At 42.4% G+C, this 59,731-nt stretch overlaps 2 protein-coding genes across 2 annotated transcripts; both read right to left on the bottom strand.

The window, feature by feature from the left end:
- Positions 1 to 6,237: 6,237 nt before the first annotated feature.
- Positions 6,238 to 15,143, bottom strand: RABIF (RAB interacting factor). Its single transcript, XM_007988913.3, has 2 exons — positions 14,883 to 15,143; positions 6,238 to 7,003 (listed from the first exon to the last, which is right to left on the bottom strand). The coding sequence occupies exons 1-2, from the start codon at positions 15,006 to 15,008 to the stop codon at positions 6,758 to 6,760; spliced, it is 372 nt and encodes a 123-aa protein (XP_007987104.3). The 5' UTR covers positions 15,009 to 15,143; the 3' UTR covers positions 6,238 to 6,757.
- Positions 15,144 to 17,006: 1,863 nt separating this feature from the next.
- On the bottom strand, positions 17,007 to 53,259 carry KLHL12 (kelch like family member 12). Its single transcript, XM_007988912.3, has 12 exons — positions 53,076 to 53,259; positions 50,964 to 51,203; positions 46,428 to 46,581; positions 44,540 to 44,757; positions 37,056 to 37,205; positions 35,049 to 35,163; positions 22,832 to 22,938; positions 21,411 to 21,606; positions 20,480 to 20,638; positions 20,067 to 20,165; positions 19,131 to 19,317; positions 17,007 to 18,554 (listed from the first exon to the last, which is right to left on the bottom strand). Exons 2-12 carry the CDS (start codon positions 51,156 to 51,158, stop codon positions 18,428 to 18,430), a joined length of 1,707 nt encoding a protein of 568 aa, XP_007987103.2. The 5' UTR covers positions 51,159 to 51,203; positions 53,076 to 53,259; the 3' UTR covers positions 17,007 to 18,427.
- Between the last annotated feature and the right edge of the window lie 6,472 nt (positions 53,260 to 59,731).

The raw sequence follows: 59,731 nt of genomic DNA, 5'->3' as shown, positions 1-59,731 counted from the left end.
CCATCCTGGCCGCCCTGGCCACCTTCCAGCAGATGTGGACCATCAAGCAGGATTAGGATGAGTCAAGCCCCTCCATTACCCACTGCAAATGCTCCCAAATGGACTGCAAGCAGACACGTATCATGTGCTTCATGGATTAATGTAGAAGTATAAATTTGCCCCTGGCAAATGCATACACCTCATGCCAGCCTCAAGAAACCAGAATAAGCCTTTGAAAATAAACTGGTCCTTGAAGCTTGTATATCAGCACCAGATTGTAGAACTTGTTGCTGATTTTGTCTTTGTCAACTGTTCCCTTGGTATTTAATACACTGTACCTATCTTTGATTTATACCCTTAGTACATGTGGCTCAGTAACTTCATGGCTGACATGAGGACATGCTTGTGGGAGGGAAGTTTGTTGAGTTGGTGAGTCTGTGTGACCTGCAGTCTCCTTATCTCTGCAGGTACTAATGTGTCAGAGCTCAGTGTTCCAGGGTTTTCCTTTTTTCTTTTCTGAGATGGAGTTTCGCTGGAGTGCAATGGTGCAATCTCGGCTCACTGCAACCTCCGCCTCCTGGGTTCAAGCTATTCTCCTGCATCAGCCTCCCAAGTAGCTGGGATTACAGGCATGCACCACCACACCCAGCTAATTTTGTGTTTTTAGTAGAGACAGGGTTTTTCCATGTCAGTCAGGCTAGTCTCAAACTCCCAACCTCAGGTGATCCACTGTGCCCAGCCATTCCAGGATTTTTCTAGAGCCTGGCAAGAGCTCCTGAACCAGTTTCATTTCTGTCTTGCTGGTCTATTAGTGTTAAGTCTTGAGCTAGAAGTGGTTTGCATTTACACCTGTAAATTTATTCATTCTTTTAATTTATGTAAGTTTTTTGTACATAATTCTCAATTTTTAAAGAGATGACCACAAATTTTGGTTTTCCATTGTTATTTGTGTAAGGAAAAATAAAGTGCTGCAGTAAACCAAAAATAAATATAATTTCCTCTAACCTCTAGCTCCATTTTGAAAAATCTGTATGAACTTCTTTAAATTAGTCCCATTAAAATGATACCAGTATTCAGCAGAGTTTATTTTAAATTCTCTTTAAAACTATTTACTAAACTATTATAACTTTGTCAGACACTAGCCACACACCAAGGGCAAATAGGATATTTATTCTGAGTCCTTAAGCTTATGAAATGTATCATCCTTAGAAGTGAGGAAGTAGAGTCAGGCATTTAATTTTTAAATATGTATACATTTAGGAGATAATGGAAATGAAATGCTATCTGATTTTGAAGGAAGAACTGATGTTTAGAAAAGTGGGCTTTGTATAGAACCACTACTTACATTCTTTTAAAAATTTTACTGTTGCCAGGCACAGTGGCTCACACCTGTAATCCCAGCATTTTGGGAGGTTGAAGCAGGAGGATCACTTGAGGCCAGGAGTTCCAGACCAGCCTGGGGAACACAGTGAGACCCCATCTCTAAAAAAAAAAAAAAAAAATAGCTGGACATGGTAGCATGCACCTGTAGTCCCAGCTACTCATGAGACTAAGAGGCAGGAGGATCATTTGAGTCTGGGAGGTCAGGCTTGCAGTGAGCCACAATCATGCCATTGTGCTCCAGCCTTGGTGACAGAGGCCCTGTCACCCCAAAAATAAAAACCTTATTGTGAAAATATATGTTCAGAAAAGTGCACAGATGTACAGCTCAATTTATTACATAGCAACTATCAAGATTTTTAAATATAGAATATTACCAGCATTGCAGAAGCTCTCCTCATGCCCCCTCCAAATCATTACTCCTACCTTTATCATAAATCAAGTGTCCATATATATGCGTAGGTCTGTTTCTGAGCTCTTTTGTTCCATTAGTCTATTTGTCTATCCTTGTGACAAGCTACACTGTCTGTCCAATAGAATAATTCTCCCACCTTGTTTTTCTCCATGACAGTCTCGGCTACTTCTGGTCCTCTGCATTTTCATTTAACTTTTACAATCAGTTTGTTGAATTTCACACACACAAACTTGTTGAGTTTTTGACTGGGATTTACTGAATTTATGTATCAGTTTGAAGTTGAGATTGTTAACAATATTAGGAGGTAACAAACTTTTTTCTTAAAGGGTTAGATAAGTATTCTAAGCTTTGTGGGCTGAGGCGGAATTGGAGATATTATATATTTATATAACCATTTACAAAACATAAAAACTGGCCAGGTGCGGTGGCTCACACCTGTAATTCCAGCACTTCGGGAGTCCAAGGTGGGAGGATCACTTGAGCCCAGGAGTTTGAGGCCAGCCCGGGCAACATGGCAAAACCCTGTCTCTACCGAAAATAAAATTAGCCGGGTGCACTGGCACGTGCCCGTGTTCCTAGCTACTCAGGAGGCTGGGGTGGGAAGCTCACCTGAGCCTGGGAGGCTGAAGCTGCCGTGATCTGTGATTGTGCCATTGTACTCCAGGCTAGGCAACAGAGTAAGACCCTGTCTTTAAAAAAAAGTAAAAACTATTTCTAGCTTGAAAGTTTCTGAGCCTCAATAGGTACTGGCTGAATGAATTTGGCCTGTGGGCTGTAGTCTCCTGGCCTCATGAATTTTTTACTTTCTCTTAGTAATGTCATATAAGGTTTTGTGTTGTGGTCTTACACATCTACTGTTAGTTATATCTAGCCCTTAGTTTTCTAGTTCTCTCCTCAGTTGTGCCTAAGCTGCTGTTAAAACGTTCCAGTGAACTTGAAATTTACAGACGGGCTCACTCTTGCCCTGGCTTGATTATAGTGTCATCATCATAGCTCACTGAAGCTTCTAACTCCTGGGCTCAAGTGATCCTCCCACCTCACCCTCGAAAGTAGCTGGCACTACAGGCAGGTGCCGCCACACCCAGCTATTTTATTTATTTGTAGAGACACTCTCACTATGTTGCCCCTGCTGGTTCCACTGTATTCTCTTTTTTTGCGATGGAATCTCTCCCTGTCCCAGGCTGGAGTACAGTGGCACAATCTCAGTTCACTGCAACCTCTGCTTCCTGGGTTTAAGTGATTCTCCCGCCTCAGCCTTCTGAGTAGCTGGGATTACAGGTGTGCGCCACAATACCTGGCTAATTTTTGTATTTTTAGTAGAGACAGGGTTTCACCACGTTGGCTAGGCTGGTCTTGAACTCCTGAACTCGTGATCCGCTGGCCTTGGCCTCCCAAAGTGCTGGGATTACGGGCGTGAACTACCACGACTGGCCAAGTTTCCACTGTATTCTTAATTTTGATTATTGGATTCTTACAAATTCTAGAATTCACTTAAAAAAAAAAAAAACATGTCCACATAGCTGCTGAAATTCCCAAACTGGTGTCTCTCCTTGAAGATGGTAAGCAGTTATTTTAGTCTGTTTGATAGCACCAATATCTTTAGCTACTATGGGCCTGCTATCTTGTCTCACATGCCTGCTTACATCTTGTTGTACTCAGGATATTGTATTAGCAAAATTGTTTGTAGAAATAATCTGAAGTTTAGAATAATAATAATATCCTCTAGAGAGGGTTTTTGTTTGCTTATCCAAAGAGTTTTGGCAAACTACCACTCTAGGATCACCTTAATCTAATTTCAAAGATTAAGATCCGTAATCAGAAGCTTGGCTGCAGTCCTGAGAGCCTGTTTCCTACACTGCCTCACCCTTATTCCTGGGGTGCAAAAGACTGAGGGCTTCAACCAAAAGTGAGGGACACCACCAAGTCCATCGCCCTTTCACAGGCCCTGTCCCCTACTTCTGAAAGGCTGCTAAAATCACTGCTAAGCCTCTGAATCGCCTCCAAGTTTGGCAAATGCTCCCAGAACAGTGGCCCATCACACCAAGCCCACCTCCCAGGGTTCCCATCTCCTCTGCCATCCTCGTTTAGCAATTCTTCAAAGTCATGTTGGCTCTCTTGGTGCCTTCAAACCAAGATTCTAAAGTTTGGACAAAATTTTGTCCAGCCTTTCTAGCTAACCAGTGAGCCGGTCAGTCCAAAGGACCTATCCACCATTACCAGAAGCAGAAGTCCTCATAGCTACTTAGTTACATGTGCGGCCTCATATACAATTTGTGAAATGTTGGTACACCATTGCCCATCTTTGATTCTGTGTTTTTGTAAAACAATAGACGCTTATGTGGAAACAATCAGGCCTTCGCAAAATCAACTGCTCTCCCCAGTAGAAAACAGAAGTTTCTATACTCGGAGCAGAAAGCACAGGTTGCCTCTGTCTACCTACAGCAAATAGCAGCTGATTCACAAGTATGCACTGAGAGCCTACTATGTGTGAGGGAAATGAAGAAATGACATTGGCATTTTATAGCAGACTAATCCGTTGGTTGACCTTAAGCTAAACCCCAAGGTTCAGGTTTCAGCTCTCCTCTGTTTTTTCAATTTATATATTCTTTCCAAGGACATGCAGAAATCTAATTTCCATTGCTTAAATACCTTTCTTTCTTTCAGATCAAACGGAAAAGGCAGAATAGCAACTTGATATTTTTGGCTACTAGGGCAACATTTGGCAGTTTTCAAAAAAGGAAACAGAAATGACCGATACGTACATAAAAGTTTCACTAGAAATAAAATAAATGCAAATTAAAACAATGAAATACTATGGTTTCCTATTCAAGTCGCTATATATATATGTGTGTGTGTGTATATATATGTATGTATTTGTGGTTGAGACAGGGTCTCACTTTGTTGCCCAGGCTAGAGTGCCAGTGGTGTGATCTTGGCTTACTGCAGCCACCACCTCTGGGGCTCAAGTGATCCTCCCACCTTAGCATCCCAAGGAGCAGGGACTACAGGTATACACCACCATGCCCAGGTAATTTTGTTCATTTTTTAAATAGAGATGGGGTCTCACTATGTTGCCCAGGCTAGTCTCAAACTCATTTTAAAAAATGCTTAGCTTAGGTTCTGGCTTGTGATGTGAGGGGCCATGTGCCCCTAGAGGCATCTACTTGGGTTATGCTCCTGACTTGAGTGGATAACTCTGTTTTCTTTAGATGCCATAACAATGGACATGTGACCGTTTGTCAGAAAAACACAGTTCTCTCAATTGCTTGCTTACTGAAGCTCATTCAGGCTGACTGGAGGAGGAAGCCACCTTTCCAGAGGAGTAGGTTGGTTGCAAAAGTGTGCCCAAGGCCAGATTGCACTGCAGTGGGGGAGCCCTTAGAAAGTCTGGGGGTAGGCCGGGTGCGGTGGCTCAAGCCTGTAATCCCAGCACTTTGGGAGGCCGAGACGGGTGGATCACAAGGTCAGGAGATCGAGACCATCCTGGCTAACCCAGTGAAACCCCGTCTCTACTAAAAAATACAAAAAACTAGCCGGGCGAGGTGGCGGGCGTCTGTAGTCCCAGCTACTCGGGAGGCTGAGGCAGGAGAATGGCGTAAACCCGGGAGGCAGAGCTTACAGTGAGCCGAGATCCGGCCACTGCACTCCAGACTGGGCGACAGAGCCAGACTCCGTCTCAAAAAAAAAAAAAAAAAAAAAAAAAAAAGAAAGTCTGGGGGTAAAGGAAGGAGGAAGCAACTAGAAAACAACGGAAGAGACTTCAGATGGTAAGGTTTCTATTTAGTACTTATTTCAAGTTTAGGCCTCCTGAATGGTAGAGGTGGTGACAGGAGGATACCTGAAACCTTGGTTATATAATAAACTTCCTTCTATGACGGTGAGTCATTTCAGAATAGAAATGATGGAATAATTGGAAATCAAGTTGAAGGCTTAAACAAGTCTGCTGATATAAAACTGTTGGAGCAGCCCCGGAGCTATGGCAATAGAGGCATCTGGATAGAAGTTTGTATCCTGGGTTGGCACAGAGATTCCAGTTGAACCAAAACTCCATGAGGACCATGCCTAGTAGGTTCAGTAAGTGATACTATCCATTAAAGAAGTTCTTGCCTATGAACAAAGGAAGAAAGTTACCCGTCCAGAGAAAGCGAATTATAAACTTGTATGTAATCTGGCAAAGGCCTAACCCTCATATCCTACACCCTCCACTCTCATTCCAAGAGAGCCTGGGTAAACAGCCAGGGCTGGGTTTTCCTCTGGCTGCCAGATGGGGTTAAAAATCTGCTTCTCAGCTTCTAGGCTGTAGCAGAGGGGAGTTAATATAAAAAGAAACCCTAAGATTTCAAAGGAAGAGGGACCACACCCATCTTCACAATAAAATGTCATTCTCAATCTAGAGCAGAGGCGCTCAAACATGGTACTGGAGATGCATCCCAAGTAATGTTTCTGGTTAGTGGTTTAAATACTGAGTTTTGTAAATGCTTTACTTTTAGAATGATTAAATTACTGCAGATCACAAGGGTAGCTATACAACAAAGTCACTCTCAGATATTTGTATGCCTTCTTGAATGAAAAAAAGGCAGACTTTCAACTATTAGTACATAAGCATCTTTTGTTACGGGTCGTCATAGCTAAACGGCTGAATACTGCTCTTCTAGAGCAAGAAAAAGAGGGAGCCCCTGGGCAAAACAGAGCCTAGGCAGAATGCGAGGGAAGAGATGAGATTTGTGGAGGTAAGCAGTGTCCCAAAACTGGGGGAAAAAGGAGCTTAGGAAATGTGATGCAAAGTGAACTAGGCAGGAGGCATGTATGTGAGGCTTTAGGAAGCAGGATTAACCCTCTGCATGTTCAAGTGGACATGCTGGTACTCAGTATTTATATTAGCACAGAGAAGAAGGCAGCAGAACAGTTAGACCACATTAAAGGCCAGTTCTTGTGGGGAGCAGGTTTATCTTTGGAGGTGGAGCTGGGTACCCTTCCCCTCAGTTACTCATGGGAAACTCGTTCCAAGGCCACATAGAAACTGTTCTTGTCATCTAGGCAATGCCAACCAATTGGTCCAATTTCACAGTCTGCACAGACCAGAAACTTGATGTTGCCCACGTCCTTGGTGAAGCCCACATTCTCAAAAATGAACATGTCCTCAACCAGCCAGTGTTCCTGGAGGAGATCACCATCAGGATTGCTGCCGTCAGACAGAGCTGGCTTCTTTCTCATGGAGGGAAGGAAAAGCTGCAGTGGGAGAGAACATAAAGAATGCAGAAGTTGAACTGGCCCAGTTCCATCAACACCCCCATTCTAGGTACACTTCACATTGCTCCCTAGCAGGAATGACAAACTAAAAAAGAGAAGCTGTCTCGTTAAGCTGTAGACGATAATGCTGGGTGGCTCTTCTTTGCCTCTGGTCTCTGCCCTGATTCTTTTTTTTTTCTTTTTTGAGACAGATTCTCCCACTGTTGCCCAGGCTGGAGTGCAGTGGCGTGATCTCAGCTCACTGCAACCTCTGCCTCCCGGGTTCACGCCATTCTTCTGCCTCAGCCTCCCGACTAGCTGGGACTACAGGCGCCCACCACCAAGTCCGGCTAATTTTTTGTATTTTTTTTTAGTAGACATGGGGTTTCACTGTTAGCCAGGATGGTCTCGATCTCCTGACCTCGTGACCTGCTTGCCTCGGCCTCCCAAAGTGCTGGGATTATAGGCGTGAACCTGATTCTTAAGAGAAATGAAAGAGGGGCACCAGCTGGGTGGTCTGGGAACTTGGTCTCACTGCTGTCCTCAACATGGGCCCCACATGGTCCTAGTTTCCGTGGCTCATTATGCTTCAGACACACTGGCTTTCTTGCCTTCCTCAAACAGCATTAGTTTGTTCTGCCCTCAGATCTTGGCATGGCTAGCTGCTCCTCGGCAGTCAGCTCACATGTAGCCTTCTTAGGAGGTCTTATCTAACCAAACAACCTGAATTAGCTTTACTTACTGCTCACTATATATATTTTTTTAATAGCTTGAGGTAAAACTGACATATGAACTGCACGTATTTTAAATGCACATCAGCCTGGGCAACACAATGAGACCTAGTCTGTACAAAAAGCAATTTGAAAAAATAAGCCAGGGCTGGGCGCAGTGGTACATGCCTGTAATCCCAGCACTTTGGGAGGCTGAAGCAGGAGGATCGGCTGAGCTCAGGAGTTCAAGACCAGCCTAGGCAACGTAGTGAGACCCCTATCTCTACAAAAAAACACAAGAATTAGTTGGCTGTGGTGGTGCACACCTGTAGTCCCAGCTACTCACAGGGCTGAGGTAAGAGGATCACTTGAGCCCAGGAGGTTGTTGAGGCTGCAGTGAGCTGAGATTGCACCACTGCTCTCCAGACTGGGCAACAGAGCGAGACTCTATCTCAAAAAAAAAAAAAAAAAAATTAGCTGGGCATGGTGGCAAGTGTCTGTAGTCCCAGCTACTCAGGAGGCTGAGGTGGGAGGCTCACTTGAGCCGGGGAGATTGAGATTGCAGTGAGCCACGATCATGCCACTGTACTCCAACCTGGGTGACAGAGATCCTGTCTCAAAAAGTAATAAAGTAAAACGCACAGTTTATTTCACTTTAGCACATGTATACCAGTGAAACCATTATCATAATCAAGATAATGAACACATTCATTTCCCCTGGAAGTCTCTTCATCATGCCACTCCTACTTGTTTACTTATTGCTTATTTTCTGAAATTACTGTATTAATTTATAGGCTCATTTACCACGTGTCTACCTCCACTAGAATATCAGCTCCTGGAAAGCAAGGAGCTTACCTTGTTCATTACTTGATCTCTAGTGCTCTAGTGCTGGGATCTCTTGTGCTGGGAGCCTTCAGTCACTGTGTCATAAGTCCGGCTATCCTGAGGATGCCATGTGGAGATCAGGCTTTGGGGGCGGGGGGTCCATGTAGGGACAGAGGTGGCCCCAAGTCCTGTTCCAGTGCTCAGGTGTGTGAGCCCTCCCAGCCCACAGGCAGACGCGTGACGGAATGACCTTTCTGACTGCCATCACATCAGAGACCCCCAGTGAGAACTGCCTGGCTAAACCTAGTCGACCCCTAAATTCCTGAGCAAAATACATCACTGTTTGGGCTGGGCACAGTGGCTCACACCTGTAATCCCAGCACTTTGGGAGGCTGAGGTGGCCGGATCATCTGAGGTCAGGAGTTCAAGACCAGCCTGGCCAACATGGTGAAACCCCCATCTCTATTAAAAAATAGCAACTGGTATACAGCAGGATCTCAATGATTTGTTAAGAGAATGAGCATAGAATATCTGGCTTTGATCTATTCCATCACTGTTAGAGATATACTAGATTTATCTTATAAAAAGAAAATCTAGTTCTACAATTTGGAATTATCAGCTCTAAGATGCTTGTACCCGCCAACCTATATGACTTCTCAATTATTAGGAGAAGGCCTCTGGCACACACAAAATTGCTTTAATTTCTTCCATATGGATAGTGTATATACTCTTAGCTGTTCCAGACTACTGCAAGGTATCATGCCAGCCAAGTTTGCTACCCCTCTGCTCCTCATACGGCTGCTGTCATGTCACTTATTTCCCATTTCCCACCCCATGATATACTTTTTTGGTTTTCTGTAATTAAAGACGGGGTTTCTCCACATTGCCCAGGCTGGGTTTGAACTCCTGGGCTCAAGCAATCCTCCAGCCTCAGTCTCCCAAGTAACTGGGGTTACAGTGCAAGCCACTGTGTAATACTGCTACTCCACTCATTCTTTATGCCTCATGTTCAAGGTGTCCTTAACACTTTGTTCTCCCTTAAACAAAAACAGGAACAAGTAGAGGCAAAGAGAGTTAGGAATCAAAATTAAGGAACTGGGAAACCTGAATTCCGGTCCCATCTGTAACTTTCTGTGGGCCTCAATTTTCCTATATATATTTCTGTCTTATCCCCTCTACTGTAGGAATGAAATCTCACACATCTTCACATAGATGACTGAGTAAACTTCAGTGGACTAGTTAAGACATCTAACCAATCAACCAAGAATTTGATGTGTCCAACAACACAAAAGGAAAACTGACTAAAGCATTAGTGTTCAGGAGGTGCCCAACAAAAGACCACCACCTTCCCTCTCTCAGTTACCATTTGTGGCACAAAGCGTTACCTGTCCAGTTGTCTCTCCTTTGATCTGTGATTTAAAGGTACTACCATAATTAACAATCCATTCAAGACATCATATTGGGTCCTGTTTGCTCTATTCCTCAACATTCCCATTTCAACTTAGACCCTCTAAGTCAGGCCCACAAGAGTATACCCATATATATGCATATGTATGTGCATCTCTGCCTGGATCTCAACCTATTTACTGCAATGCCAAGGACAACTGCTAGGGCCAGGAGATAGCTATAACACCTGGCATATAATGAGGCTTTCTGGATAGGCTACTGGGAGTGGCAACAAAAAAATTAGTGATTTGAGGCAAACTCAACTTGGTGTGAAGTTGCCAGTGAGATCCCTGACCAGATGGGTTACCTTTGTTCTGTCAGGACCCCAGCGAATCCTGGAGAGCCTCTTTAGAAACAGACAGAACACCACAACTCAGTGAGATTGCTGATAAACTACTAACAGCACCCTTTTAAAAACAAAATACTCCCTTTCTCATTGTAAAAATACATTTTCATTATAGAAAACTTGGCAAGCATGCTATAATATAGATGAGAATAAAAACTGTTACAATACAGAGTACACTTCTGTTAACTTTTTCGTAATTTTTTCCCTTCTGGGAGTTACTTGTGGTGGTTTCAAAACACATCCGAAAATTCTCTGATAATCCTTCCACCTAGAGTGGAGTCCATACTCCTCTCCTTTGGTCTGGCCAGGCCATGGTGATTGCTTGATGAATGTATGTGGTGGTAGTGACAGGCTGGTTAGAAAATGGCATGCAACTTTTGCCATTTCTCATGGGACACTTGTGCTGGGAGCCTTCAGTCACTGTGTCATAACTCCGGCTATCCTGAGGATGCCATGTGGAGATCAGGCTTTGGGGGCGGGGGGTCCATGTAGGGACAGAGGTGGCCCCAAGTCCTGTTCCAGTGCTCAGGTGTGTGAGCCCTCCCAGCCCACAGGCAGACGCGTGACGGAATGACCTTTCTGACTGCCATCACATCAGAGACCCCCAGTGAGAACTGCCTGGCTAAACCTAGTCGACCCCTAAATTCCTGAGCAAAATACATCACTGTTTGGGCTGGGCACAGTGGCTCACACCTGTAATCCCAGCACTTTGGGAGGCTGAGGTGGCCGGATCATCTGAGGTCAGGAGTTCAAGACCAGCCTGGCCAACATGGTGAAACCCCCATCTCTATTAAAAAATGCAAAACATTAGCTGGGCATGGTGGGGGCACCTGTAATCCCAGCTACTTGGGAGGCTGAGGCTGGAGAATTGCTTGAACCCGGGAGGCAGAGATTAGGTGAGCAGAGATTGTGCCACTGCACTCCAGCCTTTTTTTTGTTTTTTTTGTTTTGAGACGGAGTAAGAGAGCATCCCTGGCTTCTACCCACTAGATGCCAGTAGCACACCTCCCTCATTCTGACAACCAAAAATGTCTCCAGATATTGCTAAATGTCCTCTGGAGGTCTGGGGGTGTGGGAGGAATCGAGAAGCACACTGCTTTAGACTAAAGTACTCTGGAACATAAGATACAGTAAGTGCTAGGCCCTGGATCACCTCAAAGGTAGGACTGGCAGTCTAGTTCTCCAGTTGTTCCCATCTGCAGGCTACTAGGCTATTCCACTGGGTGGAGTGAGAGAGAAAGCTGTAGGCCACCTCTAACCAGACTCCCTACATACCTTTCTCCTTAAGGGCTGAGAGTGCTCCTTTAACACCTGCGGAGATGATTAACAGCCCTGTTGTAATTGCCCTAATGGTGGTTTATCTGCAATATGTCACAGTGATGACAAAAAAAAGAGCTACCCCAAACCTTTACGGGGTTTACCCCAAAGCTTTAGTTAAGGAGCTCGGCATCTCAGAAGCTGCCTGTTCTAAGGATGGAACTGTTTTTCCCCACCTTAAAATGTGTGACACAGAGCAGGGAAAGGACTAATAAATAACTGGTTAGAATCTTCCATGAAATTTTCTACCTTCTATTTACATCACGTCCTAGAAGTTATATTTTTGCTGAAATTAGTATTTGAGAAAAGAAAGGAGAAAACAATTAGGACTGAGAGTAAGGAGAACACTGGGTTGGATTACAGCTGAGTTGTTCGAGTCCAGAAAAAGGGATAGGATTCTTCCAACAATTCTTTCTCAAGAAATAGGAAATTTCCAGAAATACTAAAGCCATTGTTAAAAAACACAACAACAACAACAAAAAACATCTTTTTGCGTTTTTAAAAGAGGGAAAACATTTTAAAACACACAAAATGCATTAAAGAAAATTCTTAGGCCTCTTTCTAGAATAGGGGCCACTGTGTTAGTTGAGAAACAAAAATAAATGTAACATATATAATTTAATTCGCTCACACAGTTTTTGGCAGATCAGTTTAAAATAGTATCAAACAAGAATTAAGAATTTTGAGGCCGGGCGCGGTGGCTCAAGCCTGTAATCCCAGCACTTTGGGAGGCCGAGACGGGCGGATCACAAGGTCAGGAGATCGAGACCAGCCTGACTAACACGGTGAAACCCTGTCTCTACTAAAAAAATACAAAAAACTAGCCGGGCGAGGTGGTGGGCGCCTGTAGTCCCAGCTACTCGGGAGGCTGAGGCAGGAGAATGGCGTAGACCCGGGAAGCGGAGCTTGCAGTGAGCTGAGATCCGGCCACTGCACTCCAGCCTGGGTGACAGAGCAAGACTCCGTCTCAAAAAAAAAAAAAAAAAAAAAAAGAATTTTGGCTGGTTGGAAGCTGCAGTGAGCCATGCTTGTGACAGAGCACGACAGGGAATGGGGAGGGAAGAGGAGGGGAGAAGGGAAGGGGAGAAGGGAAGGGGGGAACGGAGGGGAGGGCAAGGGAGAGGACGGGAGGGGAGGGGGAGGGGAAGGGAGGGCAGGGCAGAAGGTAGGTCCTGTGGGGCGCAGCAGCTCACCTGGCCTACATGCTGAAACCCCATCTCTACTAAAAACACAAAAATTAGCTGGGCATGGTGGCATGCACTTGTAATCCCAGCTACTTGGGAAGCTGAGGCAGGACAATCACTTGAACCCGGGAGGCAGAGGTTGCAGTGAGCTGAGATCGTGCCACTACACTCCAGCCTAGACAAGAGTGAGACTCCTCTCAAAAACAAAACGAAACAAAACAAAAGAAAGATCCTGGCCAGGCCCGGTGGCTCATACCTGTAATCCCACCACTTTGGGAGGCCAAGGTGGATGAATCACTTGAGCCCACGAGTTGGAGACCAATACAGTGAGTGCGTCTATGTTTTTTCTTTTTTTTTTTTTTTTTCCAGTTGTTGTTGTTGTTTTGTTTTTTGAGATGGACTCTTGCTCTGTCACCCAGGCTGGAGTGCAGTGGTGCAATCTTGGCCTACTGCAACCTCTGCCTCCTGGGTTCAAGCGATTCTTGTGCCTCAGGCTCCTGAGTAGCTGGGATTACAGGTGCCCACCAACACGCCCAGATAATTTTTGTATTTTTAGTAGAGATGGGATTTCACCATGTCCGCCAAGCCAGTGTTGAACTCCTGACCTCAAGTGATCCGCCCAACTCAGCTTCCCAAAGAACTGGGATTACAGGCGTGGGCTATGTTTTTTGTTTTTTTTTTTAAGAAAAAAAAATGAAGAATTTTAAAACAAACTATAAACTCCATTTAGAAGTCTCTCAATTTATGTCAGTTTATAAAATTAGACAAAACCTTGCCATGGAAAAGATGGGAATTAACCTATATTATGGGCTACATACTAGGCACAGTGCTAAGTGCTTTTATATAAATTCTTCCATCTATCATCATCTTCATTTTACAACAAGCTTGTCCAACCCGCGGCCGGTATACGGCTCAGAACGGCTTTGAATGCGCCCAACACAAATTTGGAAACTTTCTTAAAACATTATGAGATTTTTTTTTGCAATTTTTTTTTTTTTAGTTCATCAGCTATCGTTAGTATATTTTGTGTGGCCCAAGACAAACCTTCCAATATGGCTCAGGGAAGCCAAAAGACTGCACACCCCTATTTTACACAATAAGCAACCTGCATCTCATGGAGGTTAACTTTTTTTTTTTTTTTTTTGAGATGGAGTCTCTGTCTTCTTCACGATCTGTTCAACACTTCACAATCTGTTCACTTCACGATCTGTTCAACCACATGGAATAATAAAATGGTCTGCATATTTTTAGAAATAATTTTGAATGATAGGATGTTCCTATGGTTGAAATAACACATTTGCACTTCAACACAGAGTTTACTGAAATAAAATTTTTTTTCAACGTTCTCACTTGCGATGATGGTGGTAGGAAGGTTATTAAAATCCCTAAACTGACGGGAAATAGTTTTTCTTCGAAATTTACTTCCAGGACGTCAGGGATCTAAGCACTTCAAATATGATTCATCTGGAAAACCAGAGGCTTCCAGTGCCTCGGTAAAGTGGATTGGTTACCAGGGTTATTTTGCCGCGTCCCCTACACCAGTTGTTTCTGGGGCTCCTCTGTGGAGCAGACAGTTGTCTGTCATAAATAAGACGGTGAATTCAGGACTGGCGGGTGGGTATGAAGTGGGACAGGAACCCGGCCACACTCGCGGTGAGCCGCGGCCGAGAGGTACCTGCCGGGTCCTGCAAGCCGGCGGGAGCTCCGGAAGCCGGAATGGGGCGCCTCCCTTCCACGCGCCCGCGAAGCAGCGGCCCTGGACGGCGGCGGGGCGCACGGCCCGCGCTCGAAGCCGCTCCAGGGGCGGTGGGCCAGGTGGCCCAGGGAAGGGTTCCCGCGGCAAAAGACGCCGGGGCGGGACCACGTTCCCTCCCTTGCCTCCGGCGGCCCCAGGGGCGGAGCCTCGCCGAGCGGAGGCCCGAGGGGCGGGGCTTAAGGCCGCGCGAGGAGGGCGCGGTCTCCGGAAATTGAGGAGCCGGGGTTCAGGTACTGCCCGCGGCAGCTCGTCCGGAAGACTGCGGGTATAAACGGACTCCAACCTGCCTCCCTACCTGTCGGCGAGAGAAGAGAGCGGTCCCTGGCTGCAGCACCCGGGAGCCGCAACGCTGGCACAGCACCGCCTTCCGGTTTCGGCCCTCGGCTGACACTAACTCGCTCAGCTGCTCCGCTGGTTCCATTGCCGCTGCCGGAACAGGCTCCTCAGCCACGGCTGCGCAGGCGCTGTTTCTGCGGGCTCGTTCTTCACTGCGCTGGCGCGGCTTGGCGTGAAGCGGACGGTCACCACGTCTCTGCGCAGGCGCCCGCTTCCCCGCTCTGGATTCTACTGCGCAAGCGCCTTCATTCATTGCCTAACCTGAGTGGCTAGGTGTCGGCAGGCTTTGTGACAGGGACACTTCTTGGGACCAGTGACATATCTCCATACCCACCTGGCCACTGGGCTTCACTTAATATTAAAACCTGTTGACTTGTTTAGTTTTCTGAGATCTGAATTTAGTCTCCTGAATGAATGGGGACATTATTGGAGGCAATGTGAAGGTAATCTGGGTCGGACTTCCCATCAAGTTTTAGCCACATTAGCTTCTTAAACTACTTAGAGGGGCATGTATCTTTTCGGTATTGGAAAAAGATGCGTGGAAGCTTTAATTGCTGGTCTCTTCTACTCATTGTGACCATTTACTATGCGGCAAAATGTCAAAGCGCCTTTAGAAACTTACTAAATCATCACAGTTTCCTTACGGAATCGGCACTCTTGTGCACGAAATGAGAAAAGTAAAGATCAGAAAGGTTGCAGCATAACTCTAAAGCCGCTGCTCTTAATTAACTAGGATTGTCAGGAAGGCAAGATTATTTCAGACAGAACAGTATTATATATGAACAAAGGTGAGAACAAATTTAGGAATGGTTAGTAGACCACTGTGGCTGATCCACATTACACCTGGGGAGAAGCGGTAGTAGAGGTAGGTAAGATCAGGAAGGTAGCGTGGACTCAGAGCTCCATGGATTTAATGTCATGCTAAGGAATTTAACATTAATAACATGAACAATGGGAATCTGTAGAATTTTAGGCCAGAAATAACTGTTCGATATTTACTGTCTGATGTTAAGTACTGTAATGATCCTATCTGTGCTTCAGAGAGACAACCTATGACTAAATGGAGAGAATAGATTGAAGAGAGGAAAAAGAGTAGAGGTAAGGATATCAGTGGCTATTACCTTGAGTCTAGCTGAGAAAGGCCCTGAAGCTAGCAGAGGGAACAAAGATAGGGGAATGGACTTGGATCAATTAAAATTGTACAGAACTCAGAAACTAGCTGGATGTCTGTGTTGTGATGGGGGTGACACAAAGCAACTGCTGGTTTTCCTGGGTTAGATGACTAAGTAGCTGGTTGCCAATTATGGGAGCTTGAAAAAATAAGATGAACCACCAAATTAGGGGTATCTCTGTGTATATATGTGAGCACGTGAAAGTGTACGATTGTGAAAAGAGTGAAAAAGGAGCTCTAAGTTTTACATGTTGATCTTTCTGTAGAACATTCCATCGTAGCTTCAGTGTATGAACTACTTGTGAAGTAGGTCTGAAACTCATTAGCACTGAAGACAGCATGGGAGCCATCAGTCCTTCACCCTCCCCTGGATTTATTCCTGATAGGAAAAGCCATGTTTTATAGGCTGTGGTTTAATTAGCAGGCGCAATCCATCTGCCAAAGTTGGCAGGTATCTTTAAGGAAAATAACTTCCTCATGTGGTTGCTCTTCCCTTTTACTCTGGAAGCATCAGGATTGTTGCAGTTTTGCAGGCCTTCTGCATAGCTGTTTATATCACATGCCATAATTCAAATCAAATGGAAAAAAGGACTAGTGTGACTGAAACCCTAAAATTCAAGTGGGTGCTAAGTGAATTCAAGATGTCTCTTCTTTGTTCCTTTGGTTTTCAAGTAACTCCAAGCATGAGAGGGAATAATGAATATAGCGAATCAGGAAAATATTTTACTGAAGAGAATCTCCAAAGTGTAAAGTGGCTACCTCTTACCTGTGCCTAACACAGAAATAGCAGAACTAGTTGGCAAACACACAAGATGAACAGGTTGAAGAGACAGGAGCTACGGCTGATCCCTACATCTTTCCCTCCCAAATATCTGCTAAAGGCAATGCTGGTTAGCCACAAACTCTCGGCACTTGACACCAATGATTTTTAATATTTTCTTAAAAAAATACAAAGGAAATTAACTCTGTATGTCAATACAATTCAAGGAAAGAGGGGAAAATGGAATTTCAGAGCAAAGATTGTTTAGGTTATCACATTCCCACACTCCCAATACCCATAAAACAAGAATTTCACTCCATGACACAGAGGAACACTGAATGATAGCTCAGAAATGTTGCTAGCTGAGGTACTGAAACTAACAAAAGGATTTTGGTTGTCCTTGATTATTCTGTCCTGTGATGAATAAAATCTACACTAAAGGACAGGTAAAGAAAACTTATACCAGAAAAAAAGACCAAATGTACCAAACACAGCAGTACAAACCACTCCTTGGCAGAAGTGTGCTTCTAAAAGAATGGGGCAGCAATCAGGTAGCTGAACTACTAGGCTACTGTCACTCCCAGCCCATCCCCAAATAAATAGTGTGGAAGTGTAATAGTGTAGTAGTATTTGATTCAACAAAGAAAGGCTTTCACCCCCATTCAAGGCAAACATTGCCATGGCTAGATAAGCCCTGGCAGGTAATAAGACGACTGTAAAATCACAGGTACTTCTAGTTTATCCCCAGTTATACTGAACTCCCACATTGATGTCATCTTCTCTCATCCCAACATTTGTTCACTCTTTTATGCTGTCTCCAGTGCGAAAGACCTTGGGGAAATAAAAAGATCCTTCAAATAATATACCCTTCTCAGTCTTCCAGGTTATGTCATACTTCAGTGCTGTTCTAGGTTCACTCACATTCCATCACATTGAGTTTAATTCACTTATTCTAACTTCAATTCTGATATACAAACCCTGACCTCCAAAAGAAGTGTCAGATGAGTCTCTCTCTCCCTTGCCCCCAAAGTTTTGTGGGGCTCTCCCTTTGGTTTCCCTCTAGAATGGAACTGTGTTGCCCCTAGCTACCTGTAGATGAGAAAATGTAGTTGTTCCTGGAAAAAAAAGAAAAAAAAAAAGACTTGGATTTTACCAAGCTTACTTAAATTGGTATCTTTCCAATCATCTAGGCTGGATATTACCCACATCTAGTAGGCCATACTCACCTTAGTTCTTTGCAACATATGAGGCACAACATACATATAGTACACCAAGCACGTGGTAAGTTAGAAATGACAGGAAAATGCTCCCCAAAGCAGTGGGAGAGGCAATGTGGTCTCTCACATCCATTCAATGTGCATTCTTTTCTCTGGAGTATCTGTTACCCACCCTTCTCAGGAGCAAGACCCAGGACGAGGGGGAGTATGTGTCAAATAAGTACAATCATCACTGCACTGGTGCCTGTAATCAACCTGTGCACATAGTGAGAAACAGACATTCTGGAAAGGATTCTTGATTCTCCCACTAACTGTCCACTGGACTGGAATAGCTCTGGATGGTGCTTCAACAATGGTCACTTCTCACGGAGAACACACACACCAGCATCACAGCGCTGGGTTCCCATGGATGTCACGACTTCCCAGCTGTCGATGATAGGGTCATAACATTCAATGCTACTTAGCAGGGAATTACCATCATATCTGAGTGGGAAAGAAGCAAAAGAAAGAAATGAGTCAGCTGCATGCAGTGGCACGTGCCTGTAATCCCAACTACGCAGGAGGCTGAGGTAAGAGGATTGCTTAAGTCCAGGAGGGAATTTGAGAACAGCCTAGGCAACATGGTGAGACCCCGTCTCAATAAAATTTAAAGAAAGAAAGAAATTCGCCTTCTATTCCTTTCCACACAAGTCCTTCATTAAGGCTGCCACTGGAGGCCAGGCATGGTGACTCTCGCCTGTAATCCTAGCACTTTAGGAGGCTGAGGTGGGAGGACTGCTTAAGCCCAGGAGTTGGAGACCAGCCTAGGCAACATAAAAAACGAGTCTGGCACAGTGGCATGCACCTGTGGTCCCAGCTACTCTACTCAGACTACAGCCTGGGTGACAGAGCAAGACTCTGTCTCTAAAAACTAAAAAAAAATCTAATAAAAAATATCAAGTTGCCACTGGAGATATCTACCCCTACCCAAGTCTTGTCTCCATCCAAAAATGAGGATCAGATCACATAGACTCTTGCTCTGGCTACATATTGAGTCTGGATTCGTTTCTAAATCCTCACCCTGCAATTGCATAGAGTCTCCCCCGAAGCACTGTGGCCCCTACATAGCATCGTGGAGTGGTCATACTGGTGACAGTTGTCCAGGAATCAGTGCGAATGTTGTATGCTTCAACGGAAGAAAGGTGGGCTGTACCATCAAATCCCCCCACCACATAAATATGGTCATTCAGCAGGGCTACTCCTGCACCTGGGGAAAATGAAGGCATTAGCAAATGAATGGTACTAAGCCTAGAATCTGAATTATAGAAATAAACTATCGTCACTAATGACTAGCTGAATTCTAGAGTAGATGAGAGATATGGACTGGGTCCACATGGGCCTAGAATAATCTAGTCCAGCACAAGTTATTCCACCTATAAACCCTTTGGCTTGGACTTGAAATGATAAAAGATAAATAACAATTGTTCTCTTTACTTTCATTAACTCAGAGCCCAATGCTTCTAATTAGGAGAAAGGGAGGAAGAGAAAAAAAGGCAGCAATAAAGGTCGATGGAGGGAAAGGAGTTGTGATTATGCTTCTGAAGCAATTTTTACCCAGAATAAGTAAACCAGAATGGCACAGTGTTTTCTCCTTTTCTACATCCCAACCTGCTCCACTTCAAAAAGTTCTCGGTGAAGGTAAGTAGCTACTCTTTTGTCCTTATGCATTAGAGACTTTAACATTTATTTAACATGTACTACACAGACAAAATTGTACTAGATATTCTAAAAAGTAGGGAGAGAACAAAGACATGAAGGCTTTTGCTTCCAAATGTATAATCTAGTTGTTAAGTATCAACTGTCTTTATCCTCACTAATATTTAGAGAAAACAGAGACAAGGAGGAGAGCAGAATCTCATTTTTACATTAATCTACAGTTTGCCCCATGTACCACCATTATATATGCAAATGTCTGACAGTACCATCTATTGTCCCTTCCCTCAGATCTAGTCTTACCAGAACGCTTGGTGGCCATTGGTGTAACATTAGTCCAATGTCCTGTATGAGGGTCATATTTCTCAACGGAATTTAAGATATTCAAGCCATCATATCCTCCTGGAAGACAGAGATCATTCCAGAAAGAGTAGTAAATCCTCATGCCCATTTCTGGTCGGTCTTTCTCTGAGTGCTTCAACTATTTTAGTTTCAGTTTTCCCCTAAGAGTTCCAGTAACTCTAAGAGAAATCTGACAGTACCCTACTTTCTGCTTATAAGAAAAAGATAATCCCAATTAATGGAAAATATATTAACACACACCAGGGTTTTAGTTGAAGGGAAGCCTATGAACTTCATCCTAGTAAAAAGGAATCCTTACTCACAGTCCACTACCCATTGAGTTCTCTCCCATTCCTGCATCCCAGACTCGATACCTAGACAGTAGATCACTCCGCTGGCCACTACGAGTCCAGCACCTTCCCGGGCTGTCTGCATATCTCCCAGCATGCTCCACTGGTCAATGTTTGGATCATACCGCTCCATACTGGTGTGACGCCTGCTTCCATCAAAGCCCCCAGAGACATAGATCATATCTGCTCAGAATAAACAAATTACAGACTATTAGAGAATGACAGATTTCTAAGAACTCTTTCCTCTACAAATTTTCCAAGGATTCTTTAAAAGTCTGGGAGCAAAAACAAAGTATTTTTTAATGAGATAAGTCAATTAAGTTTTATAGACAAGGAAGACATCCAAAAAGAATGGGGTAAAATCAAATCCTTAAAAGCATTCAAAGACCACCTGGGAGTTTGCAAAAATACAACTAGTGCCAGTTCCCCACCTAGCACGTTGGAACTTGATTTGCCAACTTTGTAGTCAGTACTGAAACATCCATGAATATCGAACAGCTTCTATTACACTGATATTTCTGAAAGCAAAAAGGAATATTTGTTAGCTGGGCACAGTGGCTCACACCTGTAATCCCAGCACCTTGGGAGGCCGAGGCGGGTGAATCACTTGAGCTCAGGAGTAAGACATCAACCTGGGCAACATGGCGAAACCCTGTCTCTACTAAACATACAAAAAAATAGCTGGGCATGGTGGTGCATGCCTATAGTCCCAGCTACTCAGGAAGCTGAGGTGGGAGGATCGCTTGAGCTTGGGGAGGTTGAGGCTGCAGTGAGCCGTGATCGTGCCACTGCACTCCAGCCTGGGCAACAAAGAGAGACCCTATCTCAAATAATAGTAAAATTTGACCTTAATTTTTTCTCCATATTTCATGCTCCTGCCAGACAACAGGAGAGGTTAAAAACCCTGGTCCAGCCACAGTAAGATGGAAATAATTGCCCAGCACATCCAGCCTACCTCCCAGGGTGGTGGCTCCAGCAAGACCTCGTCGGACATTCATAGGGGCCACAGAATACCAGACCCCATCCTCATCTGCTGTGTAGTCTAGACATTCCACTGAACTAAGGCGGGAACGGCCATCATAGCCACCAATGACGTAGATCCGGTCATGTAGGGACACTGAGGCCACATAACGTCTCTTACGAGTGATGCTCTATGGATTTGGAGAGAAGAGGTACAGAGCATTTCAGTTAGGCAAGTTTTAGGCCTTACCTTTTGCTATCTTCCCTGTTGCATCTGCACACCTCTATGCTGCTTCACCTGTTATCATGAACCTTCCCTGAGTGGTTCATCCTCAAGTGGCTCCCAAATAGCTATCTACTGAACGAAATGCTTGTGGTGCTCTTAAAGATACAAGCTTTCTGCACATCTGCCTCTTTCCAAGGCTTCCAAAAGATTTAACAGCCTTCTGTTATCCAGTATCTGACTCCTTTCTTTTCCATAAGGCACTGGGCTAAGAGACTGATATCCTTCCATAAAGTGGAAAAGTATTCCCACACTGCTAATCAAAGGGCCAGGATTTATTACAAGAACCTTAAAAGGTAGGAGGGTTGGATTTCCATGTTTTCTTAGAAAGTACTATTGTTCATTCAGCACTGAAAGAGACATGCTGAGGAAGACAGATACAAACTTTTTTTTTTTTTTTCCTGAGTTGGGATCTCACTGTCACCCAGGCTGGAGTGCAGTGGCACAATCACAGCTCACTGCAACCTCGAACTCCTGGGCTCAAGCAATCCTCTGCCACAGCCTCCCAAGTAGCTAAGGACTACAGGCATGCACCACCATGCCTGGCTAATTTTTTTGTTTACTTTTTTGTAGAGACAGAGTCTCACCATATTGCCCAGGTTGGTCTTGAACTCCTGGCCTCAAGGGATCCTCCCATCTCAGCTTCCCAAAGGGCTGGGATTACAGGTGTGAGCTACCACACCCAGCCCAAACTTCTGAGCTCAACTGAACACTAGGTTCAATTACACACAATTTAACATTCAGTTCAGTTTAACACAGCATGACCAATGAAATGTGCTGGGAATTATACAGACAGCTTGGAAAGGCACCTAACTAGTGGTGGCCATCTGAGTTTACCTTGACACAGGGCCACTGACATTACTAAGGCATAATCTTCTAATCTAAACAGTCAAAAACTGTTTAGTGAGTACCTACTATGTGCACAAGACTGCTGTAAGAAACATGATCCTGTTATTAGGCTTTTCTACTCTTAAGGCTGGATTAGCTACGATCTGGAGCCAGAGACTGAGGACATTTAAGCTCCCTCCCAACGAATGGCTTTTCTACTCCTAAGGCTGGATTAGCTATGATCTGGGGCCAGAGACTGAGGACATTTAAGCTCCCTCCCAACGAATGGTTTCACCATTATTTACTGGCAAAAAGCTCCACTCCTGAGTCTTGGGGTCATATTTCTCTACCACGTCGATTGGAGACTGCTGGCTTCCGAAGCCCCCAACCACCAAAAGCACTTCATTGGCTCCTGAAGACAAAGGCAGAAAAAAGATGGGTTAGTTCAGCATCCCTAGATGGGTAACTAGTCACAGGGAAGTGTCAACAGAAACAGTTCTAGGATGTCTTGTTTTATGTGGCTGAGGGATGCAATCTGAAATGGGAGATAATCATAAGGCTGTCGAATGGGGAGTTATTTCTCCTTGAGGCTGTAGCTCTCAAGTCTCTGAAACTTAAATTTCTGGACAACATTAGAACTCTAGAAAGCAAACTTCAACATGACACTACACCATTTCTTTTCTTTTTTTTTTTTTTTGGAGACAGAGTTTCACTCTTGTTGCCCAAGCTGGAGTGCAATGGCACAATCTCGGCTCACCACAACCTCCACCTCCTGGGCTCAAGCGATTCTCCTGCCTCAGCCTCCCAAGTATCTGGGATTACAGGCATATGCCACCATGCCTGGCTAATTTTGTATTTTTAGCAGAGATGGGGTTTCTCCACGTTGGTCAGGCTGGTCCTGAACTCCCGACCGCAGGTGATCTGCCAGCCTCAACCTCCCAAAGTGCTGGGATTATAGGCGTAAGCCACCGTGCCCGGCAACACTGCACCATTTCAACCTATTGAGATGACTGGCTGACATAATACTTGAGGTCTTAAGTGCAGGTGAGAGGCTAAAGGCACTCTCTGCACTTCTCAGCCTGAAAAAACCCAAATTGGGAGGGTTTTTTTGTCGCAATGGGTAAAGAACTCTCCTAACCTTGTCACAAAAAAAAGCTGCATGTTGAAACTTAGGATCCAAGTGATGGATTTAAAGTCTCTTTTTCTGAATTGAGAAAGGGTCTCGCTATATTGCCCAGGCTGATCTCAAACTCCTAGCCTAAAGTGATTCTTCTGCCTCAGCCTCCCAAAGTGCTGGGATTACAGGAATGAGCCACTGTGCCTGGCCTAAAATCTCTTTGTCATGAACATTTCCTTCTCCAATGTAGTCAACTATATGATCACATTCCCTGCCAATTCATCAAAACCACAAGGCAACAAAAGACTAGAGTTTTAAAGGAAAAGTCTTTTTCTCTATTTTCCCAAAGAAGCTATTCTGACAGCCTTTATATCTTCCCCTTCCCCTAAGGCCTTACTCTGATAAAATACTTCCTACCTTGGCTCTTGGAGACAGGGTCTTGCTATATTGCCCAGGCTGGTCTCAAACTCCTGGAATCAAGCGATATTTCTGCCTTGGCCTCCCAAGTAGCTGGGGTTACAGGTATGAACCACAGCACCTGGCTTGGCTTTTTTCAAAGAGCAGTCTCTTTGAGAAAATCCCCTGTGCGTGTGCTCCATTAGAACTCATGGAGAGAACAGTTAGCTGGAGCTTTGGAAAATTCAATCACTAGGAAGCATCTAGAAAACCAAAGTGATCTTACAAGTAACCTGGACTTGAAAGAGCAAATGTAGTACCTTGAAGCTGACAGGAAACACAGATAAACCCCTAATGAAGTAATGGATTTGACAATTATCATCAATTGCTGGGCTAGAATCATTATTTCAAAAGCTAACATATTACTATGAGACATTGTGTGCTTCCTAATGGTGATGAATAGGAAGGACCACACTACCATCTAATGAGTCTTTTTTCTAAAAAATTGAGGCTGACTCTTTTTTTTTTTTTTTTTTGAGACGGAGTCTTGCTCTCAAGCCTCTAGTCCAACCACTAGTTTACAGGCAATACATAGGAGAAGAACATGTTAAATGACACTATAAAGATGCCAACAGCAGAGTCCAGAATGTGGGAAATTCTACAGGTCGAATAGCTTGGTTTCTTCAAGAAATAAATTGATTAGGAAAAACCAAAACAGGATGGAAACCTTTTCGATTAAAAAGAGACTGAAAAGAGACATGAAATCATTAGCAACGTGTGGACTTTGTCTGGCTCCTGATTTGAACAATGTAAGTACTCAAAAACAAACAACAAAAAATTATGGAAAAGAAGTTACACAAACACGTACTTATGACAATAAGGAACTGTGTGATTTTAAACAGTGATAATGGCATTCCAGATGTGTCAAAAATTTTATCCTTTTTAGAGACACACGTGGAAGTATGACACATAGTGATGGAATTATATCCAGTCTGGAATTTGCTTCAAAATAGCCTGGGCACAGTGGCTCACGCCTGTAATCCCAACACTTTGGGAGGCCAAGGCTGCCAGATCACTTGAGGTAAGGAGTTCGAGACCAGCCTAGCCAACAAGGCAAAACCCCGTCTCTACTAAAAATACAAAAATTATCTGAGTGTGGTGGTACACACCTGAAATCTCAACTACTCGGGTGGCTCAGGTACAAGAATGCTTGAACTCGGGAAGTGGAGCTTGTAGTGAGCTGAGATGGCGCCACTACACTCCAGCCTGGGCCACAAGGCGAAACTCCATCTCAAAAAAAAAAAAGCTATGTGTTGATAATTGTTAAAATTGAGCGATGGGTATGGGGGATCATTGTATTACTGTTTTTATGTTTGAGATTTTTCTTAATAAAACATATACACCCACACATAAACCGTGGAGTTTTTCTAAGAGGACACTTGTCTTATGTACTTGCCAAATAAAGTGGACCCTCTCCAAAGTGAGCCAGCAAGTAGGTCTCAGGAGTCAGCTCCTTCGAAAATGAAAGCATGGCCAGGCGCGGTGGCTCACACCTATAGTCTCAGCACTTTGGGAGGCTGAAGCAGGTAGATCGTCTGAGGTCAGGAGTTCAAGACCAGCCTGGCTAACATGGCGAAACCCCGTCTCTACTAAAAATACAAAAATTAGCCGGGTGCGGCATGCGCACCTGTAGTCTTAGCTGCTTGGGAGGCTGAGGCAGGAGAATCACTTGAACCCAGGAGGCAGAGGTTGCAGTAAGCCGAGATTGCGCCACTGCACTCCAGACTAGGCAATAGAGCAAGACTCTATATCAAAAAAAAAAAAAAAAAAAAAAAAAAAAATTCAAAGCACATGAATGAAGGGTTCTTTAGTGATTGACCTCACTTATGTCTGCCTAAGAGTACTTCAAATTGGGAGAAGCCAGGACCACAAGTTATTTGTTTTTTCTTTGGGAACACTATTCCCCTACATATTCCTTTTTCTTACTCCACCTCTTCTCTTCCTGACTTGAATAGACAAGGTAAGTGTGATCCTTCTATCCAGACACATTTCCCATGTAGATGAATATGATGCCAGCAGATGATATATGTATGAATAAAAATTCCCACACCAACCAAGAGGTATTTCCTGTGCTATGCAAATTTTAAAGTTTTCTCCCGATTTTTCAGCTCTTATTTCTGTTGCTTTATATGACTCCCTGCCCCACCCCGCCAACCAAAAAAAAAAAAAGTGTATATATATATATATATATATATATATATAAAAAAAGAGGTCAGATACAGTGGCTCATGACTATAATCCTAGCACTTTGGGAGGCCAGTGTGGGCAGATTTCTTGTGCCCAGGGGTTCAAGGACACTTTGGGTAACATGGTAAGACTCCCATATCTAAAAAAAATAGCCAGGTGTGGTGGCAAATGCCTGTAGTTCCAGCTCCTCCTGAGGCTGACATGGGAGGATCACTTAAGCCCAGGAGGTTAAGGCTGCAGTGAGCAAGGTTGTTCCACTGCACTTTAGCCTGGGGAACAGAGTGAGAACTTGTCTCAAAAAATAAAGTAACATAAAATAAAGAAGGCTGGGAGCAGTGGCTCATGCCTGCAATCACAGCATTTTGGGAGGCCGAGGCGGATGGATCACTTGAGGTCAGGAGTTCGAGGCCAGCCTGGCCAACATGGTGAAACCCCATCTCTACGAAAAATATAAAAATTAGCCAGGTGTGGTGGCACACACCTGTAGTCCCAGCTACTCAGGAGGGTGAGGCAGGAGAATCGCTTGAACCTAGGAGGTGGAGGTTGCAGTGAGTTGAGATCACGCCACTGCACTCCAGCCTGGGTGACAAAGCAAGAATGTCTCAAAAATAAAATAAAGAAAAAACCCCTCTCTTTCTTGATATTTCATTCAGGTACCTTTTGAAGGGAGGGGGAAAATAAGTAGAAAGGAAATAGATTATAATAAAAACCCAGAGAACGGACAGTACTTCCTGTTGGCTGAAATTTTCCCAATAAACATTCTGGTAACTATATGTCTACGGTGGAACTTGGTAAGAGGTGTTGGTGTGATTTGCAAAGGAGTTTGTTTTGTTTTGTTTAAAAGACAGGGACTTCCTCTGTCACCTAGGCTGGAGTGTAGTGGCACAATCTCAGCTCATCACAGCATCGACCTTCCAGGCTCAAGCAATCCTCCTACCTCAGCCTCCTGAGTAGCTGGGAGCACAGTGTGTGCCACCAAACCCAGCTATTTTTTTTTTTTTTTTAATTTTTTACAGAGAGGAGGTCTCACTATGTTGCTCAGGCTGCTCTCTTAACTCCTGAAGCTCAAGCCATGCTCCTGCTTTGGCCTCCCAAAGTGCTGAGATTACAGACATCGGTTTTATGGCTCTAAATGGCTGGGATCCTTCGATCACTGATTCTCAAACTTCTTTGCTGTGAAGGACTCTCTTCATTATTTTCCCCTGACAGATCCTGTGTTTTGACAGACTGTCTACCAAAGTGAGTTTAAGTAATTAACTTCCCCAGCAACTGCCAACAGAGCTTCTGATAACTATGAGAGCAACAGTGTTTCACACTGAATGGATACAATGTTAGCTAAATCTGAAGTCTTTATTTTGCCTGTTCAGCTTTTTCTAGCACAAAAATGATTTTCTTTTAGAATATTTAAAAATAACTCAAGGACTAGTATAATCACCATCCCCACTCACATATTACCCCTCCCTGTTAAAAAGACTTGAAAAGTTTTTTCCTTGTTATTATAAAACATATAATATACATTTTTACTGCTAAAAAACTTGGAAAATACAAGTATTACGAAAAAAATTACCCACAGTTCCACAATACAAAGACACACCAAAATATAACAATTTCCTTCCAGCCTTGTTTCTACACATTTATAAAACACAAATGGGGGCCTGGCGCAGTGGCTCGCACCTGTAATCCCAGCACTTTGGGAGGCTGAGGCAGGTGGATCACGAAGCCAGGAGTTTAAGACCAGCCTGGCCAACGTGGTGAAACCCCATCTCTGGTGAAAATACAAAAATTAGCCGGATGTGGTGGCACATGCCTGTAATCCCAGCTACTCGGGAGGTTGAGGCAGGAGAATCGCTTGAACTCGGGAAGCAGAGATTGCAGTGAGCCGAGATTGCACCATTGCACTCCAGCCTGGGTGACAGAACAAGACTCCATCAAAAAACAAAAACAAACAAAAATCCAAAAATAAACAAACAAAAAACCCCACAAATGTGACCATATTATATTATATGCTGATGTTTTTCATTTTCCAAATATATGAATAAGTCTTTTAGTACATGGTTATAATATTCTTAGGCATTTCGGGGTTCATAATTTTGGGTTATAAACAATCACATAAATAACCCTGTGATAAATATCCTGAACGTGAAACTTTTCCTAGTTGTTTTCTTAAAGAAATGGGAAGAATGCTGAGTAATGAACATGAATTAGAAAAAAAGTTTTTGACCCAGGCATGGTGGCTTACACCTGTAACCCTAGCACTTTGGGAGGCCAAAGCAGGCGGAATGCACAAGCCCAGGAGATCAAGACTAGCCTGAGCAGCATGGTAAAACCTGTCTCTTCTAAAAATAAAAAAAATTACCCAGGTCTGGTGGTGCACACCTGTAGTCGCAAGTCCCAGTTACCTGGGAGGCTGAGGTGGGAGGATCACTTGAGCCCAGGAAGTGGATGCTGCAGTGAGCCAACATCATGCCACTGCACTATAGCGAAAGAGTGAGACCTTGTATCAAAACAAACAAACAAACAAACAAAATACATGACCATGGTGGCACACGCCTGTAGTCCTAGCTACTGAGGCGGCTGAGGTGGGAGGATTGCTTGAGCCCAGGAAGTGGAGTCTCAGTGAGCCAAGATCATGCCACTGCACTCTAGCCTAGGAGGCAGAGTGAGACCCTGTCTCAAAAAAAAAAGAAAAAAAATATTTTTATATATAAGGTGACTTTTTGAAATTGTTACCAATTATACTCCCACCAACACTATAAAGGTGCCAACTCATTCTATTTTCTGAGGCACTGGATAGATTTTAAATCTCTGACACTCTGGGAGGCAAAAAATTGTATGTTTAATTCTTTATTACTAAGACCCTATTATTAATTTGGTTGCACTCCCTCCCTTATATCTAGTAGCCAGCTTTACTTGCCCTTCTGCAAACTGTACACTCAAATCTATATTGTTTCTCTCATGCATTCTTGTTTATTTTCTTTTTAGATACAAGGTCTTGCTCTGTTGCCCAGGCTGGAGTGCACTGGTGCAATCATGGCTCACGGCAGCCTCAGCCTTGACCTCCTGGCTCAAGCATCCTCCCAGCCTCCCACTTCAGCTTCCCTAGTAGCTGGGACCACTAATTTTTTTTTCTTTTCTTTTTTTTTTTTTTTGAGACAGAGTCTTACTCTGTGGCCCAGGATGGAGTGCAGTGGTGTGATCTCGGCTCACTGCAACCTCTGTCTCCTGGGCTAAAATGATTCTCCTGCCTCAACCTCCCCAGTAGTTGGGATTACAGGTGTGTGTCACCATGCCCGGCTACTTTTTATATTTTTAGTAGAGACAGAGTTTCACCCAGTTGGCCAGGCCGGTCTTGAATTCCTGGGCTCCATCGCCCACCTCAGCCTCTAAAAGTGCTGGGATTACAGGTATGAGCCACTGCTCTTGGCCCTGTCTCATGCATTCTTATGAGCTCTTTACACACAAATGGTTTTAACCCTTTAACCCTTTATTTATCTATCTATCTATTTATGAGATAAGAGTTTTGCTCTTGTTGCCCAGGCTGGAGTGCAATGGCGCGATCTTGGTTCACTGCAATCTCCACCTCCCGGGTTCAAGCGATTCTCCTGAGTAGCTGGGATTACAGGCATGTGCCACTACGCCCAGCTAATTTTGTAGTTTTAGTAGAGACGGGATTTCTCCATTTGGTAAGGCTGGTCTCGAACTCCCGACCTCTGGTGATCTGCCTGCCTCAGCCTCCCAAAGTGCTGGGATTACAGGCGTGAGCCACCCCGCCGGCCAACCTTTTAACCCTTTAAAGGGTTGTTCCAAACCTATGTTCCTAATTTGTCATAATTTTGTATATTTTATTTATTCAAATATGTTTTTATTCTTTGTCATTTCTTCCACTATTTTGTGCCTAGAAAGTCTTTCTCCTCCAGAAGAACTCCTAAGGTTTTAATGTTTTAACCCTAAGTTGGAGACCAATACTTAAACAATCTGACTCGTCTAAAAAAAAGTTAATGAGAGAGTAAACCAGAAAGAAGCCTGTTTGTTCTCTGCCAATGATGGAGTACTTGTTAAGTGAGATTTTTATCTTTTTAATGAGAAAACCTTGTCTAGGATATCTGACAAGAACAGTGTGAAAAAGCACACTTCTAAAACTGAAGAACCTGGCGGTGGCATGGTCATTATTTTTAGGAGGGGAAGGGGAGTGTGTGTATGCTGTGATACGTTTTAGAGGAACAGGTGCTGTGATATGCTGTTAGAGGAATAGGGCAGATGCAGGACTGCTAAATAACAGGGTTCAGAGACTCAGATTTCCATTTGCATTGATCTTTAGTTCAAAAAAGGAGACAGCCACAAATTAGAAAAGCAATTTCCATTATATCTTCTTTGAGACAGTAATGGGTAAGGTTAATAACTAAAAATCCCTTATTTGGCAGACTATTTTAACTTGGCTGTCAATTTAATTTCCTTCTGTTGTATGCAGAAGAGTTATTATCCTGGTAGCTGGTTTAGCAGCCAATATGATAGAGATGGGTAGAGGACATGATAGTAAGAACAATCTACTTTCTAAGGCAATATCAAAGTGATACTAAGCATCTAATTGGAAACTGCTTCAGCATTTCCCTTCTAGAACTTCTGAAAAATAACCTCAAGACTATGAAGATAGTAGATTCACAGTCTAATCCTTTAACGTCAGGAGAATAAGCAAGTTCTCTAACCAAGCAGAAGCCCCTTTTGCTGCCTGTTCAGAGATATGCAGGAAATGTACCTTCAAAGAATCTTCTGGGTTTACTGATTCACAAAAATTTTCATTAGCTTTTAGTTCAATTTAATAAGCAAATAATGAGTACTATCATGCAAAAAGGAAACATTTTTCTATGTTGGAAAGTACCTTAGTGATTGAACGTTAACTCTCTTGATATAAAGAACTGGTAACCCAGAGAAGTTAAAGGACTTGTCCAAACAGCAAGTTACTAGAGTGAGTGACGGACATGGGAGTAAAAATAAAAGTAAGCAAAATGTCTTATCTCCTAGTGCCAGGTTCTTTCCACTACGTCACTGGCTCTCATGGTATAGGTTGAGTAACCCTTATCTGAAATGCTTAGGACAAGAAGTGCTTCAGATTTCAGACATTTTTGGATTTTTGTAATATCTGCATTATTTATTTGCATAACTATTTGCACATCCCTAATTCAGAAACCCCAAATTCAAAACGCTTCAATGAGCATCTCCTTTGAGCATTACGTTGGCACTCAAAGTTTTAGATTTTGGAGCATTCTGAATTTCAGATTAGGGATACTCAACCCGATTTTTTTCTTTTTTTTTTTTTTTTTGAGACAGAGTCTTGCTCTGTCGCCCAGGCAGGAGTGCAGTGGCGTGATCTTGGTTCACTGCAGGCTCTGTCTCCTGGGTTCAGGCCATTCTCCTGTCTTAGCCTGATTTTTAAAAATAATAATTATTTTTTAAAAAACAAAAGCAGGCCGGGCGCGGTGGCTCACGCCTGTAATTCCATCCAGCACTTTGGGAGGCCGAGGTGGGCAGATCACAAGGTCAGGAGATTGACACCATCCTGGCTAACAGGGTGAAACCCCGTCTCTACTAAAAACACAAAAAATTAGACGGGCGCGGTGGCGGGCACCTGTAGTCCCAGCTACTCGAGAGGCTGAGGCAGGAGAATGGCGTGAACCCAGGAGGCGGAGCTTGCAGTGAGCCGAGATCGTGCCACAGTACTCCAGCCTGGGCGACACAGTGAGACTCCATCTCAAAAAAAAAAAAAAAAAAAATACAAAAAATTAGCCAAGCATGGTGGCACACACCTGTAATTCCAGCTACTTGGGAGGCTGAGGCAGGAGAATCACTTGAACCTAGGAGGCAGAGGTTGCAGTGAGAGAAGATTATGCCACTGCACTCCAGCCCGGGTAACAAGAACAAAACACCATCTCAAAAAAAAAAAAAAGGTTCCTACCCTGGGAGGAAAGGGAGAATTGGGAGTTATTGTTTAATGGGTACAGAGTTTCAGTCTCGTTAAGATGAAAAGAGTTAGAGATTGATTGTATAACAACGTAAGTGTATTTAACATGATTCAACTATACATGTAAAAATGGTTAAGATGCTAAATTTTATGCTAAATATATTTAATTTATTTATTTTGAGATGGAGTGCAATGGCACAATCTCGGCTCACTGCAACCTCCGCCTCCCAGGTTCAAATGAGTCTCCTGCCTCAGCCTCTGAAGTAGCTGGGATTACAGGTGTGTGCCACCATACTCTGCTAATTTTTGTATTTTTAGTACAGATGGGGTTTTGCCATGTTGGCCAGGCTGGTCTCGAACTACCGACCTCAAGTGATCTGCCCACCTTGGCCTCCCAAAGTGCTGAGACACAGTGCCTGGTCTGCTACATATATTTTACAAAAAAGAAAAAAAGACTTCCATCCAGAAGGTATACAAATATTTTCCTATAATTTCTTCTAATATTTTCATAGTTTTTCAACATTCAGTCCTTCAGTCTATCTTGTGTTGATACGTATCTTTGTACGAAGCATATGAAACACAGATCACATTTTGTCATCCTGCAGTAATAGAAAATACCATCAACAATGCCCTTTCTAAAAGTTCTCTTTTTAAAATACAGTATCTTTGAGTGGTAAGATTATAGATGATTTTTATTTATTTTTTGGTTCTCTGTATGTCTAAAGTTCTACATTGAACATACAGTACTTATGCCATTAAAAAATATAGGGGAGCTAGCCACGCATGGTGGCTCATGCCTGTAATCCCAGCACTTTGGGAGGCCGAGGTGGGTGGATCAATTGCAGCCAGGAGTTTGAGACCAATCTGGTCAACATGGAGAAACCCTGTCTCTACTAAAAATACAAAAATTAGCTGGGGATGGTGGCAGTCGTCTGTTGTCCCACCTACTTGGGAGGCTGAGGCACCAGAATTGCTTGAACCTGGGAGAAGCTGTAGTGAGCCAAGATTGCTCCACTGCACTCCAGCCTGGGTGGCAGAGCAAGACTGTCTCAAAAAAAAAAAAAAAAAAAATTTATATATATATCTATGGGACGACTGTAATCCCAGCACTTTGGGAGGCCAAAGCAGGTGAACTGTTTGAGTCCAGGAGTTCAAGACCCAGCCTGGGCAACAAAGGAAGACTCTGTCTCTACAAAAGAATACAAAAATTAGCCAGGCATAGTGGCCGGTGCCTGTGGTCCCAGCTACTTGGGAGGCTAAGGTATGAAGACTGCTTGAGTCCAGGAGGCTAAGGCTGCAGTGAACCGAGATCATGCCACTGCACTCCACCCTGGGCAACATAGTGAGACCCCATTTCTATTAGAAAAAATAAAATATAGGGGATAAATCACCATTCTACCTAAATCCACCAGTGAGCCGCTTAATTATCAACTAACACCTTAGCATGCATGATGAGTCCTCAGTCAGATAAAAGGAAACAATAAAACAAAATACCACCTCATACATATAGAGTAATTCATAACTTATAAAATGCTTTTATAAATTATACACCTAGGCTCTTGGTACAGTGAAGCAGAGAGAATAGGAAATGGAAAGTATGGTAAATATCTGAGTACTTAGTGTGTGCCAGCTATAGTGTTAGGTATCTTATATACATTATCTCATTTAATCCTCCCAACAGCTCATTGAGATAAGACACTAACTCTCATCTTAGCGGTAGATGCATAGGCTCAGATAAATTGATATCTTGCCCAACCAGTCACTGCTGGGGCTTGGATGTGAACGTAGGTCTATTTGCTAAGATAATAGCTAATACACATAGTTATTATGTGCCAAGAACTGTATTAAGGCTTTACATAAGTAACTTTATTTACTTTTCATAACAATGTTACAGGCAGGTGCTATGATGGTTCCAGATGAGGCAATTGAAGCACACAGAGGTTAAGGTTCCTGCCCAAGTTAATATACCTAGTACGAGGTAAACTGGTATCTACACTGACAGTCACTGCCAAAACCCATGTACTTTCTACCATACTGGGCTCCTTTTCTTCCTCTCTTCATTCCGGAATGGAAAAACCACATAAGGGGAAGTGAAGAGGTAGGTGGAAGCATATACTTTTCTTCCTCTCTTCATTCCGGAATGGAAAAACCACATAAGGGGAAGTGAAGAGGTAGGTGGAAGCACTACGTGGCACTAAAATTATCTGATTCACAGAATCTAAATAATATTGACAAAAAATTGTAACATGTTAGGTAATGCTTGACAATGTATCAAGTCCTTTTAGATTTTATCTTATTTAATTTCCAAATAGTTATGCGAAGTAGAGAGAGAAGATATCCTTGATTATAGGAAAGAAAATTTAGAGTGGTAAAGCGACTTGTCTGAGATGATAGAAGAAAAGATCTGAAACAAGGTCTCTGTACTTCTTTTTTTTTTGAGACGGAATATCGCTCTATCGCCCAGGCTGGAGTGCAGTGGCCAGATCTCAGCTCACTGCAAGCTCCGCCTCCTGGGTTTAAGCCATTCTCCTGCCTCAGCCTCCCAAGTAGCTGGGACTACAGGCGCCCGCCACCTCGCTTGGCCAGTTTTTTTTTCAGTAGAGACGGGGTTTCATCGTGTTAGCCAGGATGGTCTCGATCTCCTGACCCCGTGATCCGCCCGTCTCGGCCTCCCAAAGTGCTGGGATTACAGGCTTGAGCCACCGCGCCCGGCTGTACTTCTTATAGAGTGTTATTTTCAACTACGTCGTCACCTGCAAGAAGTAGCTGAAAAGCATCCCCTCATTCTGCCAAGGTATCAGCTTACCTAGGCGAGCCCTTGTCCTGGGTCCCTGCATCTGACTCCGAAGTTCAGGCCTCAGATGAAACTTCTTTGCTTCATCAACCAGATCCCTGCATTGTAAACTACAGCGGATGAAAGGCTGAAATACAGCAGACAGTAGAGTGAGGCACAGGGGATACCTATAATACTATAAGAGTACAAATGGCACATGCAAAGAATTAACTTCTGACTACAGAAAACCAGTTTCCAAAGCCCTGTGATTCCAGGAGTACTGCTGGTAGTAACTATACTCTGAGTTTCCAGAATGATTTTTAAAATTTACTTGAAAAATAGATGATATACAAGATGAATCAAAAATCAAATGATATAAACATGTATGTTGAGCAGTATTTCCCATCTATCTCAGCGCTTACATTTAACTATTTTTACATAGTTTGTACGCCCTTTCAGGGATTATGCAAACGTAAGTACATAATAAGAATTTTAAGGGGGAAACTAAAAAGATTGTTATTTTCTGGGTGACAGGAAGAATCATATTTTGTCTGAAATATCTCCCCCACAGTCTTGCTGTAATTACCATGTCTGTTTCGGACAGCTCTGTACTAGACATCTTTCATTTGCCTCCCAACTTGCTCTGTACCCTTTTCCATTCTGCTCTCTGGCTCAGAAGACTGGCCTATATGAACTGTGTCAATAGGGCTTTCTACGCCTTCTAGCTTCTGGTTGGGATCAGCCCAACCAAAGGTCAAGGTTTCTCTCAAGGAAGTGACTCTCTATGATTCTCTTTCCTTTAAGGTTCTAGTAACCACTCCTCAACCTTGTCCCTTCAGGCTTAGGGGTTGCTAATAGCTTGTGTCCTAGATCCAGGTTATTTCATGGTCTTTTGTTGTTTCTCTGAACTTGCACCTTTGTAAACAGCTTCTTTATTTTAAAAAACTCTTCTAAAATTGTCCTGTTTTAGAGTATAGCATCTGTTTCCTGTTGGGACCCTAAAGGACACAGCTCTAATTAAATAGCACCTCTATTAACCTGACCCAAGAAGTTCTCAGTTGAACTGGAAAGGAAAACAAACAATAAATAGTAGTAAACACTTATATAGAAAGACATGGTTTTAAAAGCTTTCACATAGTTACTTACTCAATGCTAACAATAACCTATGAGGAAGGTACTATTATCATCTCTGGTTTACAGATAAGAAAGCTGAGGCACAAATATATTACGACATCTGCTAAAAGTTCACAGAATAAGTGGTGAATTTGGGATTTCAGGCCCGAGTGTGGTTCCAGAGTCCGTGTTCCTAACCACAATGTAAAGAACTGACACAAGGGATATGTGAATTGGTTGTAAGAAAGACAGAAATCACAAATAGGAGAAAAAGAGTTTCAGATGTGACACTAACCATCCTGCAACTTTTCTAATATGAACAACTGAAGAACTGTTTGTAGTTAACTAAGAGATCTAGGACTGGGCCAGCAAGAGGAACTCTCTTGCTGGCTTACCTACATGTTATAAATCAGTGCTCCCTCGAAGTATGGTCCAGGCAACATAGGTGGCATATATGGTAAAAATTATGAAAAAGTATCACAGAGAACTTAAGTTGGAGAAACACTTTTATAAATAAACTCAACATGATATGACTGAAGTTGACACTAAAACACAGCAAATTCCTTTCATGCTGGCTTCACCAGAAGTCAAAAATGAAGAGGCTTGCTAAGTGTGGCATAAGGGCAATTTGGAGAAGGGGACAAAGATTATTATCAGGTGTTTATACAAAACACTTAGGGGCATGTAAAACAAATACAGCAAAACACAAAATTGAACCACAGATTTTCATTTGTGTCAAGAGTCTGCCAAGAAATTCACTTTTCTTAGAAATGTGCTTGGGAACTACCCAGCACCACTCTCACTGGCATTCCTAGAGAGGCAAACCAGGAGACTCTGTGCCTACGTTAAAATAATCAATTTTGAATACATAACACTAAGGTAAGAGTTTGTCAAGGTTTTGGATCCTGAGAGTGTTGCACTACTTACCTCAGCATCTATTACATCCGTGATATACCTGGGGGTTAGCAGGGGCATACGCACATACTGTAGCAGGTTAGGCAAGGATTCTTCCCGCTCTTTCTTGGCATGCTTCACCCAGTTGATGACAGCCTCAAAGACTGGCTCTTCAGAATCCACCTGTAAATGTGTAATTACACACCGTGGATCCTACTTTTCCAATTAGCTCACCATCTCAAAAAGTAACCACATTCACTTTCTCCTTCCTGCTTTCCCATTGCCCATCACCATTATTTCCCATCTTCCAGAAATAGCTAGGCTCTTGGGAAAACAACATTTTTTTCAGACACAGCTAACAGACCAGGAAAAGAATTACAGTCAATTTGGGTTATACACACACACACACACACACACACACACACATATATATATGAATGATAAATAGTACGTAATAAATCACTAGTCACATATTGGCCTTCGTTTCAGAATTTTTCCCATTCCTGAATTGCTTCTGGTCATCTCTCTAACTTTAGGGAAGGTAGGTGGGGGAATCTGTTGCCTTATTGACAATCAGCTCTTGAAATAATTTTTAGTCATAATTGTTATCTAATGATCTCCAGGCTCACCCCTCAAATTGTTCATCCAAGCCTCTGAAGCAGGAGCTTTTCTAACATCATTAGTTGCTGTTTTCAAAAGCATTATCGCCTTTCTGCCCGTGGATGCTGCCAAAGAAGTATCTTTAAAGTCTGTCTTCTCCCTGCCCTCAGGTCTAAGTCAGAGTCTCCTAAAGAGTCGGAACAGCTGAGGAAGCTCTTCATTGGAGGGCTGAGCTTTGAAATAACCAATGAGAGCCTGAGGAGTCATTTTGAGCAATGGGGAATGCTCGTGGACTGTGTGGTAATGAGAGATCCAAACACCAAGTGCTCAGGGGCTTTGGGTTTGTCACATATGCCACTGTGGAGAAGGTGGATGCAGCCATGAACGCAAGGCCTCACAAAATGGATGGAAGAGTCATGGAACCAAAGAGAGCTGTCTCAAAAGAAGATTCTCAAAAGACCAGGTGCCCACTTAACTGTGAAAAAGGTATTTGTTGGCAGCATTAAAGAAGACACTGAAGAACATCACCTAAGAGATTTTTTAACAGTTTGGAAAAACTGAAGTGATTGAAATCATGACTGACTGAGCCAGTGGCAAGAAAAGGGGCTTTGCCTTTGTAACTTTTGATGACCATGACTCTGTGAATAAGACTGTCATTCAGAAATAACATCCTATGAATGGCCACAACTGTGAAGTTAGGAGAGCCCTGTCAAAGTAAGAGATGGCTAGTGCTTCATCCAGCCAAAGAAGTCGAAGTGGTTCTGGAAACTTTGCTGGTGGTCGTGGAGGTGGTTTCAGTTGAGATGACAGCTGTGGTGGTGGCGGATAGGCGGCAGTGGGGATGGCTATAATGGATTTGGTAATGATGGAAGCAATTCTGGAGGTGGTGGAAGCTACAGTGATTTTGGCAATTACAAGACCCATGAAGGGAGGAAACTTTGGAGGCGGAAGCTCTGGGCCCCTATGGTGGTGGAGACTAATACCTTGCCAAACCACGAAACCAAGGTGGCTATGGTGGTTCCAGTAGCAGCAGTAGCTATGGCAGCAGCAGCAGATTTTAATTAGCAAATAAAGCTTAGCTGGAGAGGGGAGCCAGAGAAGTGACAGGGAAGCTACAGGTTACAACAGATTTGTGAACTTAGCCAAGCACAGTGGTGGCAGGGCCTAACTGCTACAAAGCAGACATGTTTTACACAAATACCCATGTGTATGGGCAAAAAACTCGAGGACTGTATTTGTGATTAATTGTATAACAGGTTATTTTAGTTTCTGTTCTGTGGAAAGTGTAAAGCATTCCAACAAAGGGTTTTAATGCAGATTTTTTTTTTTTTGCAGCCATGCTGTTGATTGCTAAATGTAATAGTCTGATCGTGATGCTGAATAAATGTCTTAAAAAAAAATAAAAAGGAAAAGTATTATCAATTAGCCTTCAAGGAACTACTGTGTATTAGGTACTATGCTATTTGAGAAGATATAATTAATTAATCATCTGGAGAACTTAGGTCTAAGATTACATATGACCAATTAGATAATGGGAGATACACTCTAAAAAAAACCTATGCTACAATACTGGAAGGACCTAGGTATACAATAACACCTAGAACCTCCCAAAGACAGACACCTGAATACAGGTCCTGTGTCCCTTCTACAAGCCCCTAGAGAGTACATATTCTGGGAGATACCTTTCAGAGTGTCCCTGTGACTAGATAAAAAAATCACCCTGTAAACTTTTTCCAAGAACTGTGATACTCTAAAAATGCAGAAAGTGTTTCAAAAAGTGCATTCATTTGAGGGAGTTACTGAACTCCTCTCCTAAGTGCCAGGCACTGCCCTGGAAACTGATTACACAATGGTGAACAAATCAGATATGGTGAACAAATCAGATATGATCCTTGCTCTTAAGTGGGGAGTCAAACTGCTAAATCAGAAAAATGAAAAAACTCACTATTATTACATACTATATAGGAAAGGTACTGGGGCTATGAGACAGAACAACATGAGATTTTCTGGTTTAGATTGGTGAGGCAGGGAAGGCCTCCTTGAAGAAGCAACAAATTGAAATCTGATGGATGAGTAGCAGTTAGCCAGGGGGAGTAAGAGAGTACTCCCAGGCAGGGCCCGGCGCGGTAGCGCACGCCTGTAATCCCAGCACTTTGGGAGGCCGAGGGAGGCAGATCACGACGTCAGGAGATCAAGACCATCCTGGCTAACACAGTGAAACCTCATCTCTACTAAAAATACAAAAAATTAACCAGGCGTGGTGGCGGGCGCCTGTAGTCCTAGCTACTCAAGAGGCTGAGGCAGGAGAATGGCGTGAACCCGGGAGGCGGAGCTTGCAGTGAGCCAAGGTCGTGCCACTGCACTTCAGCCTGGGTGACAAAGCAAGACTCTATCTCAAAAAAAAAAAAAAAAAAAAAGAGAGAGAGAGAGAGAGAGTACTCCCAGACAGAGAGAAGAGCACACTCAAAAGCACCAGAAGTGCACTGTCCAATACACTACCCATGTGTGGCTATTTACATTCACCATAATTAAAATTAAAAATCAGCTTCTCAGTTGCATTAGCTACATTTCAAGTGCCCGATAGCAACATGGGGCTAGCAGGAGCAAACTAAACAGTATAGATACAGAGTACTTCCATCTTCGTAGAATGTTCCATTGAACAGCTCTGTCCTACAGCAAAAAAGAACTGGCAGCTTGAGGAAATGACTAGAAGGCTAGTGTAGCAGAGTGAATGAGGGTGATAGAGGAGTAAAATATGAAGCTGGAGAGTTAAGCAAGGGCCAGATACAGAGAGCATTAGAATACTGGATTTCACTCTAAGTGCAACTTGAAATCATCCGAAGGTTTCAAGCAGGCTACTGATATGATCATATTGATGTTTTGTAAACATTATCCTGGCTACTGTGGGTAGAACAGTTTAAAGGGCCAAGAGCTAGAAGAGCTTAGATGCTGCTCTGGTATATCAGGCAAAATGTGAAGGTGCTTACAGGACTATAGTTGTGGCAGTGGTGAGAGAGAAATAGACACATTGGAGAAATACTTGGGAGGTCAAACTAACCCAGGCAATTGTTGGATAAGATGCAGGGGAGGGTACAGAAGGTGTCCTTGATCTTAATTTAAAACTTTTATATGATTGGCTAATAGTTTTAAGCAGATACATGCTAGACTCTGACACATTCTAGGTTAAATTAGATACATCAATTTAAAGATGGAGTTTTTCAATCATGAGCAGAGGTTTTTTAGTTTGTTTTTTTAAGACTAATCAAGGCCGGGTGCAGTGGCTTACACTTGTAATCCCAGCACTTTGGGAGGCCGAGGCGGGCAGATCATGAGGTCAGGAGATCGAGACCACGGTGAAATCCCATCTCTACTAAAAATACAAAAAATTAGCCGGGCATGGTGGTGGGCACCTGTAGTCCCAGCTACTTGGAGAGGCTAAGGCAGGAGAATGGTGTGAACCTGGGAGGTGGAGCTTGCAGTGAGCCGAGATTACACTACTGCACTCCAGCCTGGGCAACAGAGCGACACTCCATCTCAAAAAAAAAAAAAAAGACTAACCAAATGAAGCAGTAGGTGTGGAGCAGGAACAAAGAAATCTGTAACTGAGTATGATCAACAGTTGTAAACACCACTGCCCTCAGACCAGCCATGAGCAGATAATCATGAGCAGAATTTAGAATAAATTAGAATTGCAGAAAAACAGCTAACGGGGAAGAAAAAACCCAAACATTAATGCCTCATTACAGAGAAAAATAGATTTTCTCCACAATAGATTTTCACAAAGAATTCTCTTGTGTATTAGGTACTGGCATTCTTATTTTATGCTCGGAACAGTCCTGTGTACTCAGTACTAATATTATCTACATTTTATAGAAGAGGAAACTGAAGATTAGTGGTTAGGTAACACATACCACACAGCCAAGACTAAATCCCAGTTGGACTCTAAAACCCATGCTGTTTTAACCAACATGACATCCTGCTTCCCATTGTTTTAAGTACTATTATTTTATTTAATAAGAGGAAGCATTAGCAACTGGGAGTCAGACATCTGGTTCCTATTTCTGGCTGGTATATGGAACAGAAAACAATATGTCACTTGCTTTCTTTCCAGAAAAAAAGCAAAGGGCAGTCTTGACACACATTTGAAAAAAAACTATACATAAGAGTTCTCAAGCTGTTTTTCATTTCAGCTTCTAAATAAGGTTAGTTATTTGTTCTCTCTGGCCCCATCCAGTTTTATTCCAAAGCCTGTATAGTTCCAAAAGAAATGACTTCTGTGATTGTTTCCTGACTTGGACAATTAGAAACAAAATGAAAACATGACCAGCTCATAGCTGAGTGATTAAGAGAATAGACTCTGGAGTCAGACTACTCGAATTTGAAACCTGGCTCTACCACTTACTAGTGGTGGTATGATGGTTAAACTCCAATCTTCACTTTCCTCCTGTGAAAAATGAAGATGTGAGAATTAAATGAGAGAAAAATACCAAGAATGGTGCCATTAGAATGGACGCTCCAGTGGACAGGGATTTTTGTTTTGTTCATAATTTGATCTCCAGCACCTGGAAATGTTCCGGGCACAAAGTAAGTGTTCAACAAATATCTAGTAAGTGAACCAACAGTAAATGCTGAGTAAGTATTAGCTATTATATGTAGTGAATGTCAAATCTGTAGTGCTCATTCTATTCACTGTATTTTCCAATATGTGGACAAATCAAGAAAAATCAAGATATTCTAGTGAACTGCCAGTTTCCAAGTCTGATGAATATGTTTTTTGGCCGTGGCTGTGATTTCAGCACAAGGATACAACGTCCTGCACTAAGAGGCTGAGAACTACGATTTTAGCAAATTCTTGACTCAACAGCATTTGCAACAGCAGCTTCTCTGGGCTGATACAGAGCCCAGTATGTCAAGCTAGAAAATAATTCCTCTACAGTTGGAACCAATGTCACTAATGTGCTCTAATCCTTTTTCCCTCAGAACAGTCACTAGAGAAAGGTGTAAAGAACCACTTGGCTAAAATTTGATAAGAAATATACTTAAGGCCAGGAGCAGTGGCTCACGCTTATAATCCCAGTATTTTGGGAGGTCGAGGTGGGTGGATAACCTGAGGTCAGGAGTTCCAGAGCAGCCTGTCCACAATAGTGAAACTCCATCTCTACTAAAAATACAAAAATTAGCTGGCATGGTGGCGGGCGCCTGTAGTCCCAGTTACTTGGGAGGCCAAGGAGGAGAATCACTTGAACCCAGAAGGTGAAGGTTACAGTGAGCTGAGATCACATCACTGCACGCTCCAGCCTGGAAGAAGTATACTTAAGACCTGTTATTCTATTGCACAAATATCCTAGTTTTAACAAAATAAATCAGGAGAGAGTAATCATTTAGTTTATGGAAGTATATTATAGGCTTTCTTTAAATGGTATTGCCTGAGCCTAGTATTGCTTGAGCCCAGCAGTTCAAGACCAGCCTGGGCAACACAGTGAGACCCCATCTCAACAAAAATTTTTAAAAATTAGCCGGTGTGGTGATGTGCAGTTGCAGCTACACAGGAAGATGAGGTGGGAGAGTTGCTTGAGCTCAGACATCCAGGCTGCAGTGAGCCATAATTGCACCACTGTACTCCAGCCTGGGTGACAGAGTGAGACTGTCTCAAAAGAAAAAAAATATATTAAAGAATCGGGCCACTGGAGATCAATACTACGGGCTTCAAAGCCATCTAATAACTATATTGGACTTCTCACTCCAATTCTTAGCCTCACTACAGACCTATATGGAATAAAAACTCTGCTACTGGTACTCTGATTTAGAATTAGCACTGACTTTTCTTCTGTGTAGGTTAAGTCACTGAATGCCTGCCTGGCACAGGTAGTATCCCCTGGTAGGTGAAGTATTATTCCTTTTTCTTCGCCTGCAAGAGACAGGGTCTCCCTCTGTTGCCTAGGCTAGAGTGCAGCGGTGTGATCATGGCTCACTGCAGCCTCAACCTCCTGGGCTCAAGAGATCCTCCCACTTCAGCCTCCCAAGTAGCTGGGACCACAGGTGCTCACCACCATGCCAGGCTAATTTTATTTTTTTGTAGAGACAGGGTTTTGTCATGTTGCCCAGGCTAGTATCAAACTCTTGGGCTAAAGAAGTTCTCCTGCCTCAGCCTCCCAAAGTGCTGGGATTACAGGTACAGGTCACTGTGCCTGGCCTACTATTCCTTTAAAATCCAGTTTGCGTGTCCCTTCCTTCCATCCCCTGCGCCCTCACAAGACAGTTATGATTTGGCTACCGCTTCCGTAGATCCTCACTTCCAAACTTTTGTCTCTTCATTTTTGATCCACTCCTGAGCAAAGGTTTATTCTTCTTTCTTCTACGTAAAGTCCTTACTTTGTATAGGCTCATTATTCTTATTATCCTTTTTATTTTTTATATATATATACATATATATATATACACACACATATATATATACATATATATATATATATATATATATAGTCTATATCTCTGTCTCTACTAGCAGGTTGTGAATTTTTTGAAAGCAAGAACTATATTTACCCATTTGGGGATTTGTAGCACCTGGCATAGTAATTGCTACATAGTAGATATTCTCAGTAAATGTTTGTGAAATGAGTGAATGGGTAACAGAGAAGTGGTCTACAGATATCTACTTTACTTCCAATTTCTGCTTATTCTATACTCTGTTTAATAGTGATTCGTACCCACTCGGATCATATATCTAATTGAAGAAAGTGGCAAACTCCCTCTCCATAAAAATGCAAATAAATTTGGTACAGGAGGGGTTAATGAAATCTTTGAGCCAAAATACACACTTGATTATGAAGCCCTAATGGTAAGTAACTGCATCCTACTTTGCAAGTTTTGTAATTGCCCAATCTTGAAGAAACCATAACATCAAGACAAATCTGTACCTGAATTTCATCGCACTTGATTAGTTTTTCCACCTCTCCTTGACTCAGAAGAATGAACTCTTCATGCTGTACCACTTCAGGAAAATGTTTCTGGCTAAAAACCTCAGCTGCTTGCATCAGGTCAACACAATTGTGGGTTTCTGCAAAATCCCTAATGCCGAGGCAATTAGAAGGGTCCAACTGACTTTCTAAGAACTCACAGCAGGCTTGTTTCACACCTAGGATGGACACAGGAAGCAAACACTTTAGAACAGTTGGACGGCTGTGATCTAGTCTATATTCTTGTATCTCAACATCTTCTCTACATGTTATCAGATGAACCCTTGTTTCAACACCTAAGAAACAGATAAGAAATTCTTTGCTTAAGGAACTTAAACCCTATTTCTGGCTTATGTACTGCGCCACTTTCAGCAAGGCCTTTACACCTGTCTCTGTTTAATCTTTAAAGTGAATATTGCAAGATGAATCACATCCAGGGACCTGGCAAAATTCAACAAAAATGCCTATAAAACTCTTGGGAATCAAACTATAAAACTAATTACTAATTCAGCATAATGTACCCATTTTTCTACTCTACATGAAAACTTACTAAAAGACTAGAGTGAAAGAAAAGCAGAAGATAATAACAAATCTCATATTCATCTAATTGAAAAGTTCAGGGTATTTTAATTTTATGACTATGCACTAATGCAAAAGCTTCACACTGTTTAAATTATGTATTAAAAACTAAAAATGTATCAATTATGTATATATAAAAACCAAAAACATAACTGAATTTTAAAAAGAAAAAACTGAGGACCAGGAATGGTGGCTCATGCCTATAATCCTAGCACTCTGGGAAGCAAGGTGGGAGGATCACCAGAGTCCATGAACTTGAGACCAGCCTGAGCAACACAGAGAGAACCCGTCTCCACAAAAAATTTTTTTTTTTTTTTTTTTGAGACGGAGTCTCGCTCTGTCGCCCAGGCTGGAGTGCAGTGGCCGGATCTCAGCTCACTGCAAGCTCCACCTCCCGGGTTTATGCCATTCTCCTGCCTCAGCCTCCCGAGTAGCTGGGACTACAGGTGCCCGCCACCTCGCCTGGCTAGTTTTTTATGTTTTTCAGTAGAGATGGGGTTTCACTGTGTTAGCCAAGATGGTCTCGATCTCCTGACCTCGTGATTCGCCCGTCTCGGCCTCCCAAAGTGCTGGGATTACAGGTTTGAGCCACCGCGCCTGGCCAAAAAAATTTTTTTTTAATTAGCTGGGTGTGGTGGCATGTGCCTGTGGTCCCAGTTACTCAGGACGCTGAGGTGGGAGAATTGCTTGAGCCCAAGAATTCAAGGATACACTGAGCTGTGATTGCACCACTGTGCTCTAATCTGGGTGACAGAGTGAGACTCTGTCTCAAAAACAAAACAAAAAGTCTAAAAAACCTGGGAATTGTAAGGGAAAACAAACCACCTGTAATCCTGTGAAAACATACTTTAATATTTTGTGCATCAATTTAAATTTCATTTATCTTAATGAAATACTACCACTTAATGGCCAGATAAAGAGTATCCATGTAGATTATGTATAGTATCCGTTTTTATTATAGTTCCTTATAGGTGTGTTATATACATATATGTAAGAAAACACGTAATTTCTCCGTCCTACATTTTTTTTTTAAAACAGAAAAGGTGCAAATGCTCTCTTTTATAGTGCCAAATACTCATATCTGGAGAAGTTCCTTTATAGTGCTATTGACATCTGATCTCTTATTGCTCAATGAGACAAAAGCCATGGCTAGTAAACATAAGCATCCATAGTTTGTCTCCAAAATGTTCATGATTAAGTTTACACTATTAATTTTCAATCTTTCCAGGGCTATTTCAACATAAATAATAGCAAGTTTTAATGTCTGTACCTTTCAACTGAAGCAGACAGGCTGCAGGAAGCAGTTCTTGTACATTCTCCACGGTCACATGTACTGTTTCTGTGTACACAAAGTCCAATAAAATTTCCATGGTAGAGGCAGTCAAACCTTGGATGTCAACATAAGGTTTCCCCTTCTCTGAAAGCTGAAAATTTGAAAGGTAAAAAAGAATGATGGTTATAATTCCACAAGATAAAGGTAGAATCTCATACCTAAGAGCTTAGAGATGTTAATAATATTAATTGAACATATATCTTTAAAAATTATAGGCCAGGCATGGTGGCTCACGCCTGTAATCCCAGCACTTTGAGAGGCCAAGGCAGGCAGATCACCTGAGGTCAGGAATTCAAGTTCAGCCTAGCCAACATGGTGAAACCCCATCTCCACTAGAAATACAAAACTTAGTCGGGCATGGTGGCACATGCCTGTAGTCCCAGCTACTCAGGAGGCCGAGGCAGGAGAACTGCTTCAACCCAGGAGGCAGAGGTTGCAGTGAGCCAAGATCGTGCCACTGCACTCCAGCCTGGGCACCAGAGTGAGACTCTTTCAAAAAAATAAAAAAGTAAGAAAATAAAAAAACAAAAGTATGCTCTATTTTGTTGGATTTTAATAAAGCAAATATGGCACAATATCTGTAGTTTTCCAAATGAAGTGGGTAGTTATCTATACCCAAGGAGTAAGTGATAAAGCAAATATGGCACAATATCTGTAGTTTTCCAAATGAAGTGGGTAGTTATCTATACCCAAGGAGTAAGTGATAGGTGACACCTTCCTGGAATAGCAATTTTGCCAGTGAATAACTTTAAAAATCAATTTCATATTAAAATACAGATGTATTACAGAACACAAAAGTTCCCATGAACATAACACTGTCCATGAATTTTTAAGATAAGACACAAAATTTCAAAGAAATTTCATGTTTGTAGAGGACCTTGTGGGTTATAACTTCAGTCTCTCCAGGATTACCTAGTTCCTATCATCTGTCCTTAGATTACATTTTTTCTTCCTTGAGATAGGGTCTCACTCTGTTCCCCAGGCTGAAGTGCAGTGGTGTGATCTCAGCTCCCTACAACCTCTTCCTCCCAGGTTCAAGTGATTCTCATACCTCAGCCTCCCAAGTAGCTGGGATTACAGGAGTGCACCACCACAACCAGATAATTTTTTTTTTTTTTGAGACACAGTCTTGCTCTGTTGCCCAGGCTGGAAAGAAGTGGCACAATCTTGGCTCACTTCAAGCTCCACCTCCCAGGTTCAAGCGATTCTCCTGCCTCAGCCTCCTGAGTAGCTGGGACTATAGGAACGTGCCACCACGCCCAGCTAATTTTTGTATTTTTAGTAGAGATGGGGCTTCACCATGTCGGCCAGGCTGGTCTCCAACTCCTGACCTCAAGTGATCTGCCCACCTCAGCCTCTCAAAATGCTGGGATTACAGGCGTGAGCCACCATGCCTGGCCCTTAGACTACATTTGGTAATGATGAAAAATAACATGTAGATCATCCTAAGGGACTTTCTTATGTAACACCATCTGAATATAAATAAACTATTTGTTACTTTTTCAAAATATTGGGTTAGACTAACTTAATTGCTACCAGACTTTCTTATGTAACACCATCTGAATATAAATAAACTATTTGTTACTTTTTCAAAATATTGGGTTAGACTAACTTAATTGCTACCAGAATATTTAGTCTGAATTGTTAGTAGTATATCTTCTTGAAGCCATGAGTATTGATGAGGCCAGATAATCACAGAAAACTGTTTAGCTAAGGGAAGAAATCTTCAACTTTACAGAAAACTATCTGAAAATATCTTATGAAAATTTTACTAGATCTTAATCTTAGTTTAGAAATTCATTTTACTCACGAAAGTCTGGTGCATCTCCATTATTAACTAAATGGCTTTATCATTTTTGATTTCTCCATCAGCCAGAGAATAACCAAAAAGCACTCTCTACCAAAGCCAAGAACAAAATCAGTCCCTAACAGTAAAAAAGTCACTAGCACATCATTTTGAAAAAACATATTAGGTTTTATTTACATTTAATATAGTACTAATATTCATAAACAATTACTGTCCCAACACATTAAATGCATTCAATAATTATGATACTGAAATATGTAAGTACATGTATTCCAGAAATTTCTTATTCAATAAACTATATTTCCATCAAATAGTTTAAATATGGAGACAATTTCACTATGTAAGAACTCAGAGCAATTATGCATTTTACATTTATATTTTGCTTTAGAATTTTTCAGCATGCTTCTCAGTTACTACTATTTCATTTGATTCTCACAGCAACCTGGTAAGGTAGTTAGGTCTGATATTATTACTATTTAAGGGATAAAGGGTCTAAAGATCAAAAAAAGATGCAAGACTTAACCAGTCATTTAGCTAGTAAGAGACAAGTATCATTCCTATCAAAGTATTTCAGAAAAAAAAAGAGAGAGAGAGAGAGACGTAAAACCCAGGTCCTCTTGCCTCAATCTTGTGATCTTTCAATCAGATGACATTTGAGGAGCATTTCATGGCTGAAGAGAACAAGGCAACCATCTAGTTCAACTGCTTTATTTTACAGATCAACCCAGTGAAGTGAGATGGTTCCCAGGGTTTATATGGAATTGCTGAAAGAACTAAGCCTAGAATCCAGGTCTCTGGACTCTCTCCTTTAAACAATTACTCTTAAAAATAAAGACAAAACCATCTAGCATTTTCTTGCCTGATGTCAGTTTTTAAAGAAAGAAATCATCACTGATGAGAAAAAAAGAATTAATTTCCAAATAATGAAACAGTAAAGACAGACTATTTTCAAGCTGACAAAAAACAGGATGCACAATATATAATTAGCAATCAGCAGTTCTAGTGCATTTCATGCTCAGCAGCTGCTGGGTGACACTCTCTTTACCCAGTTAAATTCCAAATGCTTCTGATGATCTTGGGTATATCTCATGGCGAAAAGTATAGGACAGGGATCTGCCTTGTGATATCACACAAGTTCATTTAAAAATTAGCCTGGATTAGCTGGAATGACCTGTCAGGTTCCTGTTTTCCCTACTAGCCATGTGACTGAGCATTGGCTCATAGTATTTTTAACTATACCGGTATTAAAATTAGATTATAAAATTCATACTTCGGAGGCTAAGGCGGTACAAGAGTTAAAAACTGTTCGGGCTTTAGAGTCAGAAAATATAAAATTAAATCCCACCTCTAGCACTTACAAGCCATGGGACTTTGGGCAAGTGATTTAATATCTGAAACCCTGTTCCTTCATTTGTAAAATGAGATGGTAATACCTACCCCTAGGGTGAGTCAGATATGCACAACAATCACTAGCACAGTACCTGACCCATAAAAGGTAGTTATCACCATTATACTATTCTGATCCAGCAGCAATATCTTCACTAAGATGATAGAACTAAAAAAAAAAAATACTTGTGCTTAAAAAGACTTTTAAAAAAGTGTTTTCATAATGAAGTATTTCAGGCATACATGTAAGTGTAAATTATATAATAAACAGTGGTGCACCCACAACTGAGCTTTGAAAAAAAAAATCAAGATAATTTATTTAAATCTGCTCTTAAAATCAGACTTGGGATCTTGAAAAACAAAGACTTGCAATGTTCTTTTCTGTTCAGCTTTCTAAGAGTATTCAACACAATATATTCAACAGCCTTACATCACATTTCAGGTATTTTGTCAGGCAATTACTAAGCAATTTTTCTTAATACTTTGTGAGCACTACCTGTATTCTCTCAAGCCAACCTTTTCCTAATTCCCTTTGTTAAGTGTTTATAAGTTAACATCTTTTTTCAGGTTATACAGTCTATGCCTGCACAGCTATTCATTAAAAACTCTTCTTCCTTTCATTTGAAGTTATCCTAACATCTACACTGATTTTCTTCACATATTGTTAGGAGGAGTGGGGTGAGGTCTGAATCCTACTCTTCTCTCCTTCCTTCCTCCTCATCCCTCTGGTACTCAGTTAAAAATTTTTAGACTTTAGAAGGAGAAAAGGCCAGGTGCAGTGGCTCACACCTGTAATGCCAGATGTGGCCACTCTGGGAGGCCAAGGTGGGAGGATTGCTTGAGCCCAGGAGTTCAAGACCAGCCTGGGCAACACAGTGAGACCCTGTCTCTACAAATAAATACATAAACAAATAAATAAAATTAAAAACAAAAAAAGGAGAAAAATTGGAAAACAAATTTAAGAAATAGTAAAATCCAATAGCTGACATTTGTGTTTTACTGCATATTAAACTACTTTAAGCATTTTGTATGTTATTTCATAAAATAATCTTCACAATAACCTTAATAACCACTGTTATTACATATTACTATTATTCCTAATTTAAAGATGAGGAAACTAAGGCATAGTCATCTAAGTGGTAGATCTTATCCAGAATCTGCCAAAACATCACACTGTAAAAATTCACAATTATATCAAAGTTCTACTATTTTATTCAGTGAAATAAGACAACTAGAGTACCACGGGAGTTTCATTTGTGTGGGGCTAACTTATCACTTACCTCACTAGTGAACATGGCACAGAAGTAATCACTACAGGCAGCCAGCACAATCCGATGGGCAGGGAAGTCCTTCTGCTCTACTCTCAATGTCACATCACAGAGGGTATTGCTCTTCCTGAGAGAGTTCATTGAATTGAGGATGGATTTAGCATGAGTATTTGTCATTATGTCTTTGGGGGCCATAATGCCTCCCATAAAGCAGTGCGGAGAAAAAACAAAATGGGTCCTTGGATTCTGAAGCTACAAAAGAAAAAAAACAATGAGCATATTCAAAGAACTAGGGAAACTGAACATATTTAATTAGCTTTACAAATTAAGAACCTAAGAGGCTTCCCTCAGACCCAAACATACACAAGTTGAGGGCACTCCTATGCCTGGCATCACCACCACTATCCAGCCACTATCTAGTACATGTAAAAGTTCTCTCTTCTTTCTCTGAATTCCTTTATCACGGAGTGTCCCTACCACTTGACATTTATTATGATCAATGCTGAAACGTAAGTAGAGATAAACAATGTATGTCCTGTAAATCTTCACAAGGTTCTTGTCTCAAATGACAAATTGAAAATATACAATTTCTTAAAGGTGTTATATCATTACTATTTAATATCCTTAAGTAGGTAAGTATTTAGAGGCTGAGGATCCTGCTTTATATGTATGCTTTCTATCCTAGAAGTTGCACAATGAATGTTTATAATTTAATGTAAGAAAAAGTGTGTATTCAACTGCAACTTAGAGCAAGAAAGGCCAGTCAGTAAAAATAAACTTTTTTCTAAAGAAGCAGCCAAATAATTATGTCTGATGACTTTCAACTGTATCTGGATTTCTTCTTAAAATGAAACTTCAGGCTGGGCCCAGGAGCTCACGCCTGTAATCCCAGCACTTTAGGAGGCTGAAATGGGTGGATCAGTTGAGGTCAGGAGTTTGACACCAGCCTGGCCAACATGGTGAAACCTAGTCTCCACTAAAAATACAAAAAACAGCCAGGTGTGGTGACGCGCGCCTGTAATCCTAGCTACCAAGGAGGCTGAGGCACGAGAATCGCTTGAACCCAGGACGTGGAGGTTGAATTGAGATGAGATCACACCACCGCACTCCAGCCTGGCAATAGGGCGAGACTCTGTCTCAAAAAAAAAAAAAAAAAAAGAAAGAAACTTCAATTGACCTATTACCCTAACTGAATAGTGGAAACCACGCAAGTTATTGATGGACTTACACTTGCTTAAGATATTGAAGCTTCTCAACAAGAGGGTATTCCTACTCTACATCTGTAAATGTCCATTACCGTTAACGAATCAATATTGGAATCCAAAACTTTCTGAAATGATCCCGCGGGGCGGGGGTGGGGGGACGGCAGGAAATCAAACTATGGTCTCCAGAAGTTCGCAACTCACAAGTAATTTTTCAACAGGAAAAATGAGATCCTAAATTCTCATCTACTTCTGTTTATAGTTGGCATTTTACTCTATAAGCACTAGAGATAATCCCTCCAACAACTCTGCATGACCCATTTTACAGAAAAGGGGGTGATTCATCAAAGCATATGTTTTTCAAAAAGACTTAAGTCAACTTAGTTTCAACTCTAGGGGTGTAAAAAGAGTCTGTGAAGACAGCCTGGGGGGTGTTTTATCGTTTCCGTGCCAAAATGACAGTAACCCTAGTGCAGAGTGGTCTTCCTTCTAAGGGATTCCTGCCTCAACACTCCAAGTCTCAGCATATCCTTCACCCTCATCCTTCTGAAGTGACCTATTTTCTAGAACTTCCGTTAACATCTGAATAGAGGGATTCCACTTCGGGAGATTCGGGGCAGGAATGGGGTAGTAAATTCCGGAAAGACTACATTCTAGAGAAGGAAACGAACTCCTTCCTTCTGATACCACCAGGCATATGACCGGCGCCGCCGGATGGAGGTACCGGAGGGGGGCAATTCAGGGGAGAGTTGAGAGGGCGACTGAGGCCAGATGCCCCGCCCCCCCCGCCAACCTTCCTCCTCTCTCGGGCATGTCTCCCATTCCGCCTTACAGGGAGACCAAGGATGGGGGATAGGGCCATAACCCGGAGTTGACGGACAGGAAGGGAAGGGCTGACTGCCATCACTTCCGCGCAACTCACCTCCGCTCCCGAGCCCACACAGCAGTGCCGGGCCCGTCCCCAGCCTGTGGGGATGGAGTGGGGCGCCGGGCCAGCAGACGGCTCAGGAAGAGCCGAAGAGCCGCCGCCGCCGCCCCCACCCGGAGGCTCTGGAGGCTCTGGAGCCGTCCAGGTCTGGTCCCTGCGGCCGCGCGACGTGATGACGCAATGCAGCTGGAGCACCGCCCTCCTCCCGCTCGAGTCTGCGTCACGTGAAGAGGTGGTGTCACGTGACCTGCCTGTGCCTGGCCTCTGCACGTTGCTAGGAAGCCGAATTAGAAAAAGGTGTGGTGGGCAGGGCATGGTGGCTCACGCCTGTAATCCCGGCACTTTGGCAGGCCGAGGCGAGCGAATTACCTGAGCTCCGGAGTTCCAGAGCCGCCTGGGGAACACGGCAAAACCCCGTTTCTACAAAAAAAAAAAAAAAAAAAATTAGCGCGGCGTGGTGGCCCCTCCTGTAGTCCCAGCTACTCGGGAGGCTGAAGCAGGAGGATCACTTGAGACAGGCGCAGAGGTTGCAGTGAGCCAGAGTCGCCACTGCACTCCAGCCTGGGCCACAGAATGAGACCCTGTTGGGGGAAAAAAAAAAAAAGGTCTGGGCGTGGTGGCTCACGCCTATAATCCGTGCACTTTGGGAGGCCAAGGCGGGTGTATTACTTGAGGTCAGGAATTTGAGACCAGCCTGGCCAACATGGTGAAACCCCATCTGTACTAAAAATACAAAAAACATTAGCCGGGCGTTGTCGCACGCGTCTGTAATCCCAGCTACTCAGGAGGCTAAGGCAGGAGAATCGCTAGAACCCGGGAGGCGGAGGTTGCAGTGAGCTGAGATCGCGCCACTGCACTCAAGCCTGGGCGACCCACTGAAACGCCGTCTCCAAAAAAAAAAAAGAGAAAGAAAAAACAAAAAAGGCCGGATGTTGTGGGGTCCGGCAGGGAGCCTGGGAATGTATCTACAGCTCGGCGACTGGCTGAGCCTGAATTCCTCCCTACTGCTCACGAGGCAGGGCACACAGAGAATTCCAACGCTTAATATGCCAAGCATCTGATTGCGGCAAGTATGTTTTACCTTCCAGGTACTGAGAAACTTTTTGACATCGAGAAAACCCACAGAGGCCTCAAATTTTTTCACGTCCATTGTCCACAATGGCGTTTTCGTGCCGAACAACGCTGCGGCGAGAATACTCTGAGCCCTGCGACCCACAGACCTCAGTATATACTCTGCATCATAATGGGCCCTGTCATCACCACTGAATTGATTCTATGGAAATTCTAATTGATTCAGTAAATTCTAATTGATTTTGGTGCACTTATCTTAGTGACTGAAAAGGCAAAGAGGTTAATTAGTTCAGCTTATCTGAATGTCTAGACACATTGTGTTTGGTAATACTATTTTCCTCTGTGAGCCCTTTGATTTTTTTTTTTTTTTTTTTTTTGAGACGGATTCTCGCTCTGTAGCCTAGGCTGGAATGCACTAGCGCGATCTCAACTCACTGCAACCTCCGCCTCCCGGGTTCAAGCGATTCTTCTGCCTCAGCCTCCCGTAGTAGCTGGGACTACAGGCGCAAGCCACCACGCCAGACTAATTTTTGTATTTTTAGTAGAGACGGTGTTTCGCCATCTTGGCCGGGGTGGTCTCGAATTCCTGACCTTGTGATCCGCCCGCCTTGGCCTCCCAAAGTGCTGGGATTACAGACGGAAGCCACACCGCCTGGCCCTTTGATTCTTAAGGATTCTAAAACCATAGCCAAGTGGGTAGCATTCTAAATTTACATTGTGTCCCCATCTTCCATATCATACCTTCCTGATCTAAAACTGTCCCTGACTTACATATTGTAGAGAAGAGTGGAAGAGTGGTATAAAATTTATTGGGGGCATTTTGGAAATATTCGTCGATTTTAATAAAATTTTCCTTCACATATACTCGTGCACATGTAAAACAATGTATGTACAAGATTGCTAACTGCAGCATTGTTTGTAGATTAGATTGACAACAACCTTAAATGTCCGTTAGTAGGGGACTGATTCAGTAAAGTATAGTACATCCATAAAATCCATTACCATGAAGCTGTGAACAATTTATATACTCTATTATTGGTGCAAAAAGGTGGAAGATATATTCATATTTACATGTGTGTGTGTAAACTGTATTTGAAAAGACAAAATAAATTGGTAACATTGGTTTCTTTGGGGAAAGGAACTGTCTGGTTGTGAGACAGGGTGGGAAGGAGATTTTTGCTCTTTATAATTTAGTTTGCCTTTTGAATTTTGCATCATGTGAATTAAAAATAATGTTCAGAGCCTGGTGCGGTGGTGTGCACCTGCTGTCCTATCTACTTTGGAGACTGAAGCGGGAAGATTGCTTGAGCCCCGAAGTTCATGACCAGCCTGGGCAACATAGCAAGACCACACCTCAAAGTATATTTATATGTTCAATTTTTTTGAAAAGTAAAAATAGGCTGGGCACAGTGGCTCATGCCTGTAATCCTAACACCTTGGGAGGCCGAGGCGGGCGGATCACCTGATGTCAGGAGTACCAGACCAGCCTGGGCAACATGGCAAAACCCCGTCTCTACTAAAAATAAATTAGCCAGTCATGGTGGCGTGAGCCTGAAATCCCAGCTACTCGGTAGGCCGAGGCCAGATAATCGCTTGAACCTGGGGAGCAGAGGTTACAGTGAGTTGAGGTCACCCCACTGCACTCCAGCCTGGGCAACAGGGCAAGACTCCATCTCAAATAAATAAATTAATTAAATAAAATAAAAAGTAAAAATACTTCCTTGTTTTCAGGATGTGAAATAGTACTTTAATGATATTGCCTAATTCCTGGTGGCTAAATTAAGGATTTTTCCAAATATGAAAAGGCACTTAATAAAAGAAGCTTTGTTTAGAGTATGCCCACTCCTTTTATTCACAAAATAAAAGATGAAGAAGCTGTTAGCAAGAATATCACACCAAAGGAACTAGTTCAGACTTCTGATTTTTTTCTTCTTTTTTTTCTCTTTTTAATATTTGTGTGTACATAGTAGGTGTATATATTTAGGGGGTACAAGAGGGATTTTGATACAGGCATGTAATGTGTATGAATCACATCATAGAAAGTTGGGTATCCATCCCCTCAAGCATTTATCCTTGTGTTACAAATAATCCAAGTATACTTTTAGTCATTTTAAAATGTACAATTCAATTATTATTGACTGTACTCACCCTGTTCTATCAAATACTAGGTCTTATTCATTCTTGCTACTTTTTTGGTACCCATTACCCTCCCCACCTTCCCCCAGCCCCCACTGTCCTTCCCAGCCTCTGGTAATCATCCTTCTACTTTCTGTCTCCATGAGTTCGAATGGTTTGATTTTTAGATCCCACAAATAAGTGAGAACATGCTATGTTTGTCTTTCTGTGCCTGGTTTATTTCACTTAACATAATGACCTTCAGTTTGATCCATGTTGTTGCAAATGACAGAATCTCATTCTTTTTAATGACTGAATAGTACTCCATCATGAATAAATACCACATTTTCTTTATCCATTCATCTAACCTAAGTTGATGGACACTTAGGTTGCTTCCAAATCTTAGTGAACATGCTGCAACAGACATGGAAGTGCCGATATCTTTACAACACGCTGACTTACTGTATTTCTTTTTTTTTGAGACAGAATCTCACTCTGTTGCCCAGGCTGGCATGTGGTGGTGCTCTCTCAGCTCACTGCAACCTCTGCCTCCCAGGTTCAAGCAATTTTTCTGCCTCAGCCTCTCAAGTAGCTGGGACTACAGGTGCCCACCACCACGCCTGCTAATTTTTGTATTTTTAGTAGAGACAAGGTTTCACATATTGGCCAGGCTGGTCTTGAACTCCTGACCTCGTGATCCACCCACCTCAGTCTCCCAAAGTGCTGGGATTACAGGCATGAGCAACCACACACAGCTGATTAGCTGATTTACTTTCTTTTGGGTATATACACAGTAGTGGGATTGCTGGATTGTATGGTAGTTCTAGGTTTAATTTTTTGAGGAGCCTCCAAACTGTTCTCCATAGTGGTTGCACTAATTTACATTTCCACCGATAGTGTACAAGGGTTCCCTTTTCTCCGTATTGTTGCCCGCATTTGTTATTGCCTGACTTCTGGATAAAAGCCATTTTAACTGGGATGAGATGATACCTCATGTAATTTTGGTTTGCATTTCTCTGATTAATGACGTTGAGCACCTCTTCACATGCCTGTTTGCCATTTTTATGTCTTTTTTTGAGAAATGTCTAAATATTTTGCCCACTTCTATTTTTTAAATATTTATTTATTTATTTTGAGACAGGGTGTTATTCTGTCACCCAGACTGGAGTGCAGTGGTATGATCTCAGTTCACTGCAACTGCTGCTCCCCTATGTCAGGCTCTAGTGATCCTCCCACCTCAGCCTCCTGAGTAGCTAGTATTACAGGTGCATTCCACCATACTCTGTTAATTAAAAAAAAATTTTTTTATGAGAAGAGGTCTCACTATATTGCCCAGGCTGATCTGGAACTGTGGACTCAAGTGATGCACCTACCTCAGGCTCCCAAAGTTGGGATTACAGGTGTGAGCCACTGCACCTGGCCTTAGCCAGATATAATCAGATTATTAGATTTTTTTCTATAGAGTTGTTTGAGCCCCTTATATATTCTGTTGATTCATCCCTTGTCAGATGAGTAATTTGCAAATATTTTCTCCCATTCTGTGGATTGTCTCTTCACTTTGTTGATTGTTTCCTTTGCTGTGCAGAATCTTTTTAACTTGATGGGATCCCATTTACCCATTTTTGCTTTGGTTTCTTGTGCTCATGCAGTATTACGCAAGAAATTTTTTCCAACCCCACTGGAAACAAGAATTTAAAAAAAAAAATAAAGAAATTTTTGCCCAGACCAATGTCATGGAGATTTTCCCCAAAGTTTTCTTATCATGGTTTCATAGTTTGAGGTCTTATTTAAGTCTTTAATCCATGTTGATTTGATTTTTGTATACGGTGACAGATACAGGGCCTAATTTCGTTCTTCTGCATGTGGATATCCAGTTTCCCCAATACCATTTATTGAAGACACTCTTTTCCCCAGTGTATGTTCTTTGGGGGCTTTGTCGAAAATGAGTTCACCATAGGTATGCGGATTTGTTTCTGGATTCTCTGTTGTGTTCCATTGTTTTCTCTGTGTATTTTTATGACAGTACCATGCTGTTTTGGTTACTATAGCTCTGTAGTATAATTTGAAGTCAGGTAATGTGATTCCTCCCATTTTATTATTTTTGCTCAGGATAGATTTGTCTACTCTAGGTCTTTTGTGCTTTCATATACATTTTAGGATTGTTTTTTATGTTTCTGTGAAGAATATTATTGGTATTTTAGAGATTGCATTGAATCTGTAGATTGCTTTGGGTAATATGGACATTTTAATAATATCGATTCTCCCAATCCATTAACATGGAATATCTTTTTATTTTTTGACATTTTTCTTCTATTTCTTTCATCAGTGTTTTATAGTTTTCATTGTAGAGATTTTTTTTTTTTTTCCTGAGATGGAGTCTCACTCTGTCGCCCAGACTGGAGTGCAGTGATGTGATCTTGTACTGCAAATTTTGCCTCCCAGGTTCATGCCATTCTCCTGCCTCAGCCTCCAAAGTAGCTGGGACTACAGATGCCCACCACCATGCCTGGCTATTATTTTGTATTTTTAGTAGAGATGGGGTTTCACCGTGTTAGCTAGGATTATCTCGATCTCCTGACCTCATGATTCACCTGCCTCGGCCTCCCAAAGTGCTGGGATTACAGGCGTGAGCCACCACACCTGGCCGAGATTTTTTATTTCTTTGGTTAATTCCTCAGTATTTTTAATTTGTGGTTATTGTAAATGGGATTACTTTTTTAAAATTTCTTTTTCAGATTGTTTGCTGTTGGCAGATAGAAATGCTACTGATTTTTGTATGTTGATTTTGTATCCTGCAACTTTACTGAATTTATCAGTTCTAATAGTTTTTTGGTGGAATCTTTAGGTTTTTCCAAATGTAAGATCATGTCATCTGCACACAAGGATAATTTGACTTTTTCCTTTCCAATTTGGATGGCTTTATTTCTTTCTCTTGTCTGCTTGCTCTAACTAGGACTTCCAGTACTATGCTGAATAACAGTGGTGAAAGTGGGCATCTTTTTAGGTTCCAGATCTAAAAGGAAGGGCTCTCAGTTCAATACAAGCTGTAGGTCTGTCATATATGGCTTTTATTATGTTGAAGTATATTCCTTCTATCCTTAGTCTTTTGATAATTTTTTTCATGAAGGGATGTTGAACTTTATCAAATGCTTTTTCAGCATTAATTGGAAGGATCATATGATTTCATTCATTTAACATGATGTATCACATTGACTGATTTGCATATGTTGAATCATCCTTGCAATCCCTTGGAAAACCCCACTTGGTCATGATGAATGATCTTTTAAATGTATAGTTGAATTTGGTTTGAAAGTATTTTGTTGAGAATGTTTGCATCAATATTCATCAGATATGTTGGACTGTAGTTTTTTTTTGTTTTTTTGTTTTTTGATGTGTCTTTGTCTGGTTTTGGTATCAGGGTAACACTGGCCTTGTAGAATGAATTTGGAAGTATTCCCTCCTCC

The sequence above is a fragment of the Chlorocebus sabaeus genome, chromosome 25, assembly GCF_047675955.1.
Source record: "Chlorocebus sabaeus isolate Y175 chromosome 25, mChlSab1.0.hap1, whole genome shotgun sequence".
NCBI classification, from domain to species: Eukaryota; Metazoa; Chordata; class Mammalia; order Primates; family Cercopithecidae; genus Chlorocebus; species Chlorocebus sabaeus.
The sequence above is the reverse complement of the archived record's forward strand: the minus strand, read 5'-3'. Positions and strand labels throughout refer to the sequence as shown.

What these genes read in the sequence shown, in the direction of transcription:
- KLHL12 (XM_007988912.3), bottom strand. Translation starts at nt 51,158, where the DNA reads ATGGGAGGCATTATGGCCCCCAAAGACATAATGACAAATACTCATGCT. An exon ending in GTGCCATGTTCACTAGTGAG is followed by an intron (nt 46,582 to 50,963) that starts GTAAGTGATAAG and finishes TCAAATTTTCAG; the next exon opens with CTTTCAGAGAAGGGGAAACC. An exon ending in CGGAGTGATCTACTGTCTAG is followed by an intron (nt 20,166 to 20,479) that starts GTATCGAGTCTG and finishes TCTGTCTTCCAG; the next exon opens with GAGGATATGATGGCTTGAAT.
- RABIF (XM_007988913.3), bottom strand. Translation starts at nt 15,008, where the DNA reads ATGGAACCAGCGGAGCAGCTGAGCGAGTTAGTGTCAGCCGAGGGCCGA. An exon ending in CTCTCTTCTCTCGCCGACAG is followed by an intron (nt 7,004 to 14,882) that starts GTAGGGAGGCAG and finishes CTCCCACTGCAG; the next exon opens with CTTTTCCTTCCCTCCATGAG.